Below are 72,089 nucleotides of genomic sequence, written 5' to 3' on the forward strand. Positions count from 1 at the left end.
GAGGGTTGAACACAATGCAGGAAACTCTCAGGGCCTCGAGCCTGGCCTCCCTCAGCACAGCACATCTCAGTCCCCCTGCATCCCGGTGGGCTGTGCCTGCTCCCCCCGTCTCCAGCCCAGAGCTCCCCTGTTTCCCAGCTGGGCATCCGATATCCCCAGGATATCAAGCCTCGCCTCTGTCCATTGTCTTTTTTCCAGGTAAACAGGGCCATAAACCAGGTGGCCTGGGCCTCTTCTCCTCTCAGCCCTCCTCTTGCTGGAACTGGCTGGTCAGGTCACCGGGGTCCTCTCTTCGCAGCCCACTGTCCTCCCACTGGCCAAACCAGCTGTGACTCCTGAGCTGTGTCTCCAGGTCACCAGTCGCTGGGGTATCCATCCTCCAGGCCATCGGCTGGGGTCCCAAGTTCCCTCTTCGGTCCTCTGTAATAACAAACTCCCTGTCCCCTCAGCTCCCTATACTCCACCCTGGTTCCGAGGCCTGCCGGGTGTTAGGCCTGAATAAAGATATAGCAGACAAAACCAGGTATGCCAACCTGACCAAAGTCAGGCTAACAGAGGTTTGTGGGTAATCCCTGAGTGGAAAACACTGAGAAGCAGCAGCATGTCTCACAAGCGCTGGGAAAAAGTGAGATAAAAGAGAAGCTGCATTCCTGGCATAGTACCAGATGTGCTGTGTTCGGGCAGCTCCTTCGAAGAACTGATAAGAGCCCTAGTTTCCCAGCCTCCTTGTTTTCACTCCCTGGTTTTGTTCTTTGTTTGTTTTTAACTCCCCTACATCTCTAACTTTAGGCATGCATGTATACTAAAGGTGTCTAGTTTCTAGTTGTTAGAAGAAGGGGGTGGGTTGCTCCAGTGAATAATTTATGACGCGATGGAACTGTCTATATAGGCTTATACTAAGATGTAAAGAGGGGTCTGGTTCTCTCTGGAGACGAGCTGCTCTCTATTGATGCGTGCACTTGTCAATAAAGAGCTTTTGATCGGACCTTGCTGGTGTTGCCTGTCTCTCTTGCGGTCAGACAACGAACTTTGCCGTCGGGGTTAGAGTCCCTGACACGGGGATATCAGTTGGTGGCCACAGGTGAGGTTTAGGGGCTAGCGGACAGCTGGATCACCCCTAAAGCCAGCATATCCCCGACCTCTCTCTCCAGGTCCTGGGCTGTTTTCCCAATGACTCTGAATGGGGAACACCTGATGGGAGGGTTGGTTCCTGTCTCCACCCGGTGGACAGCCAGGTTAGTGAGCCCAGGCTTGTTGGAAGACAGCTGCCAGTATGAATGCAGCACCTCACTGATCTCTGCCTGATGGGCAGGGGTTAGCTGGTCTGAGAGGGGAACTGATTCCAGCAAGGGGTTAGCCCCAGCCTCAGGGAGGAGTCCCACCAGGGGATCCTCTCCCTTCTCCTCCCACTGCTCACACAATCAGCACCAACTTCTCCCTGTCCCAGTATGGTTTCATCGTGTTGACATGATACACCTGGTGGCTGTGCCCAGTCGGACAGTTCCACTACATAGTTCACCTCGTTTACCTGCCTGATGACTTTGAAGGGGCCGTCCCAGGCAGCTTGTTCTTCCTCATGGGGATGAGGAGCATCACCTAGTCCCTGGTAGCATAGGAGCTGGCACGTGCTGAGTAGTCGTACCAGACCTTCTGTTTCCTCTGGGTCCTTGCTAGGTTTCCCCTAGCCAAGCCCATGAGCTCCACGAGCTTTTTCTGGAAAGTCACCACTGATTCCCCACTGGCAGAGGCCTTTCCCTCCCACTCAGCCCTCATCAAATCCAGGGGTCCCTCACTCTCCTCCCGTACAGCAACTTGAAAGGGGAGAACCCTGTGGATTCCTAGGGCACTTTCCTACATGCGAACAGCAGATGGGGTAAATACTTGTCCCAGTCCTGTGGATGCGGGTCCATAAAGGTTTTCAGCATCCTCTTTAGGGTCCCATTGAACCTCTACACCAGCCCGTTGGACTGAAGGTGGTAGGTTGAGGCCCAGGTATGTCGGACCCCACACTTCTCCCGCAAGTACTGGAGCAGGGTTGACAAGAAGTTAAACCCCTGGTCTGTAAGGACCTCCTTGGGGAACCCCACTCTGCTGAAGATGGTCAGCAGTACCTGTGCCATGGTGTCTGCCTCGATAGAGGACAAGGCCACCGCCTCGGGGTTGCGCGTAGCGAAATCTACCATGACCAGAATGTATTTCTTCCCTGCCCAGGTCACCTTGTTGAGGGGTCCCACTATTTCCACGGGCACCTTCTGGAAAGGCTTCTCCATGATGGGCAAAGGTCTCAGTGGTGCTTTGCCCTTGTCCCGGGCCTTCCCCACCCTCTGGCAGGGATCACAGGACTTGCAGTACTGTCGGACAGCATCAAAGACCCCAGGCCAGTAAAAGTTCTGCTGCAGCCTTTTCCTGGTGCACAGGATGCCTTGATGCCCTGAAAGAGGGATATCGTGGGCCAAGTATAACAGTTTGCGGCAGCACCTCTTGGGAACCACCAACTGCCTTCCGCCTTTCCAAGATTCAGTTTGGCCTGAACAGGGGCAGCTCTAGGCACCAGCACGCCAAACCAATATATTTTTTCAGACATGCTGGTAACCGAGCTCCACACCGGCAGCTCCTCTGGTGTGGCTGTATCACCCCCAGCCACACCCCAGCCCTTCCACACAGCTGCATCCCCTGAGTCCTCTCCGGGGTCTGTACAACAGCCCCACCAGAGGACAGGGCTGGGGGGTGAGGCGAGGGGCGATAGAGCTGTGTTAGAGGAGCTGCCGGCATGGGGTTCTGCTCCTTTTGCGCTGCTCTCCTGGGAACCACAGTGGTGAAAGGAGCAGATGTGGGAACACTGGGCAGCCTCACACCAGCAGCTCCTCTGGTGCGGCAGCCCCGCCCCCAGCGCTGTCCTCTGGAAGCACTGCAATACAGACCCAGGACAGGGGACACAGGCATGCAGCTGCGTGGAAGGGCTGGGGGCGGAGCTGGGGGCAGTACAGCTGCTCCAGTGGAGCTGCACGCTCTGCTTCTTTCACCACTAGGATTCCCAGGAGAGCCCTGCGGTTCTGGGCTCTCCCAGGAGCCACAGCAGCAAAAGGAGCAGAATGTGGGGCTACTGGCAGCTCCTCTGGTTCACCTGTACCACCCCCGAACCCTGCCCCAGCCCTGTCCTCTGGTAGGGTTGCTGTGCAGACCCCGGACAGGAGATGCAGGCGCGCAGCTGCATGGAAGGGCTGGGGACGGTACAGCCATGTCAGAGGATCTGCTGGCATGGGGCCACCTTGCGGCCCCATGTTCTGCTACTCCTGTTTCTTTCTGGTATGCCATACTTGTTATAAATAGCTTACTTTTCCGCCATACCAGCTATAAATAGCTTACTGGTATGGCTTACCGAACCATACTACCCTACTTGCACCACTGCTTTTAAAAGACAGAACAAGGAGCAATGGTCTCAAGTTGCAATGGAGGAGGTTTCGGTTGGATATTAGGAAAAACAACTTTTTCACTAGGAGGGTGGTGAAGCACTGGAATGGGTTACCTAGGGAGATGGTGGATTCTCCTTCCTTAGAGGTTTTTAAGGTTCAGGCTTGACAAAGCCCTGTCTGGGATGATTTAGTTGGGAATTGGTCCTGCTTTGAGCAGGAGGTTGGACTAGATGACCTACTCAGGTCCCTTCCAACCCAAATATTCTATGATTCTATAATTCATTCCATTGCCTCCTCTTCAGGGGTCATCCAGAGGTCCGGATAGAGCACACCATGTTCCAGCAACCCCCAGCTACTGGATGGTCTCTTGTTGACTAGAGCCAACCAGGCACAGCTTAAAGAAGCCTTCAGGCTGCTGCAAATTACACCAGGATGGAAATCAGCCCCAGCTGTCCCATCATCAAAGGAACAATGGCTCCTTTGCAGCTCTCCCCCTCAGCCGTGTCTGCTATTAGGCATCTAGATTTTGGTCCTAATCTATGCTGACAATGGTCCTCTAGTGTAACAAACATGCCATAAGAACAGCCATACTGGGTCAAATCCAGTGGTTCATCTAGCTAGTTTTCACTGACATCAGCCAGACTTGTCAGTGCCTAGTAACTCTGAAAAAAAATTAGTTCACTTTTATTTAGATGCTCAGTTTGAGGCACCCACATTTCAAACTTTCCCTGTATATTTAATCTTCAGTAGAGCTGGTAAATAAATGAAGAAAAATCCTGACCATTTTTTTTAAATTTCAGAGTCATGCTCATTTCAGAGGTTTCCAAGAGAACATATTTTCTTTTATGTGAAATGTTTTCCACACATTTTTACCAATTTTTGTCTTAAAATTTTAAAATTTTTAAATCTTTTTTCATCACTTCCCCCACTTTCTATTTTCCATTGATGTAGGGGAGGAAAAATGAGAAACCAAAAAAGTTTGTCTTTTTGGTTTTATCCCAAAACTGGATTTTGAAAGGCCATAATTACTTCATACTTACTTCAGTTTATACTCCAGCTTTAATCCTAAATGTTGTGTCTTAAATAAATCCTTAAAATTCAGCAGTAGAGTTCTTTGGCTGATTCATTTACAATAGGCCAGCCAACAGAGGAGCACCCCTGCAATACTCTTGGCCAATGATGTGTTTTGGAGATTTCTGGGTTATTGTACACAGCTGATGAATCCCCAGCCTCTTACAGATTTTAAAATAATGCGTGTGTTAAACAATCCTTTGAAAGGTCCAAAGAAGGTTCTTTTAAAAACCTCTTTGGATTGTTTTCATTTTATGGCTTCCCTTCCAACAGCTTAATGGACAAAGTCAAATGAAAGGAATTTGAGACCTTGGAGATTTAGGGGCTCATATATGAACAAAGTTTGAGACCCGGCTATATTAAATTATGGGAGGGTGATTCTTGGTCCAGCTATTGACTATTATTTGATGGGAGACTAGTATACTAAATGTTATGGGTGGTTAGCACCCTTTGATGCTACTCCCTGCTAGTGAATCAAGTTTTCTGGGGCACAAGTGTATTTAAAAATGTTCTGGATAGATATGCCCTCTATTGCTTGGTCTGGCTAGTGAATGTTTGTAAACCATGAACGTATTAAACATGGTGATGGGACGCTGGTGCCCCCTGCTGCTTAGTCCTGCCAGTGCTAGGACTTCTTGCAACCAAAAGTCAATGATGTAGTATAGAATTATAACATCCCATTTTTCCTATTCTTCCTCTTTTTTGATGCCAGTTAATGCTAGTATCAATTGATATGCTGGCTTCCTTGGGGTTATAAAAAGAATCTGGGCTCTTACCTATTTCTCTTCCTGTCTCAAATTCATAAGTTACCTCTCCCTTCTTTCTTGGAGAAATGAAATTAGTTGTTCCTTTTTAAAGGTTTGATTCTGCATGTGTGGTCATAAATTGGAGCACTGCCATTGACTTTTGTGGGGTCAGGATGGGGCTCTAAACCCTGGCCTATACTATGAATTTAGGTTGAATTTAGTAGTGTTAGATTGATTTAACCCTGGACCTGTCCACACGACCAAGCCATTTTTGTTGACTTAAAGGGCTCTTAAAAATCTATTTCTCTAGTCTTCCCTGATGAGGGGATTTAGTGCTGAAATTGACATTGCCAGGTCGAATTTGAGGTAGTGTGGATGCAATTTGATGGTATTGGCCTCCGGGAGCTATCCCAGAGAGCTCCATTGTGACTGCTCTGGACAGCGCTCTCAACTCAGATGCACTGGCCAGGTAGGCAGGAAAAAGCCCTGGGAACTTTTGAATTTCATCTCCTGTTTAGCCAGCATAGCAAGCTGATCAGCGCAGGTGACCATGCAGTCCAGAATCGCAAAAGAGCTCCAGCATGGTCAGAACAGGAGGCACTGGATCGATCGCTGTTTGGGGAGACGAATCCATGCTATCAGAACTCCATTCCAAAAGACAAAAATGCCAAAATATTTGAAAAAATTTCCAAGGGCATAATGGACAGAGACACAACAGGGACCCACAGCAGTGCCGTGTGAAAATTAAGGAGCTCATGCAAGCTACCAAAAAACCAAAGAGGCAAATGGTGCTCCAGGTCAGAGCCCAGATAACGTCGCGTCTGTGATGAGCTGCATGCAGTCGAGGTGGGGAGCCCTACCACAACCCCACCCGTCCATGGACACCTGCAAGGAGGGAGTCTCATGCACAGAGGAGGAGGATTTTGGGGATGCGGAGATAAGGCTAGTGCATAGCACACAAGTGGAGAAACCATTCTCTGACAGCCAGGAACTGTTTATCACCCTGGAGCCAATACCCTCCCAACCCAGGCTCAAGGGCCATGAAGCCAGAGAAGGCACCTCCAGTGAGTGTACCTTTGTAAATATAATGCATGGTTTAAAAGCAAAATTTGTTTAATGATTAATTTGCCCTGAAGACTTTGGATGCATTTGCAGCCAGTACAGCTCCTCCTTTTGAATGGCCAACCCAGTGGGTGCTTGGTATAGGACAGGAGGGCGCTGCTGTTTGAAACCATTCCCACATGTTAGGAAGGTTGAAGCCGAAAGACCGATTTACCATGGCTGCCTGCAAGCTGAATTCTGTTGCCCAGCCCTGTATGTGTGATCTCTCACACCAAACTGTCAGGCCCTCAATGTGAGAGGCAAAATGTAATCTTGTACCGAAAACACATGTGCTATGTAATGTTAACAGCTTGGTTCACAGTGAAAGTCTACCCATTGTTCTTGCAAACATGTCTTTTTAAATACTACTCTCCCTTTTTTCCCCTCCCGCAGCTGCAAATGTTTCAATGCTCCCCCATCATCTCCGTCCCAGAGGCTAGCGCAGATAACGTGGTGGAAAAAAAACACACTTGCGATGAAATGTTCTGAGCTCATGCAGTCCTCCTGCACTAAAAAAGCTCAGCAGAATGAGGTTGAGACAACGAATGTCAGAGTCCAAGAAAGCAGAAAATGAATGCGAGGATAGGAGGAGATAAGTGAGATTGAGAGGTAAGGATGCAATGTTGAGGCTACAGGGGGGATCAAACTGATATGCTCCAGCATCTGGTGGAGCTGCAGGAAAGGCAGCAGCACAGACCACTGCTGCTGCCCCTGTGTAACCGCCCAATCCTCCTTCTGAAGTTCCATAGCCTCCTCACCCAGATGCCCAATAATGCGGGGGCGCTCATGACCCAACTACTCCACCCCAGAGAACTGCCCAAGCAACAGAAGGCTACCATTCAATAAGTTTTAAAGTGCAGTATGGCCTTGTCCTTCACTCATCCATCACCCCACCTGGTGCTTCCCTCCTCACCCATCCCTCCCAGACTACCTTGGTAGTTATCCCCCTATTTGCGTGATGAATTAATAAAGAATGCATGATTTTGAAACAATTGTGACTTTATTGCATCTGCAAGAGGTGATTGAAGCGGGGAGGGCAATTGGCTTACAGGGAAGTAGAGTGATCCAAGGGGGGCGGGTTTTCATCAAGGAGAAACAAACAGAACTGTCACACCATAGCCTGGCCAGTCATGAAACTGGTTTTCAAAGCTTCTCTGATGCACAGCACGCCCTGCTGCACTCTTCTAATTGCCCTGGTGTCTGGCTCCGCGGCCAGGCGATTTGCCTCAACCTCCCACCCCACCATAAATGGCTCCCCCTTACTCTCACAGATATTGTGGTGCACATAGCAAGCGTCAATAATAATTGGAATATTGATTTTCTTGAGGTCTGAGTCAGTAAACTGTGCCAGCGCACTTTTAAACATCCAAATGCACATTCTACCACCATTCTGCACTTGCTAAGCCTATAGTTGAACAGCTCCTTACTACTGTGCAGGTTGCCTGTGTGTGGCTTCATGAGCCATCGCATTAAGGGGTAGGCTGGGTCCCCAAGGATAACTATAGGCATGTCAACATCCCCAACAGTTATTTTCTGGTCTGGGAGGTAAGTCCTTTCCTGCAGCTGTTCAAACAGATGAGAGTTCCTGAAAATGCAAGCCTCATGCACCTTTCCCGGCCATCCCACGTTGATGTCGGTGAAAAGTCCCTTGTGATCCACCTGTGCTTGCAGCACCCCTGAAAAGTACCTCTTGTGGTTTATGTACTGACTGCCAAGGTAGTCCAGTCCCAAGATAGGGATATGCATTCCATCTATCGCCCCACCACAGTTAGGGAATCCCATTGCAACAAAGCCATCCACTATGACCTGCACATTTCCCAGAGTCACTGCCCTTGATAGCAGCAGCTCAGTGATTGTGTTGGCTACTTGGAGCACAGAAGCCCTCACAGTAGATTTACTCACTCCAAATTGATTAGCGACTGACCGGTAGCTGTCTGACATTGCATGCTTCCAGAGGGCTATCGCTACTAGCTTCTCAACAGTGCGGACTGCTCTCATCTTGGTGTTCTTGTGCTTCAGGCAGGGGAAAGCAGGTCAAAGTTCCATGAAAGTGCCCTTATGCATGTGAAAGTTTTGCAGACACTGGTAATCATCCCATATCTGCAACACTGCGGTCCCACCAGTCTGTGCTTGTTTCCCAGGCCCAGAATCGGCATTCCATGGCATAAACTTGCTCCATTACCACCATGATGTCCAAATTGCCAGGCCTCGTGCTTTGAGAGAAGTCTGTGTCCATGTCCTCATCACTATCATGATTGTGCTGTCGTTGCCTCCTCACCTGCTTTTGCAGGGTCTAGTTCTGCACATACTGCAGAATAATGCGTAAGGTGTTTACAGCAGCAGTGAGCTGAGCAGGCTCCATGCTTGCCGTGGTATGGCGTCTAAAGGAGAGCAGGAAAGCAGAATTGCAGTGGAACGGGTGGATGACAACGGATGCCATGGGAATAGATATTTATACCATATGACAAGAGGACCTGCGAGGTGAATTCATGGCATCAGGAGAGCAAAGTTGCAGTGGAAGTGGTGGAGGACGACGGTTAGCACAGTGCACATTTCCCAAGGACCCGGGAGCCCATGACAGACAACATGGAGAAATTTGCTGTTGAGGCAATATCAGCAGAGCGGAATTGCAGGGGAAGCGGTGTATGACGATGACAATGGTTTGCAGTCCTACTGCACCATCTGCTGCCAGCAGCACCCAGGAAACACCAAGGACACAACAGCAGTGGTGTCGGTGAGTTGACCTGAGCGGGCTGCACACTTGCTGTGGTATGGTGTCTGCACGGAAAAAAGGTGCAAAACAATTGCCTGCCGTTACTTTCATGGAGGGAGGGGTGACTGACTACAAGTATCCGCGACAATGTTTTTCCAACATCGGGCATTGTGAGATTAAACCAGAATTCCAAGGGGCAGCGTAGACTGCAGGAACTCTTGGATAGCTACCCACAGTGCACCGCTCCATATGTCGATGCTAGCCACGATAGTGAGGAGGCACTCTGCTGACTTAGTGTGCTTAGTGTGGACATACACAGTCAACTGAATAAAATCGATTTCTAAAAATCGACTTCTATAAAAATGGATCTAATTTCGTAGTGTAGACATACCCTAAAACTGTTGTAAATATGGCTGTGTGCATCCGCCTCTTGTGTTATTGTAAGGGGACTGTTGTTCCCTTACTGACATTCAGTGGAGGTGTTTTGGTTGGCTTGCTCCCAGTTCTAAAAGAATGAGGAGAGGCCAATGCTCCAGGTCAGCCTGACTGACAGGACAGGTAGGAGGCCAGGGTGGGTCCAGTTCTCCATGTGAGCTGGAATTGCCTGGGTCAGAAAGAGTGAGGTTGAGCTAAGGAGAGAGCAGGGGCCCAAGCTGAGTTAGGGAACCGAGCTGTGACAGCCAAAGGGGTCAGAAAAGCAGCCCAGGAAGCAGGTCAGAGCTGGGAGCAGAGAGTCATGGAAGTAGCCCACAGAGCAGACCTTGCGCTGGGAGCAGGGCTGCAGCCACAGAGCCAGAGAGACAGCCCAGGGAGAGCAGATCCTGCGCTGGGAACAGAACTGCAGCCACAGAGCCAGAGAAGCTGCCTGGAGGGATGAAGGCAGAGCAGCAGCAGCAACAGTGCTGAGGCAGACTGGAGCTGGAGCTAGAATAGTGGAGCTGGGGCTGGCGCTGGAGTAGTCTGGAGCCAGGTGCAGTGAGCAACTGGGACCAGCCAAGTGGGGACCCTGGGCAAAGGGCCCAGTGCAGAAACACACCCACAGCCAAGGCTCCTTGCAGACCAGACTGGAAGGGAGATCTTAACCTGACAGGGGCTGATGCTGGAAAGAAGGGACCCACCACCCAAAGCCCAGAGGTGTGTAGCCACCACCAAAGCAAGTGTCCAACCTGCAGCATCCCTGCAGCACAGCCATGGCCTAAGAAGAAGGCCTGGGACCTACAAGGAACAGACAATGTCTCTGGAATGTCAGGGCAGTTCACAGTTTGTAGTGTTCCCTGCCACAGAGCAGGATGATGTTTTCCTTTAACCTTTCCCATTTTTCCTTTTTTTTTTTTAAATTAATTGTTGATTAAATAACTTGTATTTGCTTTAAATTGTATGTAATGATCAGTGGGTCAGGGAAGTGTGTCCAGTGCAGAGAGCACCCCGAAGGGGGACACCCTAGGCCATGTCCTGGGTGACCAGAGTTGGGAGTCAAGCCCCCTAGAAATCCTGGGCCCAGCCTGGTCAGGGTTATGAGGACTCTGCCAGACAGGAGAGTGGAAGGGAAGTCCTCGAGGGCAGGGAAGCCTCTTGGTAAAGGACGTGGAAGAGAGGACTCAGATCCTTCTGCTAGCTCATTTCACCAGGGTAGTGCAGAAGCCAGGAAAGTTCCCCACAATAGTGGGACCATTCCCCCGCTTACATTATGCTGCTGAAGTACACTGATTCAGACACATCTGTGTTTGAAACAGAGGGAAGATGTGCATTCTTCACCCCATGGAGAAAGATAGCAGAAATACACGTAAACCATATATAATTGCTCTGTTTTTGTAGTTCTGAAAGAAATTGTGTTAAAGGAATATGCTGTTTATAGATGTATGTACATTTTTGGAGAACTCACATCTACTGTTACACTTACACACACACACACGGTTTCCATCAATCAATAAGTCATCATTTACCAACTGTTTCTGTAGCTTAGCTGTGGTAATAGCACCCTATTTCTCTGTACATGGAATTGGAAATAAGTGGGTCTCTGATGCCACTGTATTAAATGTTTTTTTAATGGCAACCAGTCTATATCCCGTCAACAGGTACTATGAATGTTGCTGTGGCCCACTGTAATATGAACCTATGCCCACCAAAGAGCCCACTCCAAGATCTCTGGAATACGTATTATGGGGCAGTCTGTAATGGTCCCTAAGTGGGTGTTCTGCTGCAGACAAGTCACTGTTCCAACATTCCATGCACTCCATTCATACTTTGGAGCAAAGACAGACAGACAAGCAAATCCCATTACTGCTGCTGCCTATGGACAAACTTACACAACCCCTTTCTCCATATATGAACAGTGTGGGAGGCGGGGAAGGGAAGAGTCATTACCGGTGGGTCTGATGGCTGGCAAGACACACTGCATTTCCATGTGTGTCTCTCAAAAATTAACACTGACCACTGTGAACATAGTGAGGCTAATTCCTGGTCCCACTGAAGTCAGTGGCAGATCTCTGACTGATGTCAATGAGACGAGGACTGGGCTCAGGGAGAGGAAGATATTTTCCTGTTCAAGTTCTGTGTGCAACAACAACTGAGGAAGTAATGATTCAAGATCATGTAAAGCAGAAAAAAGTATCATCAGAAGCAGTTTTTTTGCACCAGGTGCCATCAGAGCATGTTGTTATCAAGAAAGAAGCTGCATTTTGCTGGGATAGTCTCTGTGCATTGCACCTTATCCTAATTTGCCGTTAAAGATGCAGAGATTTACTAAAGTGGTTTCCAGGGCATGTTCTGTTTTGATCATGCAATCTGAACACTTCCCACTCCCTTCCCAGGTACCTGGGGTAAACCATTTCCAGTTCCCCCAAAGCCTCCATCCAAGGTCTTTAGGAAGGTGTATGCAGAGGCTGAATACTCTGGGCATGTGCAGCCAGTAGTGTGTAGACCTGTAGCAAAGCTGTATGAATTCAGTAAGGGCCTGATCAAAAAGCAACTGGAGTCAATGAAAAGACAGGCCCTACATCTGCTACATCCTTATGATAATGCTGAGTCTTACATGTTGTCTACAAGATTTTGCCAGGATAGCTCTATCAATAAATCTTCACTGTGGAGATGCAGGAGCAAACTACTTTTTCCAGTATAGTTTAGACCAGTCCCCTGAACTAAATAATCTATATCAGCAAAAGCAACTTTCTGCCAGCATATCTGTCTACACTAGGCCTTTTGTACAGGTATAAGCGAGGCCATGCTATGCCTTTTGCCGCTATAAAGATGTTGCGGGGGAAAAAACCCACACCTGTAAGAGACATTACTATCACCTAGGCCTTACACCATGACCTGAAGGGTGGGAGACATCACTGGTGTAACGGAGGTACCACATCTACCATTACTAATCAGTGACTGAACATGAAAATCAAACGTGAGCTGGGATGGCACTGCATTATGGGAACCATATAACAAAAGTAGCACAAAAGTGAATTATCTGGAGGCACAACTCATAGATACAGAGGCAGCAGCGTATTATCGCCTAGGCCAACAAGGCCTAGGCCTAGGGCGGCAAATTTGCAGGGGCGGCAAATTTGCTTGCGACCCCTCCCCAACTCCGCCCCTTCCCTAAATCCCCAGCCCGCCTCCTCCCCCAAGCGCGCCGCACTTTCCTTCTTCCACCTCCCTCCCAGACTTACCACATGAAAGTGATGGGAGGGAGGGAGAAGTGAGCAGCGGTGCGCTTGGAGGAGGCAGAGCAGAGGTGAGCTGGGACCCATGGGCGCAGGGAGTAACCTGGGGGAGGGGGGTGCCCAGGAATCGCTTCCCACCCCAGCTCATCTCCACTCCACCACTACTATCTCCTGAGCATGCCGCAACTCCCCTTCTCCCCCCTCCCTCCCAGGCTTGCCGTGCGAAAGCGCTGGGAGGGAGGGAGAGAGGGAGAAGTGAGTAGCGGCATGATCGGGGGATCGTGGAGATGAGCTGGGGCCACTGGGCGCGGGAAGTAACTCTTCAGGGGGTGGGGGGAGAGCAGAGAATTGCTCCCTGTCCCAGCTCACCTCCATTCCACCGCTGCCATCCCCTGAGCACGCCACAACTCCCCTTTTCCCCCCTCCCTCCCAGGCTTATCGCGGGAGAGCGGAGGTGAGCTGGGGGGATGGGGACAGCAATTTTTTGAGGGCCTAGGGGTGCCAAATTTGTTAATCTGCAACTGTATAGAGGGCAGATGTGTTTTAATTAAGGGGTCCTTGAAAAGTAAACTTCTTACATTAGCCAATGTATATGCTCCCAATCAAGGGCAAGCTTCTTTTTTTGAAGAGTTTTTTGGGGACTTTAGAGAAGGGAATATTGTTCAGGGGGGATTTTAAAGAAATGCTTAATTCCACTTTGGACTGATCAAATGTAATAGAGGGCACTCAGGATGAGCAAGTGCAAATGTATTGCACTGCTCAGAAAATAGAAAGCTTTATATTTATGACACCCATAAACAGATAGCTAAGGGTTAATGTCTCTTTCACCTGAAAAAAAAGTAACCTGAAGCACCTGACCAGAGGACCAATCAGGAAACAGGATTTTTTCAACTCTGGGTGGAGGGAAGTTTGTGTCTGAGTTCTTTGTCTTCTGTCTGCCTCTCTCTCAGCTATGAGAAGGATTTTTCTATTTCCTGCTTTCTAATCTTCTGTTTCCCAGTTGTAAGTACAAAGAGATCAGATAGTGAGTTATATGTTTTTTTTCTTTTGTATTTACATGTCTATAGTTGCTGGAGTGCTTTAAATTGTATTATTTTTGAATAAGGCTGTTCATTCAATAGTCTTTTAAGCAATTGACCCTGTATTTGTCACCTTAATACAGAGAGACCATTTTTATATATTTTTCTTTCTTTTTATATAAAGCTTTCTTTTTAAGACCTGTTGGAGTTTTTCTTTAGTGGGGAACTCAGGGAAATTGAGTCTGTACTCACCAGGGAATTGGTGGGAGGAAGAAGTCAGGGGAAAACCTGTGTGTGTTAGATGTACTAGCCTGACTTTGCATTCCCTCTGGGTGAGGGGGGAAGAGAGATTGACTCTCGGTAATTCTGTTCTCCAGGCTGGGAACGGGGAGGGTGGAATCCCTCTGTTTAGATTCACGGAGGTTGCTTCTGTGTATCTCTCCAAGGAACACCTGGAGGGGGGAAGGGAAAAGGTTTATTTCCCTTTGTTGTGAGACTCAAGGGATTTGGGTCTTGGGGTCCCCAGGGAAGGTTTTTGGGGGGACCAGAGTGCCCCAAAACACTCTAATTTTTTGGGTGGTGGCAGCAGTACCAGGTCCAAGCTGGTAACTAAGCTTGGAGGTTTTCATACTAACCCCCATATTTTGGACGCTAAGGTCCAAATCTGGGACTAGGTTATTGACACTGGGGAATGTATGGGAGAAGATTAATCCAGTTGTCAGGGGCTATTCATATTGTTCTGCTGCTCAGGAATCTTTATTCCAGCATTGATAGGATTTTTTGTTCCTATGACCCTAGCTAATTAGGTCAAAAAGGGTGTTTCTGGAAGTTTATAACTTGGTCTGATCACACACACACACACACACACGATTAAAAGATGGGAAAATGAAGGACCTAGCTGTTGAATAGAGCTTTGTTGTATAACCCTCTGAGAATTCAAGAGCTGGAAGACAATTTTCAGAAACATACTGGAGAAAACAATATGGAAGGGATCAATGTAAAGAAAAAAGTGTTCTCTGGGATGCTGGAGAACCAGTAATGAGGGGGATCCTCATAAATAAGCATTGGACCTCATATGGATAAGAGCTCTTCAAGAAGAGAGTTGGGTTAAAGAATTTCCTGTTTTAGGAGGTAGACACAATATGGAATCTCAGAGAAACTTATAGTTGTTTGAGAAGGGTAAAACTACTTTAGCTAATAGGATGGTGGAAGCTCTTGATAAACAAATTGCCACAGACAAACTTGAAGTTGTAGTTAAGAATTTAAAATCCAATAAAGCTCCAAGTCCCGATGGGCTTTCTGCAGAGTATTACAGAGCTCCAAATCAAATGGTGCTCCCCATTGTAACTGAGTTGTTTAATGGTATTGTGACAGGGTGTTCACACCACACCAGTCCCAAAGAGGTTAAGATGGCCCAGAAGAGGCCAATTAACCTTCACAGGTGCGCCTGAAGGAAACCCCAGGGATTTATAAATACTAATTGCTCATGAACCCCAGCTAGGGGAGGAACATAAAGAGAGGAATTTTGTAGCAGCAGGGGGCTTCAGGAGAAGGTCTGCAGTCACTACCTAGAAGGAAGGGGAGTTGGCAGGGTCTAGAAGGAGATCCAGGGAAGAATAAATCCTGGGGTCCTGCCCTGAAAAGAGGGGTGACATAGCCATGGGGAGCACAGGATGCTCTACTGGTAAACCCAGAGATAGGCCAGGAAATAGAGAGATGTGATAAGAAGGAGCCCAGGGAAACAGCAACAGGGTCTGAGACTGAGCAGATCCAGATTGCTCATTACAGGGTCCCTGGGCTGGAACCAGATATAGCAGATGGGCCTGGATTCCCCTACTAGCCACTGGCAAAGTGGCACAGGACCTAGACTTGGAACAGAAGTCTACCTGAGACAACATACAGACAACTTGTCTGGCAAGACTTTCTTACCCTGAAGGTAAGGGACCACTTAGTGACCTGGCTGGAGGCAGGGCCAGCACTACCATTTAGACGACCTAGACAATGGCCTAGGGCGCCAGAGTTGGGGGGGGCACTATTTTGCCGAGGGGGCGGTACGCAGGTCCGGTGGACCTACCGCAGTCATGCTGGCAGACAGTCCGCTGCTGGAAAGGCTCCGGTGAAACTGCTGCAGTCATTTCGGCGGACGGTGCACTGGTCTAAAGGCTCCGGCGGACCTACCGCAGTCATGCCTGCGGCAGGTCCGCCGGAGCCTTTAGACCAGCGGACCGCCCGCCGGCATCACTGCAGCAGCTCCACCGGAGCCTTTCCAGCAGCAGACCATCTGCCAGCACGACTGCAGTAGGTCCACCGGACCCGCGGGGGGCAGCGAAATGGCCGTCCACCTAGGGCGTCAGAAACCCTGGCGCTGCTCCTGGCTGGAGGGTTGGGTCCTGAAGAGGGAGCATTGTGAATTACGGGAGGAGGTGCTATATGGGAAGGAAGTGCTATATGGGAAGGAAGCTGCAACGCCATACCTGGCCAGAAAGAGGCACTCTTGTGGTGAATAGAACCCTATTATGGGTACATTGCAGAGGAATGAGAGACTAGATTCACAGAGAAAGCTAAAAATTGTGGCAATTCCTAAAGAAGAAAAGCTGTGCATCATACAGACCTATTTCTTTAATGTGGATACTAAAATTTATGCCCAGGTGCTAGCAAACCAATTGTCATCTCGCCCAAATGTATTCACCCTGAATACTTTCCCTAATCAGCCCAGGCTTCTTGCCCCAGCCACAGCTCTCTCCGGGGCTGTTTTAAGCCCTTCAGGGCAGGAGCAGGGGACCACCCTGCTACACCTCCGCCTTCTTCTTATGTTACACCCAGGCTTGGCTAGCCTTGGGTTGTGCATGTGTAAATATAAAATTGGGTTAGGGCTCGGGCACTAATGCTTTCTTCATCCCTCTAAGTGACGTGGGGCATGCCCAGCACTCACTGCTGTTACTTAATTAATAAAGCTTTAAACTTAGTCACTTGGTGTGCTCCTTCATTTCCTCCTCTAAAGATCCTCTGGCCTCCGACTGATCACCTGAAGCCCCAGGCAAATTGGTAACATAAATCTGTCACAAAAGACCCTCTCTAGTTATGTATTATTAATTTAACATGGCCTGAGAATTTTTCCTGTTTCTGTCATTATATAATATTAACAAAATCTTCTCAGATCTTTCTCTTTTTTCAGATTCTATAATATTGATACAAAATCCTTCTCTAATTATCTAATGTTGCCAAGAAGTTCACTCACATTTTACCACGTTACCTATTATCAACTTGGTACTAAGTCCCTCGGATTTTTCCACTTTTCTCTCCTCTCTTCAAAACTGCAAGAAATACAGGGTGTAAAGAGAACAGTTGTCCTCAGTCCTTTTTCCAGATGGGGGCTAGCTGGACAGGTGAAAAAGAGACAGACCCATTCCGCATACCCAATCATCTGTTTTAAAGGATTCTGTTTTCCTCCCTCCTGGATGATGATTCTGGTCTCCTGGAGGCCACGATCAAGACAGAATCACTAAAGGTGGCAGCTTGCTGCCCATTGCTGGTGGCTCAAGGGGGATGTAGCAGGGAGCTCCCCCTCCACTTTACCCATGCTTCCACATACCTGCCCTCCAGGACTGTGGCAGTGCCACCCAGCCTGCTGAGTTGCAAATGTATGTGCTTCACCTTTCCCCAGTTTGCAATGGGCTGAAAGTTCCCTGACCTGCCCAAAGTGCCCTTTTTTACCCTCCCTCCAAATATGGTAATTTTGTTTCCCCACCTGGTATCGTTCTCTTTGGGTTTTGTGCATTCATCCTCCCAGACCCCTTTTGCTGCTCCCCTCTTCCCAGCAGACCCTCATCCCACCTGAAGCCAGTCCCTCTCTCCCCGGTTCTTCCTTTTATTTCCCCCCACCCCTTAGCCCTTTGCAGTCTACTGCTCCCTGCCAGCCTTGTTTGCCCATGTGTGCTCGAATGCCAGCCCTATTCCCTGCCTTATGTTGATTCTGCCCTCACTTCTCTCTCTTTCGTATTTGGCCCACACGCTCCCAGCAAGACCAGTGCAGCTGATCCCCTTCTGTTGTTCTTCCCTCTCCTACTATCGGACTGATTACATTATTCTGCATTTGCTTCCTTCTCCCAGCCTAGTGGGGAAAAGCAGTTAGCCTCTCTCCTCCGCTTTTGTCTCAGATGAGTAAACCCCATCTCTTCTTAATGGTGGACCTGGCCATGGGGATGGCTTCATTCATAGGGGAGACTGAGGGAAGGAGCCATTCATCACTATTGCTGAAGCCCCACCACTGTAGTCATCATCATCACCTGTACAGTGACACTGGCGACTGGCACAGGTAGGCACTACTGCCTTCAGCAGTACCTCTGCATCTGGCAGAAACAGCCAAGGGAAGGGAAAAGGTCCCGCCCCAAAGTGCCCATCCATAGCCCTATCCCAGCTATCAGCCATGCCCCTTCCATCCCTTCCACCAACTCTGAAGTATTGCTGCTCCAGTCGCCGAGGTGTGCAACCACGGTTCCATCTATCATATTACCGCCACCGCCACTCTACCACCGCCCCTGCCACCACCCCTGCCTCCTCTTCATCCACCCAGAGTGGCAGGGCTCCTTCCCTGCCCTGACCAGGAGGCACAGCACCTCCTGCTTCCTGGGGGGCTGCTTTGACACACACAGGGCCAGTGCAACCTATTAGGCGACCTAGGCGGTCGCCTAGGGCACTAGGATTTGGTGGGGGGCGTTTCTTCGGTGGCAACTGTGGCGGCTGGATCTTCAGCAGCCCCAGTGGCCACCGGCATTTAGGTGGAGGGAGCTGGGGCAGGAAGGTGTGGGGAGGGCCGCCTGCAGCAAGTAAGGTGGGAGGCAGCATGCAGGGGAACTCCCCACCCCAGCTTACCCCTGCTCCCTCTCCTCCCCAAGCATGCTGTGGCCGCTTCACTTCTCCCACTCCCAGGCTTGCGGCACCTAAACTGATTGGCGCCGCAAGCCTGGGAGATGGAAGAAGAGAAGCAGCAATGGTGTGCTCGGGGAGGAGGCGGAGCAGGGGTGAGCTGGGGCAGGGAGCTGCTGCACGGCTCCCCAGGCCGGGGAGAGGAGCTGCCACGGGGAAGGGGGGGGCGCCTCAGGGTGGAGAGGGGATGGGGAACTGCCACGGGGGAGGTGCCTCAGGGCAGGAGGTGGGGGAGCTGCCGCAGGGTTCCAGGAGGGTGGAGGGCACAAGGTGGAAGTTTCGCCTAGGGCACAAAACATCCTTGCACCGGCTCTGGACACACATAAAAGAGTATGGGATCACATCCAAAGTACATAGGAAGGATCGTCTTCTTCCTGATATCAGAGGCCATGCCCTGGGAGAATGGCACTTTGGTGGGGGTCCTTGGAGGACATGGATGTACAGGTGTCCTCATCTGCGTCCCTCCCAGTGCTGCTATTTTGCATCCCCTTTCTGCCTGGGGAAATGGGTTGTCCCCCAGCCCTCTCCCACTGGCCTCCAGGGACCCCATATTCCATCTTATGCTTTCTTTGGACCCTCAAGTCACCATCTAGTTGCCACCAGTGGTGCATGGTGGGGCAAATCTGGAGAGCTCCTTTGTGGTACCCACCAGCACGCTCTGCCAGATGCACTATTTGTCAGAGGAGGATTGGTGCTGCTTTGGCTGGCCTTCGGGGAACATCTGGATGGACTGCTCCTTAGCCTGGCAAAGAGGGGGACCATGCACCCCGAAACCCAGGAAGACATCATCTTCACCTACCCTGTGACCCTTCACCCTGCTTCTCTCGCTCTGCACCCTCCACCAATTCATGATCCCACTCAGATGCTGGAAATAACCCCAGTTGTTCACACATAGCCCACTGAAGTAGTAGCCGCCAGAAGGAATGGGGTATGCAGCCATGCCAAACCTATAGGCAAGAGGAAGAGAGCTGAGATGACATGAGCCTGAAAGAGGCTGATTGTTTTCCCACTTGACCCAATACTTGTAGTCAGATCTGAGTCAGGTTGCAGGGCTCTATCACAGTCCTCCTGCCCTGTCCCTGCTGCCAATCCCTACCCCTGCCTCCAAACCTTGATCCTCCCCTACACACACCATCTGCATCTCCTCCTCGATCCTCCTGTTACTCACAGACAAAGCCTCATTGAGGCTACATCCAGGTGCCTAATTTCAGACTCTCCATCACTAGTGGGGGTGTGGGTGCAGGGTGATGACAGACCCAGGCACTGGGTGCCCAGTGACTGTAAGTGTTGCAAACTGCAGGCTAGGGCTCAGGGGCTGAGATACAGGGTCCTGTGCACTTGCTCTCTGGGGAAAGACTGGATCAAATTAATGTCCCATCCTGGATCTGCTATGGGGTTGGGGAGGCTGCAGTGGAGAGTCAGTTTATGTCCATCACCCCAGTAATGATGAAACCCGTGAGCCAGTGAACCCCTGAAGGAGAACATGCTTCCAAACTCCAGTTCACTCCAGCTGATCTGCTACCTAAATGAATGAATAAGGAGCTTCTTTCTTGTGCTGGGAGTGCCTGACCCAGCCAAAGAAGTTAGTTGGTGAAGATGTTTTCCCTTTTAAACCCAGCTGCCCCAGGGCTTACCCCAGAGCACAGACACACCATGTTACATGGTACTTAGTCACTGAGGAGCAGTGCTGTGAGCTGTGTTCCCTCTAAGCTGCATGGTCATGGAATCACCCAGAAGTGAATCAAGTGCTGTGCACTTTATCAGCAGAGTTGCGCACCTCTGGCAGCATGTGTTCAGGTGACCCCACCCCACTGCTTTGCAGCCATGTTGCTCCTGCCCTCTGCCTTGGAGCCCCTGACCAGCTGCTCCTGGGACCCTCTTGCTGACTGTGCAGAGCAGGGAGGAGGGGGTGCTGATGTCAGGGTGTCCCCCTTCCCCACTCCTGTACCCTATTTCTGCAGAGTGGGGGGAAAGGGGGACACAGCGTAGGAGCAGGAGAGCTGTTGCAGTCTGAGGTCTGAATAAGCCTTCTGGCAGTGAGTGAATGCCTTAAAGAGACAGCACATGGTCTCTCAGAGACTTCCCCAGCAGCCAGCACACTCACACTCTGTCTCACAGACACTCTCTCTCTCTCTCTCTCTCTCTCTCTCATACACAAACACACACTCTTTCACACTCACCTCCCAAAACATACTTGTATTATTGTTGTTGTTACTTCTTGGTACTTCCTGCAATGCACACATATTCTCTGTAATTTTATTCTTTCAAAGTGTGTTATTTTAGTTTTTAGACTGGTCTATGCATGTCATAATTTTTATTTCTCTCTTATGCTTAAATTTAATTCTTTTGAGTAGTGAGCTCTAAAATGCCTAACCTGTCCTGGCTGGAGTAATTATCCCTATGGTAACTTTTAAAAATATATATTATATCTAGGGTTTTTGTTTCTATTGATGGTGCATATCTACACATTACCTCGATAGTGATGCAGATAACAAAATTAATTCTGCACATGGATGGAAAAACTTAGAAGGAACATTGTGTGTGATCACTGTGCAGGGATCCTCATTAAACTACAGTCTCAAAACACACAGTACACTCCACTATGGGATTACTGGAGACCCTCCTGCTAGAGCCAACACATATGGAAATACCTGCCCCTAGAAATTTCCACCACATGCATCTGACGAAGTGGGTATTCACCCACGAAAGCTGATGTGCCAATACGTCTGTTAGTCTATAAGGTGCCACAGGACTCTTTGTCTCTTTTTACAGATCCAGACTAACACGGCTACCCTTCTGATACTTGACGCTGTATGACACAGACCATAGAACTTCCCCAACATAAGTCTTGGAGCAGATCTTTTAGAAAAGTATGTCTATAAAGCAAACTTGTAATCTCATCAAAGAGAAAGAAATCAAATTAGTTTGATGGGATCTATTTTCCATAAACGTGTCCTGTTTAGCATTAATTATAGCATACTATTTCATTCTTTATTAACTGAGTCTCATATCAGATGCTCCATTATCTTGCTTGGGATTGATGTCTTACTTACAGGCCAGTAATGACCCTAAATACAGTACAGGCCAGTGTGACCCTAAGATCATTCCTATGCTAGAAGGCAAGGGGCTCCCTGGTATATAGCAGCGAGTTCCAGATGGACTGTCCAGTCCAGTGTACCCCAGATAACTGTTGTTCTAATTGGTATCTTAAAGATGTCACATAATATATCACTGGAAAACTGATAACTCACAGCTCATTAATATTTTTGCATGACATATATCTGGTTAATCCACAAAGGATTATACAGCTATGCTGGAATTATGACTAAAATGTGTCTAAACCAGGCATATCAGGGGGAATTGTAAACAGTTTTTTCCAGACAAAGGAATGCAGTTCTGCCTGCTTGACTGTGTCTCCCCTGTAAGTTGAGTAAGGTGTGATCAAAGAAAAAGAAAAGTACATTTTCTTGCCAGGCAAACAAAGCCAATGGGGGAATGGAGATGGCTCCTTAAGGAAGCCTTCCTGCCTCTTGAAGCAAGGTCAATGAAATGTGGGAGCAATACTTTTCAAAGGTTTACGTGACTATAAAGAGAGGAGCAGAGAACCCTTAAGTTAACCTTCGCCTGAGGACACAAAGAAAGCCAGTGCCTTTGACTCTATTGGGATCCTGACTGAGAGATAGTTAACCATTGCTGGGAAGGAAGACTGGTGAGGTAACTACCTTGAACAAAGACTGCAGCTTGTTAAGTTATGAATTAGCCATTAGATAGCAAAAACAACAAGGAGTCCTTGTGGCACCTTAGAGACTAATACGTTTATTTGGGCATATGCTTTTGTGGGCTAGAATCCACTTCATCATATGCATCAGGTGCCACAAGGACTCCTCATTGTTTTTGCTGATACACACTAACACAGCTACAGCTCTGAAACCTGTCACCATTAGAAAGCATATTTTTACTTTTGCTTGTTTGTAACCCTTTCTATCTTTATCCTTTTTACTTTAACTCAAACAATCTCTTTATGATTAAACAAATTTGTTTTACTTTGTATTTAAACCAAACCAGCGCTTTGTGTGAACTGAAGTGAGTGATAACAAGTTGCTGTTTCTGTCTCTGTAAAGGAGCAGAGAACTTAATAGCCTCTGTGAGTGTTCCAGGAGAGGGCTGGATGCGGCAGAGAGATAGTTTCGGGAAAATTCCAGACTGGGGTTGGGGGTGGGAGGGTGTTAGGATCAAACTATAACTAGGTAGTGGAAGCCAGGGTGTGACTTGTATGCTGGCTGTTGGTGCCTAGGTTATGCATCACAGCAGTATAGCATTTATGGCACCCTGAGTTGTAGGGCAGGAGGTTACAGGTCTAGGTTGATCCCCTTTTAAAATATAGTCTCCCTTGTCCACCTGGTTACCTCCTGTCATAAACAGATATTAGCCCTTAACTGTCTCTTTTACCTGTAAAAGGGTTAACAAGCTCAGTGAACCTGGCTGACACCTGACCAGAGGACCAATCAGGAGACAAGATACTTTCAAATCTTGGGAGAAGGAAGTCTTTGTTTTGTGCTGTTTGCTCTGTTCTCTCTTGGGATTAAGAGAAGCCAGACATGCAACCAGATTTCTCCAATCTTACTGGAACAGTCTCTCAGGTTCAAGATAGTAAGTAATAGATAGAAAGCGGATTAGATTTATGTTTGTTTTCTTTATTTGCAAATGTGTATTTTGCTGGAAGGATATTTCACCTCTGTTTGCTGTAACTTATACTTAGGCTCGGAGGGGGAGTCCCTCTGGTCTAGGTAAAGCTGAGACCCTGTAAACATTTTTCCATCTTGATTTTACAGAGATCATTTTTACTTTCCCCCCCTTTCTTTAATTAAAAGCTTTTCTTTTTAAGAACCTGATTGATTTTGTCCTTGTGTAAGACCCAAGGGGACTGGGTCTGAACGCACCAGGGATTGGTGGGGGAAAGGGGGGGGGAGGTGAATTTCCTCTCTGTTTTAAGATTCAAGGAGTTTGAATCACAGTACCTCTCCAGGTAACCCAGGGAGGGGAAAATCTGGGAGGGAAAAAGGAAAGGGGAATGGTTTATTTCCCCTTGTTTTAAGACCCAGGGGGGTTGGGTCTTAGTCTCCCCAGGGAAGGTTTTTGGGGGGAACAAGGAGTGTACCAAACACTATATTTTGGTTGGTGGCAGCACTACAAGATCTAAGCTAGGAATTAAGGTTAGAAGGGACATGCAGGTCCCCACTTTCTGGATGCTAAAGTTCAAAGTGGGAAAGAAACCCTGACACCTCCTTTAGCACCAATCTCCTTAGGGGTTTTGAGGGACAGGCTGGGTTCTTCTGGATCCCATCTCCCACTCAGCAGCATGTTACTTCTTTATTTTCTTCCCATATAAATTTATTTGGCAGTGCATCCACCTCCCTCATTCCTTCCTGACAGGGTAACCAGGGCAGCTTGGGAGGAAATTTCTGATCACAGGGTAACCCCCACTTACTTGCCAGATAGTTGGAGACTCCCAAGAAATAACACAAACATACACAATATATTCAGCACAGTAATTATATTAAACAGGAGGTAAATACAGTATAACACATGGTAAAACACTATTCTCAGCATCACCAGTGCCCACACTGATAACAACAGTGAATTTCCTCTAAAAATCAGGGTCCCATTGGTACATGTACCTTGCTGGGGCCCTTGATGACCTGTGACCATATTATCTTCTGTGCAGCAGTAAGAGATGTAGCTGACTGGGTTCAGTACAGCCCAAAAGACTTCCAAGTGAAATAAGGTGGCAAGTCCCTTCACAGGTTTAACAGGCAGCACCTAGAGAACACAGTTCAGGGAGTAAGGTGGGGTCTCCCAGACAATTCCTCTGATTAACTAACTCACAACTCCGTAAATGATCCTCCAGTTCAGAGACGGCTCTGTACTCCTCAGTCCCTGCAGAGGGCTGATGGTCACTGCTTGTAGAACTGATAAATGAAATTGTTTTTAATTTATTAATGCAACTTCTATTCACCATCCACACTACACTTGCCTACACTAACTTCTGTTCCATATTGTAATTCAAACCCTATTTTAAAACACTCACTACATTTTGTAAAAGCTTCCTCCAACCTTCATTTTTGCAAACCCTGCTGTAATCTTATTAGTTTAGATGTGTGAATGAGGTATGTGTGGATGACGGAATCAACCTCCAGCCCCAGCCTGTGCTGATGAAATAAAGTTCAAATACCAATGGCTGAAGACCTAGACAACAGCCCTAAACAAAGTAAGAAGCATCCACCCTAAAAAGAAAAGGACAACAGAAGGAAGATCAAAGCCAGGTTCAAGGCTGAAAGTCACGCCTGCAATTGATGGGTGATCAATCCAAACCCAGAGGCAGCGTGACACAGCAAGACCTATAGACTGAATCCAAACTAAAAGCCTATAAAAAAGAAGGGTGAGATGAGAGACTGGGTAACATTCTGCTGCCAACATGGAAGGACATAAGTGCCTGCCCAACAGAGATCCAGCTTGTCCTTGTGCCTGGCTTTCCTGGCCAGTTAGCCGCCACAGGCTACGAACCCAAGCTACAAAATCAAGCTATGAACTTAAGCTATCTTCAGGACTGGTAACTATGCAGCAGCTGCAGAACATCTGATGGATGTGTGTGTGTGCGTGTGTATGTGTGTGTATATATATATAGGTATTAGGTATTAGGGGTGTGTGTGTGTGTGTGTGTGTGTGTGTGTATATAAGATATTAGTTGTTAGTCATGAATCAAATTGTTATCATAATAAATGTAGCATCTTTGTCTTGTCCCCTTTAATAAGATCCTGCTGGTTTTTACTGGTCTAATATAATTGGGATAACATGCTGACAGGCATCCTCTCTATGCAGGAGTCAGGCTGCGGCTGGTGCCAGGATTTCCCTCACCCCAGAGGAGGGTGGGGCTCAGGGTGCAGGTTACAAAACTACTAAAATCCTAACTTTAGTCTCCCACCCCAGCACTTAGACACACTCACAGCAGGTGGCAGCCCTGGACCAGTAGTCAGAGCAGAGTTGGCCGTATGGTGACTGATCTCACGTAGGGAATCGGGTGGGGCTAACTCCACTGGGCTGGTGGAGGAGGTGAGGAGTTTTCCCAATAAAACTTTCTAAAGTGGGAGTCACCTTGGAGCAGGAATGACTCAAGCTGAGGGATGTGGCTTCCAAGTCCCCAGAGGCCAGTTCTCAGAGGGAACCTGCATGCAGGCCTGGACTCACCAGACTTGCCCCCCACCAGCCAGTCCTGCCCTTTGCCTGCCTGACTCCAGACTGCTCCAGAACAACTTCTTCCCCCTCCAGGCATCCAGGGGAGGGCAACTTACTTCCTATTGCTCAGGTTAGCTCTTCTTCCTGGGCTTTCCCTTGTCAGTTATTTGACTCTGCCTTCTCCTCCAAGCATGCCTGCTATCCTTCTCCATGCCAACAGGGTCCTCTGTTCTACATAGCATCTCTCCTCTCTCCCTCTGGGTTGCCAAGCAGATTCTGAGTCTGCCATTGGCTCCCCATCCCTACCAGGGACAACATTCCTCTCCCTGAGTTACATGCACACAGCGCTGCAGGAACCTAAGTGAGCTCCTTGGGGTTACATAAATATTGGCACAACATTACCTTTCTTCCAGTCTTCTGGAACTTTTCTGGTATTCCAAGACTTTTTGAAAATCAACATTAATGGGCCAGCAAGCTCCTCAGCCAACTCTTTTAAAACTCTTGCATGCATTTATCCAGTCCTGCTCAGTTAAAAATGTCTAACATTTGTAGCTGCTGTTTACCATCTTCCTGAGCTATTAATGGAATGAAAAGCATGTTATTAGATTATATGACAACATCTGTTACCCCCCTCACCCCCAACTACTGAATAGAAATAGTTATTGAAAACTTCTTGCCCTTTCTACATTATTATTAACTCTACCATTTCCACCTAGTAATGGATCAATATGATTGTTAGGATTCTTTTTGTTCTTAACATACTTTAAAAATCCATACTATTCTCTTTAACTCTGCTGACCATAGATTTCTCCTTGTGTCCTTTTGGTTCTCTTATTTATTTTTTAAAATACCTAGTTTCTGATTGTGACCCACAGACCCCTTGGTGACAACTGAGACAGGGGCATAGGGTTATCACGGTATCTTCTGGGTTGGATATGTGCATAACATCTCATTGAAGGATGGGGTGTGAGGTCTCTACCTAGAGCCAGTAGTTGTCATAATCATTGCAAAATATATCTATGGATAATATTTAAGAAATTATGTATCTATACTAAAATTTATGTTCTTAAGGTCCTGGAGTTAAGGCAGATCATCAGGAAGTGACATCTCTCAGGAATGTTCCTTCAGGCAAGAGGTTACAGACACTTATCTCCCTGCCTGTTCATTGTTTAGTGTGTGTTGAATGCCTCCCACTCTATGTGTATTTGCATACTGAGCCAGGGAAAAATAAGAGATCACAAAATCTACAAGAGAGGAAATCTAAAGGATGAACCAAACAATAGGGTGTGTATGTCCTGTTTATGAATAGAGACAAAGGATTCTTCTGTTGTACCTTGAAGTGCAAAGGACCACGCTGAATTCTTCAATGAGGATGCAAACAGAGAGTGCACGTCTCATGAAAAGAGGGTTACATCCAGCCTGGCTGTAAAGTGCTGCAAGGATTTGTGTGAGCATTGCTCTACTAGACAAGAAAGTATCTGGTTAATTAAGTCTAAGGATGCATGTCATTATTTATATGTAACTATTTGCTTCCAATACTTCTACTTAAGTGTCTGCGCTTTGTTAACCTCATCCATGAGTTCACAAGAAAGTACGTGCTGGGTGGTAAGCGGAGCGGTGATCTGTGGTGGAACTGCTAAGCTGAGATGTTCTGTTTCTTTACAATCGGCAATTCTGTGAACACTGAGTGTCTAGTGGACCAGGGGGTGGACAAACTACAGGGCTGCTGGGAGGGCTCAAGGGAAAGGTGGTGCCAGTTGCTAGCCTGTAGAGTAACAGCTGTGCTTGCAAGGCCTAGAGGGAATTGGTTTGTGTTGCCTATGGCCAGTGGAGTTGGGGAACGGATAAACCAGGCTTCCCCCAGCTAAGGGCAGGTGGCAGCAGGTGCCTCATAACCCTGGTTTTTAACCAGTACGGCCTTCTTCCTGAATTGTGACTCTTTTGGCTTCTAGTAAAGTGTTCAATTCCCAATTATTGTTCGCATGTTTCTGATAAATTCTTCCTTCCAGCTGATTTGGCTCTGTCCCCAGCTCCTGGGTATGGTCTTTTGAGAGGTCTCTCCTGCACCTGATGGGCCCTACTTAGCTTGCCCCCACTCAATGTAGTTCTTGCAACCTCACCTCTAAGTCGAGCAGTCTGCTTCAGTTTTTTGACTGTATTCAGGGAGGCAGCCTGGTACAGGGGTGTGACAGGATCCCTGGGATGCAGCCTGGGACTGTGAGATTGCTGTGCCCCCTTAACTCTTTCCAGCCTGGGCTGTCTCTCACAATGCCTTGCTAGTGACCAGCAGCAAACCCCTCCAGGCACTGTTATCACTCAGCACAACAGCATGTGGAGGCCCCACATCCAGCTAGATTGCATGAATGCTCCCAAAGCCACTCATGAATCACACAGAGAAAGGCACCATAGCTAAAGCCCCCCAACTCCCAGCACTGTACCTCAGGAATATACCATCTTGCACTGCTCAAGATAGGTAGTGCAGATTTGTCAATTGGCTCACCACTTCACCAAAGGAAAGTGGATATACACCAGCCTTGCAAAACCTGAGCGGATTTACCACACATTTCAGGCAAATGTATTGGTAAAGATAAGCAGTTAAATGAATTTATTGACTACAAAAGATAGATTTTAAGTGTTATTAGATGATAGGCAAAAAGTCAGAGTTAGTTACCCAAAGAAATAAAATACAAGCATGCAGTCTAAATTCTCAACCCTATTAGACTGACAACTAGACTAAGCAGTTTTTCCTCACCCCACTGGATATTGCAGTTCATAATACTCAGATTTCACCCTTGAAATCACAGAATATCAGGGTTGGAAGGAACCTCAGGAGGTCATCTAGGCCAACCCCCTGCTCAAAGCAGAAATCTGGGCCAATCCCCTCAGATGGAGTTTTCAGAGTGTCCTTGTTGCTTGCAGCAAAGGAAGGTGAAGGAGAAAGGCCCCACATGTGGCCCACTGTGTTCTGTTTTATAACCTCAGTCCCATGTGCTTGGGGAGCACAAGTCCAGGCACGTCTGGGGGCATTGCTGAGTCTCCAGGCAAGGTTGGGAAACTCCCCTGATGTGGCCCACTGCATGTGAGTCACTGAATTGTAGCTCCCTTGCTGGACAATGGTTGCTGATGGTTGTATAACACCCTACCCAGGTGTTGGTTACTTTCCTTGCTGTTGCCACTGGGGAACTAATATCTGGCTGATTCCCCAGCTTACAGCATGTTTTAGTCACATTCTTTCACTAACTGCATTCCTCACCCAGCAGTCTCCCCTCACAGTTCTCCAGTCCAGCTTGCAATGACCTCCTCTTGTCATCCCTTCATCATCTGCTGACTCCCATTCAAAACTCAACCATAGTGTCCACCTGCATCTTCACACCTCAGTTCTTCCCTTCCATCAGCAGCATTTCATACAAACAAAGCTCTATTTGGGTACCACTCCACAGTAATGTACAGGCTGAAGCTTCCACATCCAGTCATCTTCATTGTCTCTTCCGTTCCTTGGGTCACTCCCACTGCTGCCTCTGTATCTTTCATAGCCCTTCTGCCTCAGGTCCCATCAAGAAGAAAAAAAATAAAAAAAAACCACCCCATCCCCCACAACAAAGCCAGAACACCACACATCACATCCCCAAAACTGCCATGCAAACATCTCTGTTCTCAGCTCTGTTTGCTAGCTCTTCTGCTGCTGATTTCATTAGCCCTTTCACCCAAATTGCCTTCCACCTTCAGGGTCATAATCAGTTACTCCCTGCAAAGGCACCGACTCTGTGGGTGCTCCAGACTTGGAAAACAAATTAGTGGGTTCTCAGCACCCCACTGGCAGCCAGCTCCCCCCTCACCTCCCCGTGTCTCCCACCTATCAACTCCTCCCATCCCAGCACCCTCCCAGCTGCCACAATCAGCCATTCCATGGTGTGCATGTGGGGAGGAATCAGAACTGAGTGGAGGCTTGGGAGAAGAGGTGGGAACACGGCCTGGGGTGGAGCAGGGGCAGAAAGAGGAAGGGTGGGGGTGGGGGCTTGGGTGTGGGCAGAGCCTGGGGCAGAGCAGGGGGTTGAACACCCCTGGGGCCCGGAGGAAGCTGGCACCTGTGACTCCCTGTGAGCCTGGTTACTCCTTCTGGCACAAAAAGGTATCCCCAATGCATTCAAAAAACTGAGTGGATGTTTGTGTTTGGCTATGTTCCTTTTCCAACAGATATCTGGGCAGCTCAGGTCCCCCCATTACCAGCAGGTCATGTGTTTGGGATATTTCTTTTATTTGCATGGCAGAGTCTAGAAGGGCTGCCTTCGGGGAAAAGGCCTGGGGGGAATTATGATGTGAAATTAACTAAAGCCTGTTCTGAAATTTCCTCATTTGCCCTTCCTGCCCTGACAGGCTGCAGAGAAATGTCCATGTTTTGCTCCAGATCACCCCATCCTCTAAGGGAACAAGGAAAAGAAATGACAGCAAAGGAGCCAGTTCAGGTAGGGATTATGGGGGAGGTACTGGCAGGTTCCTGCTGGAGGGAGAGGTACAGTAAATACTTAGGATGGGGATCTTTGTGTGGGGATGGGAGTGGGAGGGGGCAGGAAATACACAGGCTATAGAAAGGGAGGGGAACATGGTGTGACAAACCTGCTGGGACTAGTTTAACCTGAAGCCTAAATTCTAGGAACAGACCCATGGAGTTTGGGGGTGGAAATTCCCTAATTTTTGGAACAGGAAACAAATCTGTTAAACTGGACTGGGAAAATTTATCAGGTTTCCAGTGCTGACACCTGACCCTGCTAACCAGAGGCCCCTATGACCTATGAACAGCACACCTACCAGTGCAGCTCAGGGGACATCCTGTCTCCTCACGTACTGCGTCAATAGGGAGAGTGTTGAGATTCCTATCCTGAGGCTGTCCATGGACCCTGCCAGGGGCTCCATCAGCTGTGTCAGTTTCTGGCTAATAGGTGTGTGATGAATGTGAAGACCCTGCCCCCTCTGTCTGCTGGGAGGAACGAGGGGCTCTCTTTTTCTCTCCTCACCCTGATGCCTCCTGGCTTCTCTGAGCAGGGAGGGGGTGGGACTATGGGGACTGTAGAGCTTCCATTTTCCTGGCCCTGCTCCCCCATGACTAGTGAGCCTATCTCTAGGGCAGCAGGTACTGAGTGGGGGGCTCTTGCTCTTTCAGGGGCTGGTGACCTTCGAGGAGGTGGCTGTGTATTTCACCAAGGAAAGTGGGCTCTCCTGGACCCTGCTCAGAGAGCCCTCTCTCATAGTTCTCCTGCATGACGTCTCTGTAATGTGACCTCGCTGGGTAAGGATTCCTGTCCCCTCAGATATTGGAAGGGGGAATGAAGAGTTAAGGTTCACGTCACTCCCACAATGCAACCTCAACTCTGCCCTGTTTCAGCAACAGCCCAACATGTCAGTGACACACGCTAACACTCTGCCCTCCCCGCTACAGAACACTTTGGAAGCAGAGCACATCACAGGGTAGCACAAAGTCTAATATCTTCTCTTTGCTAAAGTTAAGTCCAGTGAGGGAACAAAAGCTCTTTACAGCTGACCCACAGCTAACTACCAACCCTGCTCCACACAAACCATCTCAGGGGTGTCTACACTGTAAAACCAAAAAACCCATGCATCAGCAACTCTCAGAGCCTAGGTCTAGAGACTCGGGCTCCTAGGGCCAAAAATAGCAGCATAAACATTCCCACTCAGACTGGAGCCCAGGCTCACTAGGTTTTGGAGCCCAGGCTCCAGCCCAACCTGGAATATCTACATGTCTGTTTTCAGTGCTGCAGTGTGAACCCTCCAACCCACGTGTCTAGACACAGACTCTAAGAGTCACTGATGCATAGGCTTTTTTGATTTTGCAGTGTACACAGTGTAGTGGTTTTGCTGCTGTAGGTTATTTTGTTTTGCCATGCAGATAACCCCGCAGAGATGCAAAACACTACCCCACTTTAGCCAGGCCCTGAGGATTCCTTCTGAGTTACTGCCACTTACCCCTCACTAAGCCCTGGTGACAATTAACATATATGGTACCAGACTACTGACAATCCCCCTGGTGAGAACACACCCTTGTGCATGTATACTTATACAACCTACAACACTCAACGCTGCTATGAGGGAGACTTGGTCCTTCAAGGTTCACATGCATCTTCCTTCATATCACAGCCACAGCTCTGCCAAGCTGCTCCAGCTTATCCCTCTTACCCTTCAGTTACAGCTGACATGATGCACACAGCTGGAGGGAGTGCATGTAAATCAATGCTGGTATTGCAGTGTGTTAAATATAGCACAAACAATGGCATGTTCTCTCTCACCTTCCTTGTATCCACAGGCCATAACATTTCATCTGGTTACTGCTATATTGAGCTGAATAAATTGTGTTTGAATAAATCATCTTCCAGAAAGGCAGCCAGTCTTGGCTTGCAAAATTGAAGAGATGAAGAATCCTGCTCTTCCTTTGGTAGTATATTAAACTTTGGTTCAGGAAGGGTGGTGCATTCTCAGTGTCTGTTGCCAGCTCTAGGTTTGGGGGTGGGAGGCAGAGTTAAGGTTGCATTGCAGGAGTGACAATGCGCTTTAATTCTTCTAATATCCAACCTAAACCTCCCCCGCTGCAACTTGAGACCATTACTCCTTGTTCTGTCATCTGCCACCACTGAGAACAGTCTAGATCCATCCTCTTTGGAACCCCCTTTCAGGTAGTTGAAAGCAGCTATCAAATCCTCATTCTTCTCTTCTGCAGACTAAACAATCCCAGTTCCCTCAGCCTCTCCTCATAAGTCATGTGTTCCAGTCCCCTAATCAGGAGCTGGAAGTACAATGGAACTGTTTGCATTTGTTGAAAATGGCAGTTAATACCAGGCAACTGGGGTCTTGTTTTTTCAGAAGTTGTAGCAAATGCCATCTTTTCCTGGGGCTGTCTTTTTGGTCTTTGATTCTGGTCTCTACTTCCTGTGACGTAAAATCTTGTTGCAGGTCCTCTGCATAGTCCATCTGGGGTAGAGGATGAAGGCACTCTGGATGCTCCCCATCATTCTGAGATAAGCAAACACTTCCTTGAAGTATGAGAATAGTCTTTCAGACGGGATTGCGCAGTAGGATGAGGGCCTGTCGAGAATCTCTCTCATAGCCTTAGGGCAGTTTGACCGGTAGAGCTTCCAGATCCTGGATGCTACTGCTGGGTTATAGCAATGACTGGTGTTCCTTCTCCTGGCTTCCATCATGTTGTTGTGGTTCCGTCTGGAAACAGGAGCTCTGTGCACAGTGTGTTCTCCTGAGTTCCCTTCCTCTCAGATACAATTTCTGCAGATAGATATTTCGTGAGTCTGTCTACAAGGACGTCAAAGTCCTTGAAGGAGGGTGTCCTCACCAACTCCTCGATCCAAGCAGCTTGCCATGGTGTGACAGCCCTCACCCTGGGCTGCTGCTCTTCCGGCTGTACAATCTCCACAGACTCAGGCTGGAAAACTGCTGTGGAGTTAGCCTGTTGCCATTTTCCCTCCCAGTGTTGAGAACTCCATCCAGCCAGATCTTCCAGAACGAGGGCAGTGTCTTCCCTTATGAATTTTAGGGCAACACTGGTCCTTTTAGGAAGGACACTTTTAGAGGCAGCAGTACTGGCCCTTTCAGGCATGCAATCTTGCTTGGGAGTTTTCTGAGCAATGCCAGTCCTTCTGTGGGTAAGTTCTGCCTGAGGTCTCTTTGATGCAATGTGAGACCTTCTGGTGGAAAGGTCCAATTGGGTGGTCTTGGAGGCCGTGCTGGTCTGCCTTGGGGTAGGGTCCTTCTGCACGGTCTGAGCAATGGAAATAGCTCCTCCACTGGCTGGGTCTCGCTGAGTGGCCTGTGAGCTAGTGCTAACTCTTCCAATGACAGGATCCCTGGAGTTAGCTGAGGTAAGGGACGCTGATCCTTCCGACGATGGTGTTGTGCTGGATGTACTGTCTAGAGATGGAGTTGCACAGATACAACCTAGATGGAGCTACTATAAGATGGGTGCATAACTGATTGGAATATGGTTCCCAGAGAGTAGTTATCAGTTATTCACAGTCATGCAGGGATCGGTTCTGGGTCTGGTTCTGTTCAATATCTGCATCAGTGATTTAGATAATGGCATAGAGAGTACACTTATAAAGTCTGCGGATGATACCAAGCTGGGAGGGGTTGCAAGTGCTTTGGAGGATAGGATTAAAATTCAAAATGATCTGGACAAACTGAAGAAATGATCTTAAGTATATAAGATGAAATTCAATAAGGACAAATGCAAAGTACTCCACTTAGAAAGTAACAACTAGCTGCATACATAAAGTGGGAAATAACTGCTTAGGAAGGAGTACTGTGGAAAGGAATCTGGGGGTCATAGTGGATCACAAGCTAAATGAGTCAACAGTTTAACACTGTTGCAAAAAAAGCAAACATCATTCCGGGATGTATTAGCAGGACTATTGTAGGCAAGACATGAGAAGTAATTCTTCTGCTCTACTCCACACTGATTAGGCCTCAACTGGAGTACTGTGTCCAGTTCTGTGTGCCACATTTTAGGAAAGATGTGGACAAACTGGAGAAAGTCCAGAGAAGAGCAACAAAACTGATTAAAGATCTAGAAAACATGACCTATGAGAGAAGATTGAAAAGATTGGGTTTGTTTAGTCTGGAGAAGGGAAGACTGAAAGGGAACATGATAACAGTTCTCAAGTACATAACAGGTTGTTACAAGGAGGGAGATAAATCATTCTTCTTAACATCTGAGGCTAAGACAAGAAGGTATTCCTGCTTTCAGAGTAGAGATGGGGTGGCAGCAACATAGACTGGTAGAGTTGGACTCTTCCGGTTTGAGATGTCCTTTGCAGGTGACTTGATGAGACTTACATTTCTTCTGCATTTCAAAAGGCAGGTCACAGAGAGCACATTGAAAGGCGATCCGCTTGCTATGGATTCTCTTGAGGTGTCTGCTGAGACTGCCAATGTACTGGAATCCTCAGACCGGATAGCAGAAGTGGTAGAGGAGCATGTCCATAGGGAGGGGATACTGGAGATAGATGCAATCACTCCTTTTCATCTCCCTCTGTTGGATTGACTTCAGTTGTATCAGGGGATTCGCTAGATGGTTCTCGTTGCTCTAGGAGAGTAGTGTGGAGAGGTTCAACTGGGCAGGCATCCAGTGAGATGTTGCGGTCCTGCTGGGTGGTTTCTGAGGAGAGGCTGGTCTCACTGGTTGAGGTACCTTCCAGCACAACAGGACAACGACCAGCATGAGTATCCTGGGCAGTGGAGGAGATGAGAGAAGTTCTTATGGCATCCTTGTCCTGAAGAGCAGGCGAGATGATGTTTGTCCTGACTGTGGTGTCCCGGAAGGCTGTCCTTAAGGTGCAAGATCTCCCTGCAGAAGTATCTCTATGGGTTTTCTTCAAGGAGATGCTGCTTTTCCAATTGATGCTGCTCATCTGCAATGTCCTGGAAGCACTGAAGGTCTTTTTAGAGGCTTTTCCCCGATGGACGTTCTGTGGAGCAACAGTGGTCCGAGCAGCAGTTGAAGGTTTCTGTGGAATCAGCAAGGGAGCAATCATGTTCTCAGTGTGTCCTGGAGTCTCTGAAGTAGCACGAAGATTTTCCTTTTGAAGCAGCAGCAATAGCATCCATCTCCAAAGCAGTAGTCTTCCTCAGGATAGCAACTTGAGTCTTCTAGAACATTGGTTCTCAAAGCCGGTCTGCCCCTTGTTCAGGGAAAGCCACTGGCAGGCCGGGCCAGTTTGTTTACCTGCTGCATCTGCAGGTTCAGTCAATTGCGGCTCCCACTGGCCACAGTTCGCTGCTCCAGGCTAATGGGGGCTGCAGGAAGCGGCACAGGCCAAGGGATGTGCTGGCTGTCCTTCCTGCAGCCCCCTTTGGCCTGGAGCAGTGAACTATGGCCAGTGGGAGCCGTGATCGGCCGAACCTCCGGACACAGCAGGTAACCAAACCAACCCGGCCCGCCAGGGGCTTTCCCTGAACAAGCGGCGGACTGGCTTTGAGAACCACTGTTCCAGAAGGTGTAGTTTCTGCCTCAGTAATTAAACTGATAAGAACAGACATTAGCTTAGAAGATAATGTTTGCGTTTCACAGTCCAAGAGACAAGGCTTTCATCTAGGAGCCAAAAGACCAAACACATCAAGACACTTGATCAGAGCCTTTAATAGGCTAAGAGACAATGAGGACAGACATGAGGCAGTATTAACAAAACTATGTAATTAAGTGGTGATCACAGCTCTGAAATTACTCAGATTGATGCTGTCATAAACGGAGAGTTAAGAGTTAATAGAACAGAAGTACTTCATGTCTCTTTTGCCTGTAAAGGGTTAACAAGTTCAGTGAGTCTGGCTGTCACCTGACCAGAGGACCAATCAGGGGACAGGATACTTTCAAATCTTGAGGGAGGGAAGTTTGTGTGTGCTGTTAGATTTTAGTTGTTGTTCTCTCTGGGTTCTGAGAGTGACCAGACGTGCAACCAGGTTTCTCTCCAATCTCTCTGATACAGGTTCTTATATGTCCAGAATAGTAAGTACTAGGTAGATAAAGCGAGTTAGGCTTATGTTTTCTTTATTTGCAAATGTGAATTTGGCTGGAAGGAGTTCAAATATGTATTTTGCTGAAAGGATTTTACTTTGTACTTGGATACCTGGGCTGGGAGGGTATTCCCAGTGTCTATAGCTGAAAGACCGTGTAACATATTCCATCTTAAATTTACAAAGATAATTTTCACTGTTTTCTTTTCTTTTATTAAAAGTTTTTCTTGTTTAAGAACCTGACTATTCTTTTTATTCTGGTGAGACCCTAGGGGACTGGGTCTGGATCCACCAGGGAATTGGTGGGGAGAAAGGAGAGAAGGGGGAGAGAAAAGTTAATTTTCTCTCTGTTAGGATTACTTTCTCTCTCAGGGAAGAGTCTAGGAGGGGGAGAGAGAAGGAGCGGGAAGGTGGATTTTCCTTTCTGTTTTAAGATTCAAGGAGTTTGAATCACAGTAATCTTCCGGGGTAACCCAGGGAGAGGCAACGGTGAGGGAAAGGATTTACTTTCCTTGTGTTAAGATCCAGAGGGACTGGGTCTTGGGGGTCCCCAGGCAAGGTTTTGGGGGGGACCAGAGTGTACCAATTCCTGGTTGGTGGCAGCGCTACAAGTACTAAGCTGGTAATTGAGCTTAGAGGTGAAGGGTATAGTTGTGTTTATTTTAGATAAAATGTGGTTTACAGGGTGCTTATGCATAGGGAAGCATGCTGTGGCTCACCGGCCTAGCAACTTTCTGGAGAAGGCCACAGGGAGGGGTGTGAGCTCGGCATGTGGACTGGAGCACTATGAGCATATGGGTTTGTTTAACTCTGATTGTTTAAGGTTCATGTTATGTAAGTTGTTATATAACTTGTTATATAAGCACCATGTGCTATAAAGTAGCGAGGGGAGGGGCTCCTTGCTGGAGGGACTCTGCCTGATTCTTTGTACCAGGGGTCTCTTTGTGCACATGTTGAATAAAGCTTTATTGAATTGAATCGCATTGGATCGAAGTCCCATGATTTCTACCCAGCATCAGACTCACTGGGAACCACCAAATCCCAACAGTTTCTTGGCGCAGCGAGCAGGGTTTGAAATATCCTTCAGGATCACGACCTACAATCAAATTAGAGGGTGAGAGTGTTCATTTTTTATTTGGTTGTGTGTCTCTGACCTGACTGGTGACTCTCATACCTTTTGTAGTAAGCAAGTCTAGGTGCTGGGGAATTCAGGGGGTTTGTTGCAGTCTTAAGGCATTGTACTTAGTGTGGGGGCTGGCTAAGCTGTAAGTTCCTCTAAGTGCTGTTGAAGTGGGAAATCATAGAGGCTGTAAGGACCAACAGTTAGTGTAGGGGCAGGTATAGCCATAAGTACCTCTAGCTGATGTGTTGGCAGGCCCAGATCTCCTAATTGGACATTGTAATTGTGCAGATCAAATAAATTGGAGAAAGGATTAATCTGCTGATTGAGCATTTCAGTCTGGTGTGTTTTATTGGAATAAATTGTTGTTAGTCTGTAAACAGAATTGTAGTTATAAATTTGAAAAGATGAAGGGATATAATGATCCACAATGTGAAGAGTATATGGTTAGTGCTTTTATAACTATTGTAGTTGTAAGTTTATTAGCTTTCTTGTGGAGATATTTTGGCTGTATGATTAAAATAAAGGATGACCACCCCCCATTACAGGCGGGCAACATTGATTTTGTGCATAAACCACAATATTTATCTGAGGAAGATGATGTCCTCAGTGTAGATGTAAGGTTGCTGGCTGTGAAATCTGTCCTGTCTCAGTATGACAAGGCATTGAAACAAGGATATCCAACACATGATGATTATCCAGCTAAACAACCCTATTATGTTGCTTGTTGGTGTACAAGGTTAAAAAACAGCAAAGAGAAGGATGAAATGGCTGGTATGTGTTTAATTGTTGATTATGAACAGCTGGTTAGAAAGAGTAATATGATAAAAGGAAGGGTAGAAGAGTTAGAAGCAGAGGTAGAAAAACTGCAAGGAGAAACAAAAAAGTATAAAGAAGCAGACTTGCAGGGAAAGAGATCTTGTCCCTCAGCACCTTTGGACCCTACATATGGAACATGGGGCTATCGGTCTAGTGTCATGGCTCCAGTGAGAGTGCATACTGTCCCTAATCCTAATCAAGGGGAAGGGAACCCTGCTATTGTTAGTCGTCTAGAGCATACTCCTATAAGCCCATCTGATTTGCGGAGCATGTTAAAAGAATTGCCATCTTTGCAGCTTAATAACCCAAACCTACCTTTCTGGGAAAAGGTACAGGAGTGGATGGTAGTGGGAGGCTTATATGCTTTTGATGATCACATAGTGTTTTCAGCCTTGGACATTAGCAATGGCTTTTGGTCTTTTCCTGTGCACAGTCAATTTTGGTTTGCATTCACTGTTAAAAGGAAGCAATATACCTTTACTCGCCTAAACCAGGGTTTTCATAACTCACCTACTTTGTTTCATAGAGCGTTAGCTGATGTGCTGGCAAAGCTGCCAGACATGACTTTTTGTGTTGTACAGTATGTTGATGATATTCTTGTCTCCTCACCAGATGGCCAAATGCACATGAAAGACTTAGAAGTGATCCTGCAGCACTTGGCAGACAGTGGGGTAAAATGTAATGCTAAAAAGGCTCAGATCGCAAAGGAGGAAGTATCATACCAGGGGTATCTAATATCCAAGGAGTACAAGTGTTTAACTGTTGACCTCATTGAGGCTATTAATGCATGCCCACAACAAATTACGGTCAGGGGAGTTAGGAAAGAGTTGGGGCTATTCAATTTCTGTCAAACTCAAATCCCAAGTTATTCAAGGATTGTCCAGCCCCTTAATAATCTCCTAAAGGATGCTGGTGGACCACATAATGCAATTAAGTGGATATCTGAATGTGAACAGCCATTTACCACATTGAAACAGAGGCTAGGTACTGCCCCAGGGTTGGGACTTCCTAATCCATTAATGCCTTTTACATTGTACACGCATGTCAGTGAGGTACATATGGCAGCAGTGTTAACACAAAAACATGGGGATAAACAGCGCCCAGTAGCATACTGCTCTTCTAAACTAGATGCTGTCGCTCAAGCAATGCCACCGTGCCTCCAGGCAGTGGAAGGAGCTTCTATGGCCCTAAATCAGGCCTTACCACTTATTGGTGCACAAGATGTAAATATTGTTGTGCCTCATGCTGTCCTTGCTATTTTATCAGGAAAGAAATCTTCGGCAGTCCATGTGGCAAGATGGACTCGATAGGAAATGAGTTTGCTAATGCCTTCAGTACATCTGCAACTAGCATCATCGCTAAACCCTGCCACCCTCATTCCTAGCCCAGATGAGGGACACCCGCATCATGGTTGCCTTAAGGTAGAGCCCATGTGTTGATTACCGATTACTCTCGCCCCTCGCTCCACCGATATAGTCACAAGGTGCCCGTTATCTACCAGGTAATGAGCGTTGGGATAGGGCGGAGGTTCGATCACTGGATGTCCTCGGGAGGGGTGACAAGTGCCCCGAAGGTAGCAATGGGGATAACGCAAACAATCAGTCGTGGGGTTAAAATTGAGGATTTATTGAATGGGTTACAAGTGAGGATGAGGAACAACTTAATACTAGTCACAACTTGGGCTTACAATATAATACCAGAACAAATAATAAAAATACTGCAATTACAAACAAAAGCTGACCCTGGTACCGCTCTAGGTCCCAGTAGTTATTCAGGTCCTTCCAAGGGTTAGTAAGGGTGCTATTGGTGCTATTATTAAGCATAAATGCAATTACTCGTCTAAATAAAAAACAAAATGCAATAAGGCAACTAAAGCTTGCCGTGAAACTCCGGCTTACAACACGATTACAGGCTCAGTTAGCTAGCAAAAATAGCAAAATCAACAGCTAAGCATACTCACACACACAAACCACAAAAGTTTCATCACCACCGGCAGACGGGTAGGCTTCTGAGAACACGGAGCCGAGGGAGACTTCGAGTTGATCAGGCTCGGTTGCGGGTACAGCTTTCTGCGTTTTCTCCCTGCCCACCCTTGCATGGTGGGCAATTTATAAGGGTAATGACGTGTCCAGTTTTTTGGCCAGGTTTCTCCTAATTAGGAGATTTACAGGTGCCTCGTTACCACCCTCAGGGAGGGGGGGGTTTCCTGGAAATGGCTGACCACAAAATTTGCCTAGCCCCAACGGTAACTTTCAGAAATGTTTCTCGCTTGAGAGTACATGCATGCTTGTTTCCTGAACATGGAGGCCAGGGCAAAAGCTGCTTAGGTCTGTGACACTAACACCATGGACCTTCCATTGGTAAAAGAAACTAAAATACCTGATGCCCCTTGCCTATACGTGGATGGTTCTTCCTTCTATGTCAACGGCAAGCGACACACAGGATGGGCTGTTTGTACTCAAGATGGGCAGCTGGTGGCGCATGGCAGTTTACCTGGAGCATCGGCCCAAGTAGCAGAACTACAAGCATTAATTGCAGCATGTGAAGCTGCGGAAGGTCATGCTATAAACATATATACTGATTCTAGATACGCGTTTGGAGTTGTACATGATTACCTTAACTTGTGGGTAAATCGAGGATTCCTGACAAGTACAGGATCCCCAATACAAAATGGGGGGATAGTGCAGAAACTTCATGCAGCCATGCAGAAACCTACTGAAGTAGCAGTAATAAAAGTAAAGGCCCATACAAAAGGGACAGATTCTCATAGCAAGGGGAACCGAAGGGCAGAAGAACTAGCTAAACAAGCAGCAGTGGAAAGTAAAGAGACCCAATTAATAGCTGCAACACAGCCTCTCATAAAAACCCCAAACTTTTTTGAATTACAAGACATTCATCAGGCTGCACCGAGGGCAGATGGATGGATAATGGGGGCAAACTGTGTGATGATAACACTTGGAGAGGTCCAGGGAACACATTAGTGTTACCAAATGTGCTAATGGGAACTATGATACAAGTGTATCACATGTTGGGACATGATGGAGCATGGAGGGTGATTCACCGTATGTCAAACACCTGGTGGCACCCTAAGCTTAATGCAAACATGCATGATTATGTGAGAAGGTGTGTAACGTGTGCTCAATGTAATTCTGCTCCCACAGTAAAAGTGAGAATGCGACATCAGCCAAGACCAACACAGCCCTTCGAGCAGTTACCAATAGATTTCATTGGTCCTCTGCCAAGGTGCAGAGGGAAATAATATGTTCTGGTGATCATGGATCACTTTACTAAATGGGTAGAAGCTTTCCCAGTGGCCAAGGCCACTGCAGCTGATGTAGCTAAAATATTAATGTAATTACCTGGGGAGGAGTCACTGGATCAGTTGTAAATGCCATCACTCAAATCTAATACTAGGGACTGGGTTAAAATTTGTTAGTAGCAGGAATGACAGTTTCCTGTGGTAAAAGTGGGGTTCACGTCTAATCAAGTTAGATACTACCTTAACTCAGCAACAGTTGGTCAGGTCCTCACTGCTGTACTCAGCCATCTATTAAGAACTTCTAAAATGTATGAGCAAGCATTGGTCTAGGCATGTGGAAAAATTGTGTTATCCTGGCATGGTAACATCCTGGTGTTCAACATGAAAGTTGCAGCCCTGCTAGGAGACTCACTCGTGCCACAAGTGCCATGTTGGGTGACAGCTGTGGTTCTTGAGAACTGAACGTCTTCACCTTGAATGGTGGCAGGGGAGTGGTTCCTATCGATAACAGGGGTATGTTGAGATGGTCATCCTTGAAGGGATGTTAATTCCTGAACTGGAGGCTCAGCCAGGGCACCCACTTCCTTTCGCATGTCACAGACACCTGTGTAACATAAGGGCCGGAGATAACTACATGGCTTTCCCACGGGACCAATGTTCCATCCTAGGAGGATGGGTTTTGTGTATGGGAAACCTGAAGTCAGGACAAGCCTTATCTCAAATGTTGGGACCTGACTTAATGATGCATGTAATGTAAGTTAATGGATGATATAGCAGTGGGGAAGGACTCCACTATTTGGTGTGAATGTAAGTGGTTAACTTTGGCAGGCAAGCCTTGCTTAAATATCTAGTTCTTCCTATTGTGTTAAGCCCTTTAAAACAAATATTGAAAAATGGTAGGGCACTTACACTGATTCAGTGAATAAAAGGTAAAAACAAAAACAAATGGAAATGGATTTGGGTTGTGTTCTCGCAATGGCATACGGACTTCTTATTTTATTGTAAATATTATGTATTAGTTTATTTGTTCCTAAAATTATAGTTAAGTAAGCTAATTATTGCTCCTAATAAATACAGGGAAGTGGTGTTAGTGGGGTCTAAGAATTGTTCTTAGCCCCAAATCCAAATGGGGGAGCTGAAGGGTATAGTTGTGTTTATTTTAAATAAAATGTGGTTTACAGGGTGCTTATGCATAGGAAAGCATGCTGTGGCTCACTGGCCTAGCAACTTTCTGGAGAAGGCCACGGGAAGGGGTGTGAGCTCGGCATGTGGACTGGAGCACTATGAGCATGTGATAAACAAACCCATATATAGGTTTGTTTAACTCTGATTGTTTAAGGTTCATGTTATGTAAGTTGTTATATAACTTGTTATATAAGCACCATGTGCTATAAAGTAGCGAGGGGAGGGGCTCCTTGCTGGAGGGACTCTGCCTGATTCTTTGTACCAGGGGTCTCTTTGTGCACATGTTGAATAAAGCTTTATTGAATTGAATTGCATTGGATCGAAGTCCCATGATTTCTACCCAGCATCAGACTCACTGGGAACCACCAAATCCCAACAGAGGAATTCATGCTGGTACCCCATCTTTTGGACGCTAAGGTTCAGAGTGGGGAATTATACCAGGATAGATGCATTTTTAGATAGCTTCCCTCACTGTTGAGGAGTGGCTGTGGCACTCCCCCCTCTCCTCTTGCTGGTGCCTGGGGCCCCGGCTGCTCCTCAGCTTCCCACCACCCGTTGACTACTTGCATTCTTAAGAACTGCTTGGGCTGGGAAGATCGGGGCTGGTAGAACCCTCAGGGACCAGCAACCGCATGGGGCAGGGCCCAGGAGCCCGGGCTGCACTGTGTCAGTCCAGGCGACTGTGGGGAGCCCAGGACCTTTCCACCGGCCCTGGGCAGCAAGCCTTGGCAGGTGAAGACATGGACTGGGGGGCTGCTCTCAAGCTCCCCAGGGCTGAGCTTATTTCTGCTCTGCTGCTGGCAACAGGGCTGCCCTGCCTTCAGTGCCAGGAAGCCAGAGAGCAGCGGACCCTGGCAAGGCACCCAGCTCGAAAGGCAGCACTGCAGAAGGAACAGTGGAGAATAATGTAACAAATGGGTGTATATGGTCAGGTAAAGCAAATTCTGGGACTGCCATAGCCTGCCCTCCCCATGGCACCCCCCACCCTCCCCACAGCACCACCCCTGCCTGCTGTAGTTCCAAAATGGACACAACTCCTCCTCGGAAGGCAGACCAAAGAAAGAGCACAAAGAACCTAGGAAAGCAGGAGTGTACAGAAGAAGCAGCTGACAGGAGAGCACTCACAGCAGTGCCCACAGCCCCCTACTTTCAACATAGACTCGCTCACCACTCCCTGCCTTCCCTCTGCCCGCCCCTCCACCACCACACCTTCCCAAGGCAGACGTTCTCTGGCTCTCAGACCTTGAGGTTCCTCTGTCTTTGCATCAACGAACCAAGGGAAAGCACAAATGCAGTCCCCAACTACCATAAATTATGCAGTTGAGTTTCCAGCATTTGGAGAAATAGCAGGGGTCAGCACACCCACAGTGCAATGAATGAGTCTCCCTATGGGAAAGCCACCTTCATGATCATGGTACCCCTTGCTAAGTAATTATGACTTTTCAAGCCCCAGTCGCCACCCACCCTCGCTCGCCCCAAACTCTCAACACATGGCCATCTTGGCTCCTGCCATCCCCGCCCACACTAGCCACAACCAGCCCTGCCACGGCCCTAGGCCCTTCTCACCACCAGGCCCCGGATGCCAAATCTGGGTCTTACTTGGTAGCCTCCTCCCGCTCCCACAATGCTTTGCTTGCACACAGATCTGCATGCGTGCGCACTTGGCCCTGCCCCTCTGGCAGCCCACCCACATCAGGCCCCTCCCCTGGCCAGCCCCACTCCCAGAGTAACAGCAGCTGCCCCACAAGCCTGGGCCTGGGCGTGTTCTCCCCATGGGGAAAGCAGGAGCAATTCAGAAGCTGGTCACAAGAGGGGGAATGGGAACATCCCTAAGGAAAAGCATTCAGCCTCTGTCCCCTGCTCTGTCAGACTCTCAGGCAAGTCACTCAGTCTCTCTAGGTGATGTGCCTCAGTTCTCCAATTCACAAAGTAGGGCTGGGGGCACTTCCTAACCATGCGTGAGCCTTGGGAGAACTACACTGAAGATTAGGAAGATGCTCAGATACAGGGGTAATAGGGGAAGAGGCGCAGGATATTAGCACCATCGTTCGGTATGGAGTCTGTTTGGAAAGAAAACAGTTCCCTGAAGTCCTCACAAAACATCCGTGTTCAGAGATAACGTTCTGAAATATGTCATGGAGCATAGTGGTTTTCCCCCAGTATAGCCAGCCCCTAAACCTCACGCCAGCCCCTACTTTGCCCTCAGTCCGGCCCTTCTTCACCACCATCAAACCCCACCTCCCCCACAAGTCCAAAATTGTATCAGGAGGAAAAATAATATAGAACATTACCAAAGACTTACAGCTTATAATAATAAATGATATATTACCAATACATTAACCTTTGTGAGATTGTACACACTACTCTTCCTCAGTCTGTGCAGTTAATACCCAATGTACCATTATTAACAAGAACAAAAAGATTACTCAATGTAAGAGTCCAGTGCTGGGGCTCATCCTTCTCAGGCATGGCAGGGAGCCAGGGCACCTCCCTACAGGCAGCAATCCATCCAGGGCCTAGACCCCTCAGCAGGGGCTGAGCAAACAAAGAGTCTCTAAACAAGGCAGAGTCCCGGCCCTTCAGCAGGGGCCAGGTAAACATGAAGTCTATAAGCCCTGCCCTGCTTCAGGGCCAGGCAGTAAGCAGTCAGGCTCAGGCCTTTCAGCAGCACCAAGCAAACACAGGTAAGGGTCAGACTCTCTGGCAGGGACTGAGCAGCAAGTTAAACAGTATAAAGGGGCCTTCTCAGGCCAGGAGGGAGGGGGAGTCTGCCACACTTGCAAGGGTGGCAGGGGAAATGCAAGCCCTCCCACTCCACTGCATTCCAGCGCAGGGCCCTAGCAGCAGCAAAGATTCACTGCAACACACTGACATCAGTTTGGGGTCCCCTGGAGCCAGACTGGGATCAGCTACCCCCAGGCCACTTCCAGTCTCCCCCTCTCTAGGTACCTGTCTCTCACTAGCATCATCTGGTGGGTCCCAGACCATGGGCTCCTCCGGATACCAGGCATAGGGAAGCTCAGGCCACTCCTCCAGATACCATGCACGGGGCAGGCTCAGCCAGTGCTCTTCAGGGTAGCAAGCACAGGACAGGCTGGGTCTAGCAGAAGCACAGGCACCAACATCTGTCCTCTCCAGTAGCCCACACCTAACCAAGCACTAGGGCTGGGCCTTTATACTTCCTGTCCTGCTCCTTGACTTCCAGGGGGCGGGGACAGGCGGCAGTGGCTCTGCCCACTCCGGCATCAGTTCTGGCCCATCCTTCTCAGGCACGGTGGGGAGCTAGGGCACCTCCTTACACTCAACAATAAACAGAGTCACTTCCTCCCTTTGGCTGTAAGTCCAGCTCCACTCTTGCTGTCCTATTCTTTGCTTCTCTTTGGTTTGAAGTGTTCCTTAGATTCAATGTTCCTGTGGCTCTACCTCTTTGCACCCAGTTTATCCACAAGCGAGATTTCCTCACATAGTGGGCCCTCGCTTTTCCATTAGGCAGCTTTGAATTGTATTCATCAATAGACATTCAAACAGTCATTCTCTGTGTTCATTTGCTTTGGGTCCTTAGTGGGTGGGCTTCTTGTTTATGGTTTTCATCTAACACAGCTTTTTTGATCAATTCCCTTTTTCACCAACTATATTTCCTTTCAGTTTTTGCCCTTGATACTCTCTCTCTCTCTCACTCTGGTACGCCTGTAGATTTTATTTCCTTCTCATTCCCTTCTCTAATAGTGTCTGCTCACATTCACAGCTCAATTCTTTTCTGCTTCTCCTGTCTTGAAACCTTCCCTATATTTCTTCTTTCCTCTTTTTCACTTCCCAATCACCTACTTCTAGTCTCCAGTTCTTCTTCTATTTTATCACCTTCCTCACCTCCTACCCCAGCACTGGTTCATCTGCTAGCTCAACATCTCCATTCTTCTCTTTGCTCACATCTTTTTCCAACTGCCCCCTTTAGGTGGATTATGAATCCCCTCTCACTGGCTCTCTCTCTCCCTGGGGACACCATTCTATGCTGCTGCCTCACAGCCACAGCAGGCACTAGTGCCAGTGTCAGAAAAAGCTACCCATTGGAAGTAGCTCCTGGCAGCAGTTTCTGGCAGTATGCACATCAGGTAGGGCTGTCAAGCAATTAAAAAAAAATTTCAATTAACTGCACTGTTAAACAACAACAGAATACCATTTATTTAAAATATTTTTGGATGTTTACTACATTTTAAAATATTTGAATTTCAAATACAACACAGAATACGAAGTGTACAGTGCTCACTTTATATTTATTTTTATTACAAATATTTGCACTGTAAAAAACAAAAAAAAATTTTCAACTCTCCTCATACAAGTACTGTAGAGCAATCTCTTTATCATGAAAGTTGAACTTACAAATGTAAAATTATGTACCAAAAAAACTGCATTCAAAAATAAAATAATGTAAAACTTTAGAGCCTACAAGTTCTCATAAACAGATAGCTAAGGGTTAACGTCTCTTTCACCTGGAAAGAAGTGATCTGAAACACCTGACCAGAGGACCAATCAGGAAACGGGACTTTTTCGGATCTGGGTGGAGGGAAGTTTGTGTGTGAGTCCTTTGTTCTTGGTCTTCTGCCTGTCTCTCTCTCGGCTATGGGAGGATTTCTGTTTCCTGCTTTCTAATCTTCTGTTTCCAAGTTGTGAGTACAGAGATCATACTACAATAGGGGTTATTGTTTTTTTCTTTTGTATTTACATGGTATAGTTGCTGGAATGTTTTGAATTGTATTCTTTTTGAATAAGGCTGTTCATTCATATTTCTTTTAAGCAAATGACCCTGTATTTGTCACCTTAATACAGAGAGACCATTTTTTATGTATTTTTCTTTCTTTTTACATAAAGCTTTCTTTTTAAGACCTGTTGGAGTTTTTCTTTAGTGGGGAACTCCAGGGAATTGAGTGTGTGCTCACCAGGGAATTGGTGGGAGGAAGAAGTCAGGGGGAAATCTGTGTGTGTTAGATTTACTAGCCTGACTTTGCATTCCCTCTGGGTGAGGGGGGAAAAGAGATTAGCTCTCGGTACTTCTGTTTTCCAAGGCTGGAAACGGGGAGGGTGGAATCCCTCTGTTTAGATTCACGGAGCTTGTTTCTGTGTATCTCTCCAGGAACACCTGGAGGGGGGAAGGGAAAAGGTTTATTTCCCTTTGTTGTGAGTCTCAAGGGATTTGGGTCTTGGGGTCCCCAGGGAAGGTTTGGAGGGACCAGAGTGCCCCAAAACACTCTAATTTTTTGGGTGGTGGCAGCTTTACCAGGTCCAAGCTGGTAACTAAGCTGCGAGGTTTTCATGCTAACCCCCATATTTTGGACGCTAAGGTCCAAATCTGGGACTAGGTTATGATACAAGTCCACTCAGTCCTACTTATTGGGCAGCCAGGGGCGGCTCCAGGCACCAGCACGCCAAGCGGGGGGTGCTCTGCTGGTCGCCGCGAAGGCGGCAGGCAGGTTGCCTTCGATAGCATGCCTGTGGAGGGTCCGCTGGTCCCGCGGCTTCAGCGGACCTCCCGCATGCATGCCACCAAATCCGCGGGACCGGAGACCTCCTGCAGATAAGCCGCCAAAGGCAGCCTGCCTGCCGTGCCTGGGGCGGCAAAATACCTAGAGCCGCCCCTGTGGGCAGCTATTCACTCAGACAAACAAGGTTGGTTACAATTTGCAGGAGATAATGCTGCCTGCTTCTTGTTTACAATGAGTGAGAACAGGCATTCACATGGCACTACTGTAGCTGGCGTTGCAAGATATTTACATGCCAGATGCACTAAAGAGTCATATGTCTATTCATGCTTCAACCACCATTCCAGAGGACATGCATCCATGCTGATGATGCATTCTGCTTAATAACGATACAAAGCAGTGCAGACTGACGCATGTTCATTTTCATCATCTGAGTCAGATGCCACCAGCAGAAGGTTCGTTTTCTTTTTTGGTAGTTTGGGTTCTGTATTTTCCGCATCAAAGTGTTGCTCTTTCAAGACTTCTAAAAGCATGTTCCACACCTTATCTCTCTCCAATTTTGGATGGCATTTCAGATTCTTAATCCTTGAGTAGAATGCTGTAGCTATTTTTAGAATTCTCACATCGGTACCTTCTTTGCGTTTTGTCAGATCTGCTGTGAAAGTGTTCTTAAAACTAATATATGTTAGGTCATCACCTGGGACTGCTATGACACGAAATATATGCAGAATTCAGATAAAACAGAGCAGGAGACATACAATTCTCCCCCCAAGGAATACAGTCACAAATTTAATTGATGCATATTTTTTTTACAAGCATCATCAGCACGGAAATAGGTCCTCTGGAATGGTGAGCGACGCACCGAAGGGGCATAAGAATGTTTATCATATCTGGCATGTAAATACCTTGCAAAGCCAGCTACAAAAATGCCATACAAATGCCTGTTCTCACTTTCAGGTAACATTGTAAATAAGAAGCAGGCAGCAGTATCTTCTATCAATGTAAACAAACTTGTTTGTCTTAGCAATTGGTAGAATAAGAAGTAGGACTAAGTGGATTTGTAAGCTCTAAAGTTTTACACTGTTTTATTTTTGAGTGCAGTTATGAAATCAAAAAAATTGCATTTATAAGTTGCACTTTAACAATAAAGAGATTGTGCTTCAGTACTTGTATGAGGTGAATTGAAAAATACTATTTATTTTATCATTTTTACAGTGCATATATTTGTAATAAAAATAATATAAAGCGAGCACTGTGCACTTTGTATTGTTTGTTGTAATTGAAATCAATATTGAAAATGTAGAAAAACATCCAAAAATATTTAATACATTCAATTGATAATCTATAATTATAAGTGCAATCACTCACAATTAATTTTTTTTAGTTAATTGCATAAAACCACAATTTGAAGACTTCAATAACTCAGACATAGGTTAGGCGTTTGTTATAGAAGTGGATGGGTAGGATTCTGTGGCCTGCTTTGTGCAGGAGGTCAGACTAGATGATCATATTGGTCCCTTCTGACCCTAAAGTCTATGAGTCTATGCCATTAACTGGGATTAATTGACAGCCCTAGTAGCAGGGTTTGTTTGCTTCGCTACTGGAATGAGCTGCTCTCCCAGCTTTCTCCCATGGGTAGCTCATTCTGACAGGTGGGGTTGCTGTAAGGTCTAACTCTGAAGTATGCATACCTGACAGGCTTCTCTAAAGAATTTTATGATAAGATACAGTGTAGATACACCAGCGTATGCTTGTATATGTCAACCTTAATTCAAAATCAAGCACATACATTAGTTTAAAGATAGGCACATAGAGACGTAGTTTTATAGTTTTTGGCTGATTGCAGCTTGCACCCCCTTCTGCATAGTCAGGACTGGCGCCAGGGTTTCTCGTTCCCTAGGCGCACGGCCATTTCGCCGCCCCCTGCGCTGATCCCGCGGCTCTGGTGGAGCTGCTGCAGTGGTGCCTGCGGAGGGTCCGTTGGTCCGTGGCTCGGGTGGAGCTGCCAGGCATGTCTGCGGGAGGTCCACCAGAGCCGGGGGAGCAGCCGACCATCCGCAGGCGTGACTGCGGAAGCTCCACCAGAGCCACAGACCAACAGACCCTCTACAGGCATGCCTGCGGCAGGTCAACCGGAGCCGCCTGCCACCCCCCTGGCAAAATGACGCCCCCTCAATAATCCTGGCACCCTAGGACATTGCCTAGGCTGCCTAAATGGTAGTGCCGGCCCTGTGCATAATCTCCTTAATGGTGCCCTTTGTTAGTCTTGGCCCTCCAGCCGAGATCGCCACCCCCTGGCCAGTCAGCGCGGCCTGGTGCTGAGAGAACAGGAAGCAGCTGCAGCAGCTGAGAGCAGGGGCGGGGCACCGGGAGGAGGGAGGCAGAAACAGGGGAGGACAAAGGCAGCGCGACAGTGCACAGCCTCGCCCAGGCTCAGCAGAGGATGCTGTTACCTCCGTGTTATCCCGAGCTGGGTCACTGCTTCTCCGGGTCCGGGGAGGCCTGCATTAAACCTCCTGTGCCCAGCCTGCTGTGGGGGAGGGAGTGTCTCCAGCGGGACCCAGCCCCGGGCTCTGCCGATCCCAGCCCCTGAGCCGGAGACTCCAGGTGAGAGAGGCCTCGGGGACAGCGCTGGGAGGGGAGTCTCTAGCGCTGGGGCCCTCGGAGCTCGCAGCCCCGGGGATCTTCTCCCCGGTAACTGTTGGTGCCCTTGCGGGTAGGGTCGGAGCTGGGTTAGTCTCAGCGAAGCCGCTTCCCTGGCTCTGCACCCAGCTCCCGTCCGGAGGATCGGGGCAGGGAAAGAGAGCGGGCCCCAGTGGGGTTGGAAGGGAGGAAAATAAGCCAGCGAGGGGGGGAAGGGAGAGAGAGGACGCATCAGAGGAAACTGAGCTCTGTCTGCAGGCAGGAAGTGCCGGGGGAGAACAACAGGTGATGGGGGAAGGGCTCCTCTGTTCTCTCCTCCGCCCTTATCAAGTGTGGCTGTAACCTCCATGCAGATCCCCCTGCTCTCAGACGACTAGGGTGACCAGATATCCCGATTTTTATAGGGACAGGCCTGATATTCAGGGTTTTGGCTTATATAGGCTCTTATTCCCCCCCACCAACCCCCATCCCGATTTTTCACGGTGGCTATCTGGTCACCCTATGCACGACTGATCCTTTAGCAGGGGTGAAAGTAACTCTGGATGCTTACTGGTAAGGACACTTACTGGTAAGGAGCGGGGCTGACTCTGGCCCCCGGAAGAGGCGGGGTCAGCATCCCTCAGCTAGCCTTTCTAGGCTACCCAGGGCTCCAGTGGCAATTTAAGGGGCTGTGGTAGTGGTTTCCAGAGCCCTGGGCGCTTTTAAATCACCAGCCCAGGGAAACTGCTACTCTTCCTCCCCCGCGGCCCACCGGTGGCCATGGGGGCGGGCAAAAGGGGGAGCGACGTTAAAGTGCTGCCAGGTACTTTTGCTACGGCAGCACTTTAATGTTGCTGTTGCCCCCTCCCCCCCTTTGGCAGCCCTGCAGGTAGGGACCCTACCAGCAAGGAGCCTGCCTGCTCCACACCCATCTCAAAAGCAACTTTGCAAAGGGCTCCCTGCTGCCCAGGTGAATGGTGGTGAGAAACCTCTACTTTTTCTGTGGTTATTGAACATCCATACACAGTCTTCTCAAACTTTCCCTGTAATTATTAAATATCCCCCAGAGCTTCATGCTTTCCTCTCCTATTATCAGATATTTAGTTTTTAACCCTTTTTCTCCCCAATTCTCAAAGACTGAGATAAAAGTACCCTAAACTCTGCCCCATTTTCTCGCTAATTAGTAATAGATAATGTATTATGCTTTGAGATTATCCCGTCTCTGATTACAAAATGTTAACATCAAATCTGGTTTTGCTCTTTCCTTTCATTCTTGTTTACTGATATAAAATCCCTGGAACTGTTTCCCCTTTTCTCTCTATATTTAACAAATATTGATAAAAAATTCACTCTGATTTTACCTCTTTACCTATTAAACTATTGATATAAATAGTTCCATTCTCCTACTTTCCTCTCTAACTTATGAAGATTGATCCAAAATTCCTCAAAGTTCCACACTTTTCTCTTTAATTACTGAACACTGATATCGTATCTCAGAGTCAGCCATTTCCACTAATTATCAATCAGGCTACGATTTAGTCACAGGTATTTGTAGTAAAAGTCATGGACATGTCATGTGCAATACACAAAAATTCACAGGCCTTTGACTTGTCCATGACTTCTACCAAAAATACCCATGACTAAATCTTAAGGGGGTTGCTGCTGGGGGTGTCTAGAGGGGTGCTGGGGTTGCTGCTGGGGGATGGTCGCCCCAGGGGGCTGTTGCTGGTGGGGGACAGCCATAACACCGGCTGTCCTGGACACCGCTGCTGGAGGCTACCTGCAGCTACTCCAGCCACCCAGGAACTGCCTCTGGGGGCTGTTGGCAGCGACTGCACTGGCCACCTGGGCACCACTGCCAGGGGGCTGCCCAGGGAAGTGGCTACTCCAGCTGCCTGGGGGTCACTGCTGGCAGCGGCTGCACTGGCCTCCCGGGGACCGCTGCTAAGGTAGCTTTGGGGCCAGCCATGCTGTCCGCTGCTCGGGTGGTCCCCAAGGCTAGGGCCTGAGCAGTGGCCGGTGTGGCTGTTCCCAGGGCCACTCCACAAGCAGCTGGTGTGGCTGGTTGCGGGGCCGCTGGAGCAGCTGGCTGCAAAGCCTCTCCACAAGCATAGCTGGTGAAGAGGGATAGCTCAGTGGTTTGAGTATTGGCTTGCTAAACCCAGGGTTGTGAGTTCAGTCCTTGAGGGGGCCATTTAGAGATTTGGGGCAAAAATCTGTCTGGAGATTGGCCCTGCTTTGAGCAGGGGGTTGGACTAGATGACCTCCTGAGGTCCCTTTCAACCCTGATATACTATGATACTGTCTAGCCAGTTATTACCCAATTTTTCCTTCCTAAAAGTAGTACTTTGCATGAGTCTTTACTGAAATTCATGTTAATTTCAAACAAATTATCTAATTTGTAAAGGTCATTTTGAATTCTAATCCCATCCTCTGAATTGCTTGCAACCCCTCCCAGTTTGGTGTCATCCACAAATTTTGTAGTCATACTAGCCACTCCCTTTTCTAAATCTTTAGTGAAAATATTGTATAGTGCCACACACAGGATAGAAGTCTGTGGGACCCAACTAGATATTATTAATAGTTTGTTGCCAAATTAGAAGGTCATGACTCTTGAGTATGGTCTTTCAACTAGTTATGCACCTACCTTACAGTAATTTCAAATTTTCCTGATTTTCTGCAGAGAATGTTATGTGAGACTGTCAAAAGTCGCCCATGCATGGCAGAGTCTAGAACATCTGTCTGCAGGGAAAGAGCCTGGAGGGATGGATGGGAACTTGATGTGAAATTACCTAAAGCCAGTTCTGGAATCTCCCTAGTTGTCTTTCGTTCCCTCCCTGGCTGCAGAATAACATCCATGTTTTCCTCCAGATCGTCTCATCCTCCCATGGAACACGGAAAAAAAATGGCTGCAGTTGAGCCAGTCCAGGTAGGGATTTTCAGGGAGATATGGAAGGAAGAGGGACACTAAATATTTAGGAGGTGGGAACTTCTTGGGGGTTTGATCTCGAAAGGAACAGGAACAAGGTGTGACAATCTTGCTGGGACTATATTCTTGGGACTATATTCTAGAAACAGACCCATGGGGGCCAGAGGTGGAAATTACCTCTTTTGTGGCTCAGGAAACAACGCCCCTGGATAGGGCTGGGAAAACTGACCAGATTTCCAGTGTTGGAGCATGAACCTACCAGCCATAGGCTGTTAGGAGATACGAAGTCGGCACCCACCAGTGAGGCTAAGGGGAGATGCCCCATCCGTTCATATCCAGCCGATGGGATGTTAGGATTTGTACCATGGGGCTGTCCTTACAGCCCCCAGCAGGATCTATCTACTGTATACTCTGGCTAGTAGGTGTGTGATGAATGTGAAGACCCTGCCCCCTCTGTCTGCTGGGAGGAGAGAGGGACTCTCCCTTTCTCTCCTCACCTTGATGCCTCCTGGCTTCTCTGAGCAGGGATGGGGTGGGACTATGGTGACTGTACCTCTCAGAGCTTCCATTTTCCTGGCCCTGCTTCCCTCTCTCCCCCCATGACTAGGGAGCTGTCTCTGGGGCAGCAGATACTGAGTGGGGGCTCTTGCTCTTTCAGGGACTGGTGACCTTCAAGGAGGTGGCTGTGTATTTCCCCAAGGAGGAGTGGGCTGTGCTGGACCCTGCTCAGAGAGCCCTCTATAGAGACGTCATGCAGGAGAATTATGAGAATGTGACCTCGCTGGGTTAGGATTCCTATCCCCTCAGCTATTAGCAGGGGAAATGAAGAGTTAAGGTTCACATCACTCCCACAATGCAGCCTCCACTCTGCCCTGTTTCAGCAACAGCCCAACATGCCAGTGAAACACATGCTAACGCTCTGCCCTCCCCACTACAGAACACTTTGGGAACAGAGCACATGACAGGATAGCACAAAGTCTAACATCTTCTCTTTGCTAAGGGAAAACCTGGGTTCATTTCCATTGTAGCAGACAGAAGCTACCTTCCCTGGGCTACAGTTAAACACTGAGCCTACTGCAGACAAAGCATCTCAGACTAGCAACATGTTACCACCCCTTTGCCCTTGCACTCAGGATTCCTTCTGAGTCATTGCTTTCACTTACTCCTCACTAAGCCCTGGTGACAGTTAACGTGTATGGTACCAGACTGCTAACAATCACCATGGCAAGAATAGAGCTTGCGTGCCTTTACTGACACAACCTTGTTAGAAGGCTTATTCCTTCACCCTCTCACTTCCCTGGTCCTTCTCGCATGAACAGAGAGCAACAATACCCAAAGTCCAAAGGTGCAAACAATTCGATGTTTATTGGGGTGAACTTCCAGCAAGCACAGTTCCAGTTTCCTTCCTTAGTGTCCCCCTTCCCAGCTCTTACACCACAGAGCCTTGCCTGTGTCCCTGTTCCTGTTCCCATTTCCCCCTTTCGCAAAACATGATCCCAATTTCCCCATCCCCAGTCCCTGTTCCCATTTCCCCCCCCACACACACACACACTTCCTGATTGACTTCAGATTATATAGCAAAACCTGAGTTTGGTTAAGGAATAGCTAAGCAAATCATTTTACTGAAATTTAACTAACCAATCCTAACATATTGTAACATGGTTATTTAACCAATTATACCCCACCACCTTAATTGGTTTACACCCAACAAAATTAATTATACAGTAGATAAACAATTACAGAACCAGACAGAGACCATGCAAATAAACATACAAAACAATACAGAAGTGAGGATTTCACAACTACATCTATACAGACATAAGGGTTCTCCAGCTGTGTCTATTGATAAGTGAGTTCTTGCCAGATAGGATGCGATCAAACTAAGTTTCCTTTTACATCTTCTAGGCTCTTCCCTTCCTCTGGAGGTGATAGGAATATCAGGACAGGATTGTACTCATAATAGCCCAATAGCACCTTATTTCAATGTGACTAGTTTGGAATGTGAGGATGTGACCATACACTTCCCAGCTTATGGCTGCCTAACTACATCTTAGCTGAAGGTCTTAGCCTGTCACAGTAAGAGAAGATCATTACACAGACAGTGATCTGTGATTCTTTCTTTTATAACTAGCTAAGTGATAAGAATACACCTAAATTCTTAAAGTATAGGCCTTTGCAGACAGGCCTGAATATCTATAGCCTAACACTCCACCACCTTTTTTTTCCCCCTTTTTCTTTTGGGATCCTCCTGCCCAGGTATCCCTGGAAAAGCATAGGACATATGGCGACACATTTCCTGATAGGGCCAGGCATCAAGGTGGAAGGTGTCGATATTCCATTTGTCCCACTGCCCCTTGTGTAGTATAGTGCCCTGCACCTTCTCTCGTACGGGCGTACCACACCTAGTCCAATTAGTGTCCCAGACTTCCCATTATATTGGGCCCGAGTTGTCTTGCACACTGTGGTGTGGGGAGGGCTTACTACATTACTTATAGGTTATCTGCATAGGCAGCGTAACACAAGTACTGTTAACAATATACAATGCACAGCAACACCAAGTCCTGACCACTGCAGTATGGTCCCACGTCCGAGCCACGACCAAAACACTGCCTCTCCTCCTTTGACAGGGTTAAGATCTTAATATGTCCAGTTGCTGGCAATTGCAGCAAGCTGCCCCTGCAGGTTTTACGTGCTTTTGTCCACATCATAAGTCCATTGAATGTCCACAGAGAAATGGGTTATTGTCCAAACCAACTTAACCACTTGGTATGGAATCAGGCAGTATGCCCTGGTTCGATTAATCACAGCAATAAGACTTACAGATCCATTTGTGCACCAAAGTCCAGATAGCAGCATATAGATGTGTGTAATTTGGTTGGGGGCTGGTGTAATTGTGCCCCCAGTAATATGTACATTTTTAGCAAAACACCTCATACGCAGTACACCCAATTGTCCACCTCTTGCTGTAGGCCATTGATCCTGCTATTCCATAGTCATAAGAGAGGGGTACAGCCAAACATTTTATTTGATTTACATCCATTTTTTACACCCCTTCATTGATTTTCAGTGAACTCCCCCCCCTTCTCATTATTTTCATGTGGCTTGTAAGGCCCACCTTAGTTGCTGTTCTATTTCCAGGCACCACAGTAGCCATTACTCAGGTGCTGGCCTCCTAGTTGAGCTTTTGCATTCCCATACACATCATCCTTTCCCCCTAGGTCAGCCTTTTGAAGCCATCCCCACCCACGTCATGCTAGCAACAAGACAAACACCACAGACAAACAACACAAAACATAGATTCATGGTATTCTGGGTTATTCCGCTGGCATCAGCTTGCTTGTAGAGTGTCTGAAAAACAAAAGAAACAATTTCCACTTCCCTGGTGGGGACAGATTATTGCTTAATAATAATAATAATCCAAATTTATTTTACAAATTTCCTTGCTAATGGCAGGAAAAACAGAAGAATTACCTCCAGGCTGTCCTTATTTTATTCTATAGTCAGGCTAGTGAATTACCCCACTCACTGGTCATTTATTTATGAGGTGGTGTGCCTCAGCTTCCCCTCTTATACAACAGACCAGGTTTGCAATAGTTTCTTTGCTGTACCAAGCTTTACATTTATTCTCAGGTAATAGCTGAGAGACAGCTTTAGATTTCTGCTCTGTGTACACACACCCACAGCCCTACACCCCTTAGGGTTAACCTGTTCCCCTTCTTTTCAGGCTTGACTTTTTTTTTTTTTTTTTTTCCCCATCTCCCTTTTCTGGAGGGCCATAATTTGAGTCTTCTAGTAGCTTGTTTGCTGACCAGATGTATTCATTGTTCTCAGTTCTTTGTGTGCAAAGGGCAGTTTCCTCCTTCCCCCATCAGCTAGGTAATTTGCATCCACACCAGGCTTTCTTGGCTTGCCTCTGGATTCAAAGCTATTAGCAGCTTAGAGACTGTTTTAAAAGGGACACATTCCACTTCCACCAGAATTCTGATTTACTTTTCGCTTTCATCTCCTGCTTCAAAACACACAGATCTGAAAAAAAAAGCACAATCTATTGTGGCTCCTTTTGGAGCCCTAACAGGATTTTAATTAAGTACTATGTTTTGTTTGCATTTCTTTTACCCCTTGTCCAATATACGCTGCACATGTTCTAGGAAATAGTTTAACCTTCATCATATTAGCAGCAAAGAATGCTGTGGCACCTTATAGACTAACAGATGTTTTGGAGCATGAGCTTTCGTGGTGTCTTGCATGACACCATGCAAGACTTAATCATATTAGCCATATTAATTTTACACAAAGTGTGACTGCCTCCCTCATGCCCAGAGTTTTCATGCACCCCCAAAGTGACAGTCTGATTCTCCAGAGCCACTCCAAGGCTCAGTGTTCCCATCATTGCTCCCCTTTTCCTGTGCGTGCACACAAAATTCTATCTTGTCTAACATCCCTTGCACTGTGAATACTCTTTTTACACAACTGTATCCCGATTACACTCTCATCTTGTACAACCAGGGGCGGTCAAGTTAAGTTCCAATAGAAACCCCTGACATTCCTGTCATGGTATAATTCCCCACTCTGAACCTTAGCGTCCAAAAGATGGGGTACCAGCATGAATTCCTCTAAGCTCAATTACCAGCTTAGGACTTGTAGCACTGCCACCAATCAGGAATTCCAGTGCCTGGTACACTCTGGTCCCCACAAAACCTTGCCTGGGGACCCCCAAGACCCAGTCCCTCTGGATCTTAACACAAGGAAAGTAAACACTTTCCCTCACCATTGCCTCTCCCAGGCTTCCCCTCCTTGGGTTACCCTGGAAGATCACTGTGATTCAAACTCCTTGAATCTTAACACAGAGAGGAAAATTCACCTTCCCCCCTCCTTCTCTCTCCCCCTCCCAGACTCTCCCTGAGAGAGAGAGGTTAATTTTCTCTGTGTTAGGATTACTTTCTCTCCTCCTTCCCTCCTTTCTCCTCACCAATTCCTTGGTGGATCCAGACCCTGTCTCCTGGGATCTGACACCAGAATAAAAGAAACAATCAGGTTCTTAAACAAGAAAAGCTTTTAATTAAAGAAAGAAAAACAGTAAAAATTATCTTTGTAAATTTAAGATGGAATATGTTACAGGGTCTTTCAGCTATAGACACTGGGAATACCCTCCCAGCCTAAGTATACAAGGACAAATTAATATCCTTTCAGCAAAATACAAATTTGAATTCCTTCCAACCAAATACCCATTTGCAAATAAAGAAATCAAACATAAGCCTAACGCGCTTTATCTACCTAGTACTTACTATTCTGGACATATAAGAGACTGTGTCAGAGAGATTGGAGAGAAACCTGGTTGCACGTCTGGTCACTCTCAGAACCCAGAGAGAACAACAACCAAAAACTAACAGCACACACACACAGACTTCCCTCCCTCAAAATTGGAAAGTATCCTGTCCCCTGATTGGTCCTCTGGTCAGGTGACAGCCAGGCTCACTAAACTTGTTAACCCTTTACAGTCAAAAGAGGCATGAAGTTCTCCTGTTCTATTAACCCTTAACTATTTGTTTCTGACAACTCCTTTAGTGATTTTGATTACATTACCCAATAGTGAAATAATTTTGGTCAGATTAATCCTCCACCTGCTGCCTGCAGCAGTCCCCTATAGACCATTTCTGGGGGAAAAGGGCCCATTTCCCCTCAAAATAGCTGTAAAGGCTTCTGGGAACAGAAGCATAGTGGTAGTAGCCACTCTATCTGACCCCCTGGTATAATTTAATTACCAAGCTTCCATGCAATGTAACTGCACGGAGTTGTACATACAGTTATATTTATATAACTGGGTTTTATTATGAAACCAAAAACTTTTTTTTGGTAACACCACAACTGTTACCTTTAACATATTTACAACTGTTACTTGTACCATTTTCACAACTCCCAAATATTTACTTTCCTCCAAACCCTGTATTATTAATTTTTGCAAAAGGTATTTGTAACTTTTAACTTAGTACTTTAAATTACTTGCTCCTACATTTAGTTCTTTAAGGTAGTGCACTTTGTTTCTGACAACTTAGCCACCAAGTACAATTATTGCCGCACAGCTGCCTTAACCTGTGCTGTCTTTACCCTGAGACTGTTTAAAAAGGCAGTAAAACATTTGTCTCCATGGTTGCCCATGGATCTTTTACTTCAAAAATTCCAGTGGAATACAGCAGACCTTCATCATCCTTTGTCCCAAACAAAACAAAAAACAAACAAAACCCAAAAACATTTCAGATAAGTATTCAAAGTACCTTCCATTAAAACTTCAGAAAAACAGAAGTGTGAAAGGCAGGGGGAGAGAAGGGGGAAGAGGTGGAAAGAAACCAATTAAGGCTGTTAGGTCAGTTTAAAGTACAGGCTACCAGCAGCAAATTAAGTAAACGGAGGAAAGGAAGAAAAGGATATAGTTAGCTTTGAACCAAGAGTAGGCTCCCTAGCTTGAAACAGCTGGGAACCCTTACCCCTAGGTTCTTATTCTGGCTCTGGGAGAAGAGTTGGGGTTGTTACCTGCTTTTGCAAACCCTACCATTTTTTACTTTGAAACCTTTCCCCCCCCCCACTCCCCCATGACCATGTCCCAGCTCCTGTCTCTGAAGCTGGTCTGTTAACTGTGCTTCTGACTCTAAACTCTGTTGTGCCAAATCATCTTTAACCACCCTAACTAATTTACAACACTTCAGCAGCCCTTGCTGAAACAGCACCAAACTTGAAAGATTACTGGCAGGTTCCCATACTGCTGCCCTTACTTCAAACCTCTCACAAGTGGACTGAACTGCCTCCTTTCCCTGGAAAGCATCCAGTCCCCATGGGCAGGGACCTTCTTCCACCACCCATATACCAAAGGAGGGTGATATCCTCAGCCATCCCGCATTCCTCTGAGTCCCCTAACACTTCCTCCATTTCCTTTTTAATCTCATCCCAGGCTGACCCCTGCACCTGGTATGGGCCCTGGTTCTTCCTTATCCAAAAAATCCTTTACCCTAGCTTGCCAGAACCCACAACTACCATCACAAGAGTTCACTATACCCCCTCCAAGCAGCTGCGCGGACTGTTAGGGAGGGGGACTTACAGGCTGCCACTCACCTATCCAATGTGATGCATCCAAGTCACGGCACCAAGATGTTAAGAGGGCTTATTCCTTCACCCTCTTACTTCCCTGGTCCTTCTCGCATGAACAGAGAGCAACAATACCCAAAGGCGCAAACAATTTGATGTTTATTGGGGTGAACTTCCAGCAAGCACAATTCCAGTTTCCTTCCTTAGTGTCCCCCTTCCCAGCTCTGATACCACAGAGCCCTGCCTGTGTCCCTGTTCCTGTTCCCATTTCCACCTTTCGCAAAACATGATCCCAATTCCCCCATCCTCAGTCCTTGTTCCCATTCCCCCCCCCCCACTTCCTGATTGACTTCAGATTATATAGCAAAACCTGAGTTTTGCTTAGCTATTCCTTAACCAATCATTTTACTGAAATTTAACTTAGGGGTGGGGGCAGAGCTGAAGTTGCATTACAGGGATGACCTGGTTTTCAGAGGTTTAAGTTTAGCCACCATCCACATTCTGGGAGGGCATGAGACAGCACTGGACAACCTTAACTTTGCATTCATGTAGTTTATGGGCTTTTAATTTCCTTGATTTATTTTAATGGACTTTTTTGCCACTATAACTGTGTCTACACAGAGCTTTTGTTGCCATAGCTATGTTGGCTGGGGATGATATTTTTCCATCCCATAACCAACGGGACCATGCTGGCAAATCTTTTACATGCAGACCAGGCCAATTTTGGCATGTGGATTTTAGCGCTCTTTGAAATAATATTCTTAACCCAGAAATGTTGGTATCAGGGCAGAACCCAATAAAAATGTGCAATTCACATCTTCAAAATGTCCCTGGTAGGGCTCGTACTCAAATGAATGGGTGTAGCTTATTTTCAGTGGCCACAGCATGCCCCCTCTAGCCAAACAATTACTGTGCCAGCTGATTGTTGGAAACACTCTGGCTTTTAACAGAGCCTTAGTCTTGGTGTCCATGTGCATTTCAGTCTCTTTGACTGTACAGTTTGGCTCGTGCTGATCTGAAATTCTAAACTCCTAGTTATTAAACTTTTTCAGTAGTGCTTCCCCAAGAAGGCAGTGCTAGCTGAGAGAGACCAAGTGCCTGAGATCAGTTGGGGGGACAATGAGAACCCAAGGAAGTTTGAGTCCCAAGGAAATGTCATAAGAACATGTGAGTTGGTAAAAAGCTGCTTTCGGTAAAAAGCTGCTTTGGGGTTTGGGTGTATCTCAGGAACCTCCTGATCAAATAACCCCATATTTGTGTGTGGTTGCTGCTGGAGCGCAAGTACTGTTCTTGGAGCTCCAATGTTAGCTGCAGTAGCAGACAGTACAGCATGTTCATTCATTCGGTTCAGTGGTGAAGGAACTACAGGAGCACTAACCTATGTATGCCTGTGAGAATGGTACTAACTCAGTCAGTGCACCAGGACACTGCCCCCTAGGCTGGCCAAAGGTGCCCCTCCTGTGAACGTCTCCTTTGATACGTAACTGTTTCTATCAATGCATAACATTCCTGATGTGGTTCGTTACCAGCCCTACACCTGATACTTGCTAGTTGGAACCAGACATCCTCATCCATTATTATCCTGTCATCCCATCCTTATCTTACAAGGGGGTTTGTGTGTCCTTGCACCATCTCTCAAGAATGTGTTTATGCGGTTACTTGGGAACTCTGGGTGGTGTTCTACCATCCTCTCTTGTCAGGAATATGCTTACTTGGTCAGCCAATACCTAGTGTGTTATTTTGCCAAGGCCAGGCCTGCTCTGGTTCCCAGCCTTTGGTTCACTGTTTATAATTGAGGTAGGCCTTGCCTTGCAAGAGCATAACTAACTCTTCCCTTTTCTCTCATGATAAACAACATAATTCTAGACAATCTGAGTAGGCGTGTGGAGTTGAGAGCAATTCGAATACTAGATCTCTAAACAGAAAAAAATGTTGAACCTTAACTATAGCAGAGCTGGCGTGTTACTATAATAACTTCCCAAGTGTGTTGAGCTTCTGACAGTCAGATGGGCTCATCTGTTGAAAGAGACAATGCGAAGTTCCTGTTTAGGAGTCCTTGGGAAGTGATAAGGCAGAGAGCAGTGGAAGAGGAGATGATAGGGAACTGGTGCAGGGAAGGTGAGAGTAGTGGGAGGAAGTGAGGGGTTTGGGGGAGGATTAGAGAGAATCAGGGAGAGTTGGGTGAAGAAAAGGGGAGACTGGAACTGGACCTCCTGGGAAGTGGTCGTGGGTGTGCTGAGGAAATGGGAAACTTGGAATTAGGAAAAGGAGATGAAGCTGTGGTGCTGTTGGTGGGGCAGGACTGGATAGGCAGTCCAGGTTATAGGGGGCTGGGGGAACTCTGGGGTAGTTGGAACAGGAAGTGGTCTGGCTTCCACCAGTCTGGGTTACTCTTCGCAGGGTGACCCCAACACCACCCCCACCACCCCCAGTCCTGAACATCTCCTCTGCTGTCTGCCTGTAGATGAGTTTCGGAAGGATAGCGGTGTTAGTCTGTATCAACAAAAACAACAAGGAGTCCTTGTGGCACCTTAGAGACTAACAGATTTATTTGGGCATAAGCTTTTGTGGGCTAAAACCTATTTCATCAGATGTATGGAGTGAAAAATAGAGTAGCCAGGTATAAATATTACAGCACTTGAAAAGATGGGAGTTGCCTTACCAAGTAGGAGATCAGTGCTAACGTGGCCAGTTCAATCAAGGTGGAAGTGGTGTCACACCCCTATGGCCCCCTCTCTCAGGGAGTCCCTGGGGAAAGCAGATCAGCACTGTATGTGGCTAAAGCTGTTGCAAGCATCACAAAGCATTTTGGGAAGGGTCAAAGGTTTGTGAGGTGGGGAATGGAACATTCCCCAAAGGAGCCCAGGACTTAAAACCCTCCTGAGAACTGGAGCAATTCGGAGAGCACAGCCAATTCTCTGACGCTCTGGGCCCAGGACAGCACTCTCCATCCTTTTTCCCCTTCCCCCCCAACTCTTCTTATGTTACACCGAAGCCTGGCCAGCTTTGGGGTAGTGCATAAGCATGAAAGTGGATTAGGGCTTGGGGCTCTAATGCCTTCTTTCTTCCCCGAGTGATGTGGAGCATTCCCAACACATTCTACTGTGCTGATTTTATTATGTTATCAATAAAGCTTTAAAATTTAGACACTTGATGCATTTCATCATCTCCTCCCCAAACGATCCTGATGCTCCAGGCAGATTGGTAATGAAAATCTGTCACAGTTTTGGTGGAGAATGTGGACATCTATCCCCCTATCTCTCGCATTAGAGCCCCAAGCCCTAACCCACTTTCACACTTATAGATTCACTACCCCAAAGCTGGCTTGGGGGGCGGGGGGGGAGGCGGAGAGGATGGACGGGAGCTGTCCTGGGCCCAGGGCGTCCGAGAATCTGCTGTGCTCTCTGAATTGCTCCAGCTCTCAGGAGGGTTTTAAGTCCTGGGCTCCTTTGGCGGTGTTCCTTTCCACAGGCTCTGTTCCTGGTGCTTTTTGGGCCAGTTCAAACCGGCTTTCTGTGGTCTTCCTGACTTTCCCCAAAACACACTGGCTAGACTCTGTTTTCCTCTGTGCTGGCCTTCACTTCCCTCGTTTGTTATGGGCTGGCTCTGCAGGTCTGTGTCTGTTCCATTCTGGGCCCCCCTCATTCTTGGCTGGCAGCTGAGAGTCAGATACATGCTGTGGCCTTGAGTGTTTTATCTTCAAGCCTAGCAAGAGAGTGGAGTTAACCTGTTCTCTGCTCTTCTTCTTTCTCTCTCCCACCTGCCCCCTTGGCCTCTTGTATCCTTGTAAAGGAATCTTCCATTCCCCACTCACACAGCTTTGACCCTTCTCAAAATGCTTTTCGATGCTTGCAAACAGGGCTTTGGAGTGGAACTCGGAGCTGGTGCACAGAGCAGCTCCAGAACCGTGGAGCTGCAGGTTTTTGTCTGGAGCTGGAGTGGAGCCGGCGCACAGCTCCAAAGCCCTGCTTGCAACAGCGTTAGCCCCATACAATGCTGATCTGCCTTCCCCAAGGAATCCCTGAAGGAGGGGGCCATGATATCCCCCCCCCGACCCCAAATCAACATTTTGTTGGAGGGGTTACCACTTAGGTTTCCACCCTTCCCCCTGCTATGGTGGCAAGGGTTACTGTTGGTCTTCTACCTAAACAGCAACATAGCATGTACCAAATTGTTAGGATAGCAACAATTGCGTACACCAGCCAATAATGACTTTTGGTTTCATTAGTAACATAGCATAACACATCCTTGTTGGCATAGATGCCCCACTTGGATGGCAGTGGTAAATGCAGCTTTCTCCTGGTTAAACGTGTTGTAACACCGTAAAGGGGGAGGCATCTGTCTGGAATACTGAAAGCTGCTCTTGGATGTGCACCAACAGCAGAAACACATTGGGTGTTATCCATGAAAAATTAAACACAACGTAATTAATATTTCTAACAGTCTGTTGCATAACAACAGGCAAATGTACTGAAACATTTTGTATTTGTGATCTTAACAGCAAATTGAAAGGCACTCAGGGTTGGTGGTTCTCCAAACACCCGCAGAGGTATTGGTAAACACACGTGCTGTAGTGGGGGCATATCCCACTGCTTCCCCTTCCCAACAGATGTGTTGATCCACTTTATAAGAGCGATCTGGCACTGCCTTTTCTTTACACGTTATTTGAGGGGGCTCTATAGGCCACAGTTGCCAAGTGTTGCCCCCTACAATCCATATGTGCTGATAGAAGATGTAGTCAGCACATACCACTTAACCATGACATTGGAGGGAGTCACCTCCTACATGTCACAATGGACCTCCTAATCCCAGATAATACATGATGCCATATTTTCAGGATGCTAAGTCACAATTGGTGCCGCTGCCACCACCACCACTGCCACCACCACCACCACCACCACTCCCTGCCAGTGGATAATTGACCTTTTCTTCCACCATGGCCAATTTGGAACTGTGGTAAAATTAACAAAGGAGGACAAAAGCGTTGGACGCCCAAGGATCCCCACAGGTATGTGCCACCATACATACATTGTATCAGACCAACAAATTCTGCAGGCCCGAAGCAGCAAGAGTGGTCCCACCACTCCTGTTCAGGGTGTCTCTGGGCTCTTGCTATTACTGCCTTGTCCTGTTAACAAAGAAAAAGAAAGAGAACAATGTAAATGCACCTATTGGGGAAACTGAGACACATACAAAAACTCTCTAAATTATTAGTTGTCCCATTACAGCCCTTCCTGGCTTTCGTCATGGACCTTGTTTGCTTGGTTTAGGCGGTTACAACAACACTATTACACTCCAAAATCAGTAATTGCTATTGCTTGCCAAAAGGGCTTCCCATTCCACTTCCACTCCAGGCCCCCACAGGAGGAACCGGGTTTATCCCAATGGAATCCAGGGGAGGTCCGGGGCCACCCAGCAAGTATTTTTCCGTGGCCCTACTGTGTATCTGGACTATGCCCTGTCTCTAAGGAACCTCCCCTCCAGCCTTGTGCTACACTGTGGCTCAGGCCCCGTCAGCAGCTTGAGCCAGGGAGAACCTTTGGAGGTATTCTCCCTTCTCAGAATCCCATGGATAGCTAGAAATCCGGATGGTCCAGGCAGGTAACTGGTCCACAACTGAGGCCCATGATGCCATGACCAGAAATCTAGGGAGAGACATATGTTTTGAGCTAATTGGCATGTGCCCATTTCAATTTGCCTGGTAGCTGAAGCTGGTACGCTACTGGGGAGGTGCAATTTACAATGGAGTACAGACCCACCTACTTGGTATCCAGAGTGTGGGCTGCCTTCCCCAACTTTTGCAACATTACCTTGTCTCCAATTTGCCATCCCCAGATGTCTTTAATGACGATCCCCTTATGCTTAGCCTTTTTCTTATCTAAAGCTGTTTCTGTGGCTTCATGGGTTTTCACATAGCTCCTCCCTCCACTGGGCAAAGCTGAGACTTTTTGGTTGTGGCAAACAGTAAATTTGATTATTGGAAAACACAGTGCTTACATTACATTTACATTTGTTTATTAGCAGGTTGCTAACATTTCCATCCTCCCAAAACACTTCTTCCCAGGAATTAACACATACACATTGCCCATTATACAGTACTTTGATCTCATTATACGATTCATCCCATATACAGGATCCTAGTACAATGGCTTTACTACAGTGCCCTGGAGCAACAGGCAAGGACAAGCACACCCACTTTTGAGGAGTCCACTTGGTACAACCTCTGGTGCCCAATCGCTTCCCTTCCCTTCCCAGCTCATTGACTTGAGGTCTGGGGTAGCCAGAAGGATCCCATGTGCAATATGGGGAGTAGGCCAACTTTCCATATCTTTGCCTCCAGAGCCTGTTGGTGTGTGATTTTAACAACAATTTCCTCCAATTAAAAGGTCTGGCCTTACTATGCTAGAAACATACTGCATCCATTCGTATTCGTAAGTATCAAACAACTCAGGTGGTAGCTAGGGGATTTCTCATGATGGCTCCTCCTTTGTTCTGGTCCACTGACTTATATATCTTTTGCATAAGGTGGGAATTCTTTGTTCTTCTCTGGGTTCCCACCCCCTCCTTCTCAATGGAAAAGCACCAGGTTAAAGATGGATTCCAGTTCAGGTGACATGATCACATGTCACTGTAAGACTTCATTATCCACCTGCCAGCACACAGGTATACAGGAAGACTTACAAGTAAAACAGAGCCATCCATAGTCAGTTGTCCTGGCTAATGGGAGCCATCACGATTCCAAACCACCATTAATGGCTCACACTTTGCATAATTACACTAGGCCCTCAGTTATATTTCATATTTCTAGTTTCAGATACAAGAGTGATACATTTCTACAAATAGGATGACCACTCTCAGTAGATTATAAGCTTTGTAATGGTACCTTACAAGAGACCTTTTGCATGAAGCACATTTTAGTTACATTATATTCACACTCATCAGCATACTTCCATAAAATCATATAGAGTGCAAAGTCACACCCTCCTCCTGAACTTCCTGCTGGAGACTTGGACAATGACTATGGTGGAGGCAGTATACCTAAAATTTTTCTTTGGGCTCCCCTCTGAGGCAGACGCTCCTGTGTCCCCCAAAAGGGAAAGAGACCCTGATCCAGCTGTGGGCTCATAGCTACCAGCTATGACAGACCTTTCACTTGCAAGCAAAATCCCTGCCCCATCCCTCCCTTCTTCACTCAGGTTGGGCTTGCTTCTAGCTACAGAGTCCTTGAGGTCTGTTCCCACCGCAGAAGTCACCAGGACCCCAGCTTCCAGCTCCAAGATAGATTTTTCTGTGCACCTCTTCCACTCCATTACAGCCAGTTCGTGCTTCTGGGTCTCAATATGGTTTGTCTTTTAAATCCAGGGTTTGCTGGTGGTAAGCCTTTTCTTTTTCCAGAGCAGCCTTTTCCCAGGCGAATTGCACATAAATTTCCATTTGTTTTCCCTTTAGATCGTCACTCGATGAGCTGGGATACCACAGAGAACCCCCTCCTGCCAGAACAGGCACCCCTCCACTCCTGTCTTGCTAAGTCAGGCACTCCAGTCAGCTTCAGCACAAACACGGGTTGGACCACACCCATCTGCAGTTCACTGAAACTGAGATGCACTCAGCTCAGGGACTTCTTAGTTAAGAGACTTTCCTGGTGCCCAGTGTTCAGCCTTTCTGGGCAATTTGCAACTTATGTAATTCTAGCTTCTTGTGATCTTCACTCTTACTTATTTTGCTTCCCTTTCTGTCCCTATTTCCCTTACCCGAAATAAGCAAACAAAAAATAACAAACCAGTAACCACTTTGTCTGTTCTCCAGCCACCACTCTTAAAACTCACTTAAAATCACTGCCACTATCTCAAAGCAATCAGCTGTGCACAGACCCTGCTTGACTATGCCACAATTGACTGTGGATGGCTCTGTTTGCAGGCAGGCCTTCCTGTGAGTTAGGCTGGGAGGAATGAAGGCTTGGGGTTTTACAGTGACATGTGATCATGTCACCTGAACTGGAATCCATCTTTAACCTGGTGTGTTTTTCCATTGAGAAGGAGGGATGGGAACCCAGAGGGACAAAGGATTCTCTCCTTATGCAAAAGATATATAAGTGGGTGGAATAGAATAAGGGGTGGCCATCATGAGAAATCTCTTAGCTACCACCTGAGCTGGAACAACGGCTGTACCAGGGGAAAAAACTGTGCCCAGACTAGGAAGACATCCAGTCTGTGAAATAAACTTATTGAAACATTTCTGAGGGGGGGATTTTATCTGTACTCAGTTTTCTTACTATATTAGACTCAGACTTGCGTGTTTTGCCTTCCTGCACACAGAGCCATCCGCAGTCAGTTGTCCTGGGTGATGGGAGCCATCAAGATTCCAAACCACCATTAATGGCCTACACTTTGTATAATTACAGTAGGCCCTCAGAGTTATATTTCATATTTCTAGTTTTAGATACAAGAGTGATACATTCATACAAATATGATGAACACACTCAGTAGATTATAAGCTTTGTAATGATATCTTACAAGAGACATTTTGCATGAAGCATATTCCAGTTACATTTTACTCACTCTCATTGGCATATTTTTGTAAAATCATATAGAGTGCAACGTCACAGACCCTACTCCAGATTGGACTCCAGGCAGAGTGACCGGCACTGGTTGGGACAGAGCCGCCATTCCGCTCTGTCCTGGTCGCCTGGGAGCAACCACTCAGGATCCAGCCCTGGTTCAAAGTGAGGTTCCCTGATGGTAGGACGAGCTCCGGTACCGGCTACATTGTTGGCACTGAAACTGGCACCCTGGCACTCATGGAACCTGTGAGGGGTTCACCCAGCCCTCCGAGGCCACCCGCTCAGTGTCCAAAGCCTTGGAGAGACCAGCTGTCTCGTCCTCTTCTGGTGCACGAAGCTTCGAGCGCAAGAACCCCACAGGCCCAAAAGGGAACAGGAGCAAGCCGCTGGGCCACCAATGGTTGTGGAAGACCCTTCGGTACCGGCATCTTTGTTGTCGCCAGATGAGGCTATAACGAGGCCCCCTTCCCCAGTTCTTCTGGATGACCATCAAGCCCTCTTGGGATGCTATGACTTTAACGTGGCAGGCCGTGGCCAAGTTCAAGGGCTCTCTTCCTGAGGCTTCTAGGAAGAAGTTCTGAGCAATTATGGAGGAGGTCATGATTGCGGCCAGGACGACGCTCCAGGCAGCGTCGGATATGGCAAACACTACCGCCCGAACCATGGCCTTGGCTGTCACCATGCTCCAGGCATCCTGGCTGCTCCTCTCTGGCTTGTCCATGTAGACTCAGCAGTCGATGCAAGACCTTCCCTTCAGCGAGCAAGCTCTGTTTGCAGAACAGATGAACGATAAGCTCCATGGCCTAAAGGACTCCTGCACAACACTTAAAATGCTGGGCTTGTATGTTCCCAGCCCTGCCCACAAGCGGTTCAAGCCACAGCCTCAGGGCCAGGGGAGCCACTCTCACCAGGAGGTTCCCCATAAGAAATCCAGAGACTACAAGAGGCATCCTAGCCAACAGCCTTCACAGGCTTCTCAGTCAAGCTCTACCTGCAATAAGCAGGTGGGCAAGCGCTCGTTTTGAGGGTACACCCGAGGACGACCTACCGAACTGTTCCCAGGATCCTTCCTCTCTCCCCTATTTTTACCAACCAGCTTTCTCCTTTCCTTCCTGCATGGGCATCTATAACATCGGATCAATGGATTCTCAGTACGGTGGCATGGGGTTACACCCTTCAGTTGCTTTCTACCCCTCCTTCCAATCCCCCACTCCCACGTCCCTCTTCAGGGACCCTTCTCACAAGGGGTTACTGCAGCTCGGTGCGGTGGAGGCCATTCCTATGGTGTACAGGAACAAGGGGTTCTATTCCCATTACTTTTTAATACCAAAGGTCAAGGGCGGTCTGTGACGTATCCTGGACCTGCGAGACTTGAATCGCTTCCTAGTGAAGCTTTGGTTCCTCACGGTCTCCCTGGCCTCCATCATCCCCTCCCTGGATCCAGGAGACTGGTACGCTGCCCTCAGCCTGAAAGATGCGTACTTCCACATTGCCGTCTGTCATGGTACAATTCCCCATTCTGAACCTTAGCGTCCATAAGATGGGGTACCAGCATGAATTCCTCTAAGCTCAATTACCAGCTTAGAACCTGTAGCGCTGCCACCAATCAGGAATTCCAGTGCCTGGTACACTCTGGTCCCCACAAAACCTTGCCCGGGGACCCCCAAGACCCAGACCCTCTGGATCTTAACACAAGGAAAGTAAACCCTTTCCCTCACCATTGCCTCTTCCAGGCTTCCCCTCCCTGGGTTACCCTGGAAGATCACTGGGTGATTCAAACTCCTTGAATCACAAAACAGAGAGGACAATTCACCTTCCTCCCTCCTTCTCTTTCCCCCTCCCAGACTCTTCCTGAGAGAAAGTAATCATGGCACAGAGAGAAATCAGCCTCTCTCTCCCTCTTCCCTCCTTTCTCCCCACCAGTTCCCTGGTGAATCCAGACCCAGCTCCCTGGGGTCTCACCAGAATAAAAAAACAATTAGGTTCTTAAACAAGAAAAGCTTTTAATTAAAGAAAGAAAAAACAGTAAAAATTATCTTTGTTAATTTAAAATGTAATAGGTACAGGGTCTTTCAGCTATAGACACTGGGAATACTCTCCCAGCCTAAGTATACAGGTACAAATTAAAATCTTTTCAGCAAAATACCAATTTGAACTCCTTTCAGCCAAATGCACATTTGAACTCCTTCCAACCAAATACACATTTGCGACTAAAGAAAACAAACATAAGCCTAACTCGCTTTATCTACCTCGTACTCACTATTCTGGATCTATAAGAACCTGTATCAAGGAGATTGGAGAGAAACCTGGTTGCACATCTGGTCCCTCTGAGCCCCCAGAGTGAACAACAACCAAAACTAACAGCACACACAAAAACCTCCCTCCCTCAAGATTTGAAAGTATCCTGTCCGCTGATTGGTCCTCTGGTCAGGTGACAACCAGGCTCACTGTTCTTGTTAACCCTCTATAGTCAAAGAGATATAAAGTACTTCTGTGCTATTAACTTTTCTTATCTGTTTATGACACCATCTTTGAGACACAGATGCTTCCTCCAGTTTACAGTAGGTCCCAACCACTATCAGTTTGTGGTCCTCCCATTTGGCCTAGCAACAGCACCGCGGTATTTACCAAGTGCATGTCGG

At 47.4% G+C, this 72,089-nt stretch overlaps 1 non-coding gene across 1 annotated transcript; it reads right to left on the minus strand.

The window, feature by feature from the left end:
• Positions 1-44,059: 44,059 nt before the first annotated feature.
• LOC115655654 lies at positions 44,060-44,221 on the minus strand. Its single transcript, XR_004001445.1, has one exon. It is a non-coding gene; the product is annotated as a U1 spliceosomal RNA (small nuclear RNA).
• Between the last annotated feature and the right edge of the window lie 27,868 nt (positions 44,222-72,089).

This window comes from Gopherus evgoodei, chromosome 7 (assembly GCF_007399415.2).
Source record: "Gopherus evgoodei ecotype Sinaloan lineage chromosome 7, rGopEvg1_v1.p, whole genome shotgun sequence".
NCBI classification, from domain to species: domain Eukaryota; kingdom Metazoa; phylum Chordata; order Testudines; family Testudinidae; genus Gopherus; species Gopherus evgoodei.